Source organism: Erythranthe guttata, chromosome 2 (assembly GCF_056151865.1).
Source record: "Erythranthe guttata isolate IM_541 chromosome 2, IM_541, whole genome shotgun sequence".
Taxonomy (NCBI): domain Eukaryota; kingdom Viridiplantae; phylum Streptophyta; class Magnoliopsida; order Lamiales; family Phrymaceae; genus Erythranthe; species Erythranthe guttata.
Genome location: NC_142534.1, coordinates 4,544,743 through 4,613,668, shown reverse-complemented (window position 1 = coordinate 4,613,668; position 68,926 = coordinate 4,544,743). Strand labels below are relative to the sequence as shown.

At 33.3% G+C, this 68,926-nt stretch overlaps 6 protein-coding genes and 1 non-coding gene across 7 annotated transcripts; 4 read left to right on the top strand and 3 right to left on the bottom strand.

Annotated features, from left to right (window-relative positions):
- Positions 1 to 11,834: 11,834 nt before the first annotated feature.
- LOV1 (NAC domain containing protein 35) lies at positions 11,835 to 14,962 on the top strand. The gene is made up of 3 exons (XM_088825703.1): positions 11,835 to 12,192; positions 12,823 to 13,094; positions 14,311 to 14,962. The coding sequence occupies exons 1-3, from the start codon at positions 11,949 to 11,951 to the stop codon at positions 14,890 to 14,892; spliced, it is 1,098 nt and encodes a 365-aa protein (XP_088681829.1). The 5' UTR covers positions 11,835 to 11,948; the 3' UTR covers positions 14,893 to 14,962.
- Positions 14,963 to 17,917: 2,955 nt separating this feature from the next.
- LOC105962606 (GTP-binding protein) lies at positions 17,918 to 23,824 on the bottom strand. Its single transcript, XM_012986921.2, has 9 exons — positions 23,292 to 23,824; positions 22,583 to 22,934; positions 22,245 to 22,469; positions 21,538 to 21,797; positions 20,633 to 20,847; positions 19,835 to 19,960; positions 19,266 to 19,439; positions 18,875 to 19,012; positions 17,918 to 18,401 (listed from the first exon to the last, which is right to left on the bottom strand). The coding sequence occupies exons 1-9, from the start codon at positions 23,461 to 23,463 to the stop codon at positions 18,060 to 18,062; spliced, it is 2,004 nt and encodes a 667-aa protein (XP_012842375.2). The 5' UTR covers positions 23,464 to 23,824; the 3' UTR covers positions 17,918 to 18,059.
- A 6,226-nt stretch (positions 23,825 to 30,050) lies between these two features.
- Positions 30,051 to 30,157, top strand: LOC148772162 (small nucleolar RNA R71). The gene has a single exon (XR_016030150.1). It is a non-coding gene; the product is annotated as a small nucleolar RNA R71 (small nucleolar RNA).
- Positions 30,158 to 41,105: 10,948 nt separating this feature from the next.
- Positions 41,106 to 45,938, top strand: AL6 (alfin-like 6). Its single transcript, XM_012986920.2, has 5 exons — positions 41,106 to 41,537; positions 41,758 to 41,790; positions 43,722 to 43,950; positions 45,128 to 45,260; positions 45,346 to 45,938. Exons 1-5 carry the CDS (start codon positions 41,441 to 41,443, stop codon positions 45,613 to 45,615), a joined length of 762 nt encoding a protein of 253 aa, XP_012842374.1. The 5' UTR covers positions 41,106 to 41,440; the 3' UTR covers positions 45,616 to 45,938.
- A 411-nt stretch (positions 45,939 to 46,349) lies between these two features.
- ISPD (Nucleotide-diphospho-sugar transferases superfamily protein) lies at positions 46,350 to 50,090 on the bottom strand. Its single transcript, XM_012986919.2, has 11 exons — positions 49,718 to 50,090; positions 49,549 to 49,623; positions 49,395 to 49,450; positions 48,596 to 48,675; positions 48,361 to 48,443; positions 48,190 to 48,267; positions 47,972 to 48,040; positions 47,736 to 47,804; positions 47,523 to 47,569; positions 46,705 to 46,795; positions 46,350 to 46,597 (listed from the first exon to the last, which is right to left on the bottom strand). Exons 1-11 carry the CDS (start codon positions 49,949 to 49,951, stop codon positions 46,541 to 46,543), a joined length of 939 nt encoding a protein of 312 aa, XP_012842373.2. The 5' UTR covers positions 49,952 to 50,090; the 3' UTR covers positions 46,350 to 46,540.
- Positions 50,091 to 51,623: 1,533 nt separating this feature from the next.
- Positions 51,624 to 53,610, top strand: LOC105962603 (NADH dehydrogenase [ubiquinone] 1 beta subcomplex subunit 3-B). Its single transcript, XM_012986918.2, has 2 exons — positions 51,624 to 51,928; positions 53,395 to 53,610. The coding sequence occupies exon 1, from the start codon at positions 51,709 to 51,711 to the stop codon at positions 51,913 to 51,915; it is 207 nt and encodes a 68-aa protein (XP_012842372.1). The 5' UTR covers positions 51,624 to 51,708; the 3' UTR covers positions 51,916 to 51,928; positions 53,395 to 53,610.
- Positions 53,611 to 55,910: 2,300 nt separating this feature from the next.
- Positions 55,911 to 56,873, bottom strand: LOC105962589 (agamous-like MADS-box protein AGL61). Its single transcript, XM_012986901.2, has one exon. It carries the CDS (start codon positions 56,766 to 56,768, stop codon positions 55,995 to 55,997), a length of 774 nt encoding a protein of 257 aa, XP_012842355.2. The 5' UTR covers positions 56,769 to 56,873; the 3' UTR covers positions 55,911 to 55,994.
- Positions 56,874 to 68,926: the final 12,053 nt, after the last annotated feature.

Sequence of the window (68,926 nt, the reverse complement as noted above, 5' to 3'; positions counted from 1 at the left end):
ATACCTTCTATCTCAACGTAAGTGATGTTTGACTTTAAAAAAAATGAAAATAACAATAAAAATGGTATATTACGATCGGCCCTAAAGTAAGATCAAATTACGATCAGCCCTAAAGTAAGATCAAATTACGAAAAAATATGTATTGTTTTACGAAAAAATCTCTCATTCAATAAGTAAATTTGACACCGTAAGGATGGACGTGTAAGACAATATATAGTTGAGGGGTGTGCATGATTATAATTAATGAAAAAATATGGGTTATTTTTTAATTTAACTTTATCTTAGGGGGTGATTGCAATTTTCCCAAAAAAAAAACGTTTGTTTGATGCATTTGAAGTCAATAAACATTGTTAAATTTGAAGAAAAAATATATACTTAGACTAAAATACACTATCAATTTATTGGTCAAATTTAGAAATAATAAATCGGAAGAATGTAGTTTAGGCTTTCTAAAAGGATAGACAGTACAAAATATTTTTTTATAAAGCCAAAAATAAATTTAAATGAATGATGTTGTCTAAACATCTATAAATTGCTACAGTTGGGGCAATCGAAATATTTATCAATAAATTAATAACTATTAATTTATACATTAATTAAATACTTATTAATTTATGAAATTATTATTATTAATTTATTTATTTTTTGAGAAATTTATTATTATTTACAACAAATACATGTTTTTTATCTTTTGAGGTATATATTATTCATTGTACCATTAGTTCAATGTACTATAGAGCCCGTTTCTCTAACGGAAGCTCTTAAAGAAGCACTGGCATTGAACAATTTTATGATGAGTTATGAGAAAACCATACCAGAAGTTCTAACCATGTTACGAAAAGTGAGGGACAAAATTGACAATTAAAATATATTTTATTAAGCCTTCATAAATCTATAAAATATGTATTGTACTATATAATTTAAGAATTCTTTTTATGCATTATTAATTAATATATTATATGGGACTTCTTAAAAAATTCCGAATGTGTATTATCTTATAAATTTAGCGAATTATTATTTTTAATTGAAATTATCAATTTATCGGATATTAATTTATAGGGTAAATTACAAACACCCCCCTGAGGTATGGTCAAATTACAAAAACACCCCTCTTGTTTGGATAATTACAACCACCCCCTCAACTCCTCAAATTTAGTGGAATCTTCGAGATTATATGGAATATTATCACTTTTGTACCCGTTTTATCCCATTCAAACTCTATATTATGAAGCAAGATGATCATAATATGTGATTTTTAGCTTGTATATATCAGTTTGTGGTACATCGGAAACTGTATTTTTACACAAAACGAGTACAAACTAGAGCACATTTCACGGAATCTAGATGATTATGTTGAATTTGGCCCATAATGGTGGAGGTGTAAGAAAAAATCATAGTTGAGGGGGGTAGATGTAATTATCCAAACAAGAGGGGGTTTTTTGTAATTTGATCATACCTCAGGGGGGTGTTTGTAATTTACCCTAATTTATACAGATTCTACTTTATTTGTGATAGTAAGAAGAATAATCAGCTGGACAATAGTAATATTGACAAATTTAATAATATGGGCCCAAATAGAAGAAGAGTCAAATTAAATTCATGTGTTGAGTCAGAGAGTCAAAATGAAATTGAATAAGGTTGTAATAAATAGTGCAAGGACAATGTAATAAACCATAACGGCGACGTTTGGTATGATTTTGGCCCACCATTTCATTTTCAGGTTTATCATCTCACACGTACATCTTTCTCATACACTTGTTATTTTTTCCATTTCACAACCACATTTTTTTAATTTTATTTTCTTCCCCGTGGATCGGTCGACACCGTAAGATTATTAGTACAATGAACATAATAATTTACTACTCCCTCTGTTCCATAATAACTGTCTCTTTTAAAAAATATTTTTGTTCCATATTATCTGTCACTTTACATTTCCAATACTGCATTAAATGCATTTTTTCCTATTTTAACCTTATTAATTCAACTATAAATATTAACTCTCTCTTATCACATCATTAAATAATCAAGGTTATTTTAGTCTTTCTAATGTATTTTACCTAAAATCAAGACACATTTATTGAGTTTCTTAATACTTGTGCAAAACCAAAAACGACAGTTAATAGGGAACGGAGGGAGTATCTTACACAATAATATTGTTGTGTTCACAGTAATATTATTTTTTTCAAATATTCTTTTTTTCTTTCCTTTTTTTAACAACAAACGTGGTAATATTAACGTGTTAACAGTAATATTATTGTCTCGGGTAGTAATGTTCTGAGAGTAATATTGCAGGTCAAGACAGTAATATTAATATTAATATAATAATATTATTATTTTAACAACGATGTTACTTTTTGAGACAGTAATACTGCAATTCAACACAATAATATTATTTTATGACGATCAAATGTCCAAGGGGAAAAAGTCGACTGTGGTGACGGTCAAAATTGAGTTAGAGGTCAACATTGATAAATTAGTGAAATTAAGTTTAAATTAGGGTTTAAATTATGAAATTATGCGTGAATTAGGGTTTCAATAGATTATGGGTAATTTTAGTACATATATGAGAGAATTTTTCTTAATAGCAAATAAGGATTGAATTGATGGGTATATTTGCTAGACCAAATAGTAGAATGGTCATTTTTTAATCAAGTATTCTTTTCTTTTTTTTTTCTTTTGCAATTTGCCCATTATAATTACTTCATTTGGCTTAATACTTTATGTAAGTTGATCCAAAAAACAAATCGACATTCTGTATAATTTTGGTCAAGTTTATTGTATATAGTATCCTTATATTATACCGATCGAGTTACTAAAACAAATCCTCATGTTATTAAAATTAGCAAGACTAAAATTACAATAGGTTGAGTGTATTATTTAAAGAAAATCATAAGGTTTTTTTTACTAATTTATATATCACAGAGAGTTTTGCACTATTTCAAGATTGCATAAGAGTACATTTTGCAGTTTACTCGTATTTGTTCTAATAATTAAAGTGAATAGAGTGATGATGAATGAAAAATCCAATTTTAGTGTATTCCACTACTTTCTAAAATTAATATTGACTTCTTTTAATGAGAATAGACCATATTAATATGTACCAATAATAAGCATAGTATGCAATAAATAAGACGGTGGTATTGGTACTAAATTAATAAGTTTGGTCGAGGTCACATTCCTATGGCCTTGTTGCTTTGTTTTTATCTTTAGTCTTCCAATCATATATTATCCCTAAAAATATATATTATTATTTCGTTCGAATTGATTAAATAATTTGAATCAGTACCATGTTCGATTGACATGATTCAGTTCATTTCAAAAATTCAATTAAATAAATATAGGCCAGGGAATCCTCATCGAGTTTTTTTAACAACACCCTCAATATAACAGTTGTCCCGAATAAGCTATTTTGTTAATTACGATTATCCTTGTTTCGTTCCGATTGGCTAAATAATTTGAATCAGCAACACGTTTGATTGACAAAATTCAGTTTATTTTAAAAACGCAATTAAAAGATTATAGGCCGGGGAATCCTTGTTGATTTTTTTAACAATACCCTCAATATTACAGTCCCGAGTTAAGCTATTTTGTTAATTACAATTTTGGATAAATTAATTAGTCAAAGAAATTTAATTTGACAAAATGTGATTAATTAGCATCCAATTAATGAAATGAAAGAGATGTGGGTTCTAGACATGGAGAAAATTTGGAGGGAAAGATTTGAGGGTCCATTGACATTATATTCCCTAATTAAATTCCAGGCATTTAATCTTGAAGGTTTTGTATTATTACACTAAAATACGAAAATTCCTCGTCCTTAGGGTCCTCATTTTCTCGTCCGACAGATTTTTTATGAAGGAATATAAATTATGGTGCTTCAACGATTCGTTAGGACAGTGGATCTGATCTGGTGTCCATAAGGAACCAACTCTCACTGCAGTTGAAATTCTTAGACCGCAACTGATCAATACTCGATCCTAGAACAGTGCACCAACTTACCAATTGACAAATTTTGTATTATTCTAATCTAATTGTGTGGCTAACCAACTAATTACGCTGACGTATCGGCAGATTCTCTAGTTCATTCTTAGATGCAGTCACACTCAACTAATTACACATTTTTGTCAAATTTTCAGATTTGAATTTGTGTTTCTGATTAATTTTGTTACTATCATCGCTATAAGACAAATTATAGCATTTTCATAAATCCATGGTAAAAAAAAAATTGTCCTAAGTAAAAAAATGATTTTTTTGTTTTAATTACAGCTAAGGTACAACCGTTGGTGTAACAAAACCTAATATAAAAATATATTTATTAATTGTACCAATGAATGGTGACAAATTCAATGAGCCCTTATAGCAAGCAAAGATTGGTCGGACGGTTTATGACAAGTCTCTCTTTCTTGGTCGGTTCTCTAGAGTCGAACACATATTGCATTATCTCTATTTTGCATCATTTGATTTTATTTTAGTGTTTATTGCATTTAGTAAAAAAATCATTTTTTTTTCCCAGTTTTTAGCAATATAAAAATTCATAGGCGTTGTGTACTAAAAAAAATCGTTATATGAGTTAATGGTTTTTTTTTAAATATTAATAATATCAGGAGTTTTTTAACCTTTCGATAGAGCAGCAAGATACTGAATGCAATAAACTTATTTTAATTTGAGATTGTTTATCCCAACTTACGATCTTTACATCGAATTTATTATAATTTGAAATTAAATCAATCATGAAAAAGAAGTATATCGACTTTAACTTATTTTATTCAAACTTGGTATACATATATTATGTGTTGATTTAAACATATACCTTGTGTTATTGTACCTTTTGATTTATGATTTTAAGTTTATTCCAATTGTCATGTCAAAACTAAGTTAAATAACATCTACATGGACTGAGATTAAAACACTTATTTATTTATTTATCGAGCATAGAAGGGGTGTTTGGCTAAGCTTAATTGTAAGAAAAGCTTATAAGATGTATAAGCTCTTTTAAAGTATTTGATAATTTTAATAAAAAAAGATCTTAAAATTTTAAAAAATAAGCTTCTTAAAAGTAAACAAGATCTTTTTCAAGTATATATATATATGCCACCTTTTTATTTAAGATTATATTATAAAAAATATTGCTTATAAGATAATTATTCAAGCACTTTAAATATTAATTCAAAAAAAAGACGTAACAACTTATCAACTCTAGAAAAAACCTATCAGATATAAGAGTTTATCAGTTATTTAAAATAAATTTATGCAAACAGACAGTGGACAACAATTCCACCCTAGAGCGATATGGGGCATATTTGTCTCAAATCGCGGGTGAATGGAGCAAATTCGTCTCAAAATTATTATCAATGTTTCTTGATGAATCAATATGACGTCATCCTAAGAATTTATTTTTATGTTAATTTAAAGTTTTATCTGATAAAAATAATATAGTAGTGAGGCAGCTAAAAATTTCAAATAATAAGTGCACATAAAAGAAATCACGCGATTGATAGAAGAAGAAGATGAAGAAGAATGAGAAGTGTTGACAACCGCCAAAATGGTCCAGGCCACGGGTTTCTTGTGCAGTAGATTAGTGGGTGGGCCCCATCTATATTGCCCCAATATTTATTTAATATTTTACCTTCAATCCTATTGGACACAATCATACCTTCTCTTGTAATATTTTTTTCTTTATTATTATTATTTGAATAACATAAATCTTGGATTTTTTTAGCAGATGGAATAAGTCAACTCATGAATAAGTCAAAATTTTTTTTTTTTTTGCAGATGACCCCCTTTATGCTTTATTTTTGCTGATTATCTTCTTGAAATTTGACACACGTATTAAGTTTGATGAAAAATGACAACATTTAAAAAGAAAATCAAAGTTAGGTGATGTCGAGTCTTTTTATTTGAAATATTTTTTTTTATTTTACTGGGTGGAAACGCATTTCATTTTTTCATTATTAATAGAACGTCCCAAAACTGTTAAATGTTAATTGAAACGGTCATGCAACGTATCGGATAGCTGTCATAAAGTTTTGATTTCCGAATCATATCGACAACTTGGGAAGGTCTATGTACAAAAGATTTTGTGCATCCATAGAAAATCAAATTGAAGTTTTGCTTTTTTTTTTTCTTTTGTTTTTGGGTCATAATATCTTATTTTAATTTAATTTCTATATTTTGAAAAACCCCTTAAAAACCCCTTAGGTGAAAGTGTAAGAACCGGTCGGACACGAATCCTCTCATACCTGGCCCGTTGACTGTGGAGAGGTGAACCGGTCTATGAAGGACCGGTCGGTTGTGGGTTACTAGTCCCCTTGACCCATGACTTGGCGGGTCAACCAATAGTTTGACCTGGTTGAACATGCCAATTTACCATTTTTTTTAATCAAACCATCTAATTTTTCCAATTCTCTCTCCTAGTTTTTATTTCATTTTGATTTATCTTTCACATCTCAATTGTTTCGATTTTTGTAAAAATGTTCGAAAATATTTTTCTTCTAAGCATTTTGCTAATGCTTTTGATGTCGGGCTTGCCGCATATTACTGGTTTGCAAGTTATTACAAAAGAATAGAGATGTACATAATATACCTATATAGTTGGTTGTGAGTTTTTTCCTTGTAAAAAAATGAAGGAAAAACATATGGGAACGGCTAAAACAAATACTGTTTTTTTTTTTCACTTCAATACCACCAATAGAAAAATAAAAAAATAAATAGGTAATGACGTTAATACCCTTAATAAAATTAATGCCACACAAATTTTGTGTGTGATATTGATTTTCATTAAGGGTAATATTGTCATTACCTATTTATTATCTATTTATTTTTTATTTTTTATGTTGTTGGTATTGAAGTAAGAAAAAACTGGTATTTGTTTTAGCCGATCCCAAAATATATATTTGAGAATAACTGAATTTGATAAATAATTTCTATTTTACTTTTTACTTAAATAGTTGATTTCTTTTAGTCATGTTTATATTTTCAATTACAACTACTAGTTGTTTATATGTTATACCCGACAAACTTAATCGAGTTCTATTTTACTATACACATGTACATATCCTACGTACTATATGTAGTATTTGGCATAGATGACCTATGTATCTATCAATATAGGTGGAAATCGCTAACTTTTTTTTCCGGAAGTAAAAAACTAATTCCGATTATGTTTCAATTATCAATAATAATGTAATAATTCCAATATTTAAAATTAAATTTGGTATATAAAAGGCATAATTATATTAACAACTCTTGAGCATAATCTAGACTCCACTAGAATGCTCTCTATATTAAAGTCAAAATAAATATAGTAACTTTTTAAATATATAATTTCTATATAATATGAAGTTGGTAAAGTGTTGTGATCCAACCTTTCGTCATTTTTCTTACCTAATGAAATTCTAAATCCAACGAAATCTCCATTTTTATTGGCTTCTCGTTGGAAGAACTTACACAAATAATTGACTTTAGGGTTTCATAATGAATTTGTTTTGAAAAATAAATAAATTGTATGTCCTATCTAATTCTAAATATTTTTATTACATATAAAATGCGTCCTTGTTCGATCTACGAATATATATATATATATATATATATATATATATATATATATATATATATATATATATATATATATATATATATATATATATATATATATATTCCCGTTCGAACGTATTAATTAATCAGCTCGTGTAATATCTAATATATTAAAAAAATGTCTCTATGGATTTTTTTAATTGAAAATTATTTCTAATATATATATATATATATATATATATATATATATATATATATATATATATATTTCTTGATTTTTATTACAAGGACCCATGCATGTGAAATGTCTCGTGGATTTTCTTTTTTCTCCAATGAGACAATTTTTGGCTTTTCAAATACAGGTCAAAAATATGTTTATATATATATATATATATATATATATATATATATATATATATATATATATATATATATATATATATATATATATATATATCACGAAAGCACATGGATAGTGATTGGTTAATTTTAGAGATAAAGAAACGTGAACCTCTCTTCATGATGTCGCGCTTTGCCATTGAAAAATAAAAGTTCAACTTTATGATTTCATACTTTTTATTTATCTTTCTTTACATACATATTAGGGGTGGAAATCGGACATATCGGATCGAGATAAACACGTTTGGAAAAAAAATTGATTTATTTTATGCAATGAAAAATCCATTCCAATTTTGTTCCAAAAAATCGGAAATTGTAATTTCAAAAATCGGAACTTTTGGAATTATTTTCGGAAGTTGAAATCGGATCGGTAATCGGAATCTCATATATATGCCAACTCCAATTCAAAAAAAAAAAACAGAAAAAATCGGAACCGGATTTTCGGAATTTGGAATAAAATAATACTATTCAATAATCGGAAAAAAAAATTGGATCGGGATCGACAGAAATCGGAAATTCCGTTTCAATTTCCACCCCTAATAGGCTAATACAGACAAGTAATTATTTCAATTTCCCTTAAACGATTATCACTATGCAAAACAAAATTATTTGAACAATTCACATGCATATGTTTATGGAGGGGGAAAAAGTATAGAATAATTAAAAGAAAAGTGTTAATTAATTACTTGAAGAATATTCATAATTACTTGGTAGAGATCAATATATAGGTGTCTTATCCAGAATAATTACACTATAATTACATCCTACTGAAATACCTTTAATATAAATATATATATATATATATATATATATATATATATATATATATATATATATATATATATATATATATATATATATATTAATTAATTGGTAATAAATAATGTAGAGAGAAAGAGAGAGAGAGAGAGAGAGAGAGAGAGAGAGAGAGAGATTTGAAAATTTGGAAATGAAATAAAAACAAAAGGGAAGAAAGCTCTAGTTGTTGTCATCATGGAGAGAGTGGTCACGGACTTCTCTTGACTATGGAGATCAGTCCCACCCCCCCACCCCCTACCCCCCACCCCCCCACCCCCCAAAATGTATACATACAGAATTACAGATACATACACCAGTAAACTCTAACCCAACCCCAGCCTAGAACATATGCATGCATGCTTATATAAGTTCTACTCAATCCCTCATCAATCTATATTTGAATAATATATAATCTTATTATATGAATAATTACTTCAACTGAAATGATAAATACAGACGACTTTTACTAAAACACATGACTTTTTTTTTTTTAATTTCTCATTCTACTGTATTCATTTATTATCTCTTTAACTTTATCATTTGAATGTAAATCCTACTATTTATTACATTTAGTGTTGTGAAATTCAAATTTTAAAACTATGTACTTTAAATTTTAGAATTGAATCACGAAAATTACGAAATTCAAAATTCGTCCATAGATTGATCTTGAAATTAAAAACAAAAACAAATCGACCTATAAATATTTTTTGAAAGTACATATGAACAATTTTTTTTAATTAACTCTGTATTTGACCTACAGATATTTATTTAACTCTTTAAAAACATTTGACCTACAATTATTTTTTGGGTTAATTTTTGGTAATATTAACTCTTTATATATATTTTTTAATAATTACATATAACATAAGGGTACTAAGTCAATAAACTCTTTTTACAATGAAGAATTTATTTTTTTGGGTTGTATTACTATTAGCCTACTATTAGGTGGGGCTAGCTAGTAATTTTGAGTACTTAATAGCTTGACTTATTTATACTGGAATAATTAGGAGGTTCTTTAATTAAGAAAAAAAAATAGATGAGCTGTAATTATTTTATTTAAAATGATAATATTGTAGTAAAACAAATAGTAATTATTGTCTATAATTGAAGACATCAGATTTTAATATTTTATCATAAGTATTATTCTTTTTATATATAGAAAACTTTATAAAATTTATAAAAATAACACAAAATCAGAGTATTAAGAAAAGGCCAAAAGAACTTATGTAGTGTAATTTATATAGGTCGGGAATTTTCACCATCATTAATTAAATGTATGTTTAACAGTCATGCTGACTCACTAATTGCACTCTAATAAATCAAAGAATTTAGAGGTATGAATGACAACAAGAAAAACTTTAATGGCTTAATTAATTAATTAATTAATTAATTAATATAGTTAATGATGATACATGCATGTAGCAGCACGAATTATTGATGAAACAGTGGCTAGTTGTTCTACGGAGGGGCGAAATTAGGGGTTTTTTGGTGGAGGCCAAAATATGGGTGTGAATTAAAACAAAAAAAAACAATTATGGGCTAAAATATACAAAATTGAAATATTAAGAGGGCCAAAGTAAATGAATAGATAAATAACAAATAAAATAAAATAAATTCACAAAAAAGTGGTAAAAAAAAAAAAATATGCTGGGGGCTGGAGCCCCAAGCCAACACGTGGGTCCGCCCCTGGTTCTACTTTGTGTACTTACAAACATAAAAGGGTAAATTACGAACTAATCTCTGAGTTATGCTTAAATTACGAAGATTTTCTCTAATTTGCGAAATGATAATTATCGTTCCGAGGTGTACATATTAATTCTTTTTTCTGCCATATATTACATGTGAGTTTACAATTTCATTGATGCTTTAATGAATATTTTCTCAATTTTGCTCTTATTACTTTTAATTAATATAAAGAGAATTGATTTAAAAAATTAATACCATGTGTATTTTAGTCAAACTATATATTTTTTTTCCTCTAAAATCTACGCATGCATACTTATTAATTTTCTTAATATGTGTGCAACAAATCAAAAACAAAATATATTGGGACAATTTGATGAACACTCTTCAAGCCTAATTCCATTTCAAATCAGTTGGATAGTCATATTTTTCCATTTGCTAAAAGTCTCTCGAGCAGTTTAATTTAGTTAGAGAGTTTATACTGAAAATCGATATTTTAGTACTGAAAATATTTTATTCTCCTCCACCTGATGATATATCCACCATCAAAACCACATTCATAATTCTCAAAAAGTTGCGTTTCTTCCACTCATTCGCTTCTCTCTACCTGTCCACTGTTGTCGACCGTCTAATTTCTGTCAACCACGTCTTATCCACATCGGTCGCAGTCCTCGTATTCAGTCTATTTTTCATCCAAATTCTCCAACTAGACCATCTATTTTCAGTCTAAATTGTCCAAGTAAGTTACCCGATGGACTTTAAATCCATAATATTCGGACGGACCTATGGCTATACAAATATTTTTGAGTGAGTACATTTAGCCAATTTTCCCCTTGTTTTATGCATATATATGATTAAATTCCAAACTTTGTGAAAAAAACCGAAATAAAAACCAATACAGAAACCGAAATCGAAACCCAAAACTGAAACCGAAACTGAATTTACACGTACGTATAGAAAGTAGTTGTACTAGTATTTATGACACGAAAACAAATAGAAGATATGATTTTCGAAAATAACAAAAAATAAATGGTGGGAATAAAGAAGGCTCCAAACCCACCGCAAATATGTATGAGAATTGGCCACCCTGTCCTCTATTTTGTCATGTCCTTTTCTCATCTTAAACTCCTTAATTTTATTTATTTCCCAATCAACCCTTATATGTATATCTTTCTATTAATTATCCATTTCCTTCTTCCCTTACACAACACTATCTAGAGAGAGAAACATAAAAACAAGAAGAAGAGAGAGAAAGAGAGACTCTTCTAATTACTTCATTAATTAGTAATTAGTTGAATCTTAATTATCTTCTCTCTTATCCCACCCTAACCCTACATCAATTAACAACTTGCACTCCCAATTGTCATACTAGCTAGTACTACACTATACCCTACCCCCCCCCCCCCCCCCACCCCACCCCATGGTTGTATATATTCATAAAACAAGAAGAAAGGCTCATTTGTTTTTTTTTCATACATATATATACATTGAACTAAAGATATTCTTGATTTTGATGAGGGTTTTGGAATAGGTTTATGGCAATTAATGCATTAGCTATGAATAATAATAATCAAGAAGAAGGAGAAGAAGGGAGCATCTGCAAACAGGCGGCAGATGACGAACACGAACACGATGTAGTGATGCCGGGGTTTCGATTCCACCCTACCGAAGAAGAGCTCGTCGAATTCTACCTCCGCCGTAAAGTCGAGGGCAGGCGATTCAATGTCGAACTCATCACTTTTCTCGACCTCTACCGATATGACCCTTGGGAACTTCCTGGTAATATATATTATATTGCATACACATATATGTATGTATGTATACATATATAACCCTACTATATATAATTGTGGGTGTATATATACACTCACTGTGTTTTTTTTTTCTTCTTCTTAAAAGCCCTTTTGTTCATTTCTTCCATTACACTGAGAATTCAAGATTTCTGTCTTGATGCATATAACTAACTGATTTTGACTTCCTTCTTTCTCTGTGTTTAATTTGTTCTTGTGTGAGTTTGTTTTTTTGTATTGATTGTTTTTGTTCTAGAAGTGTGTATGTATATATACTCACTTTTTGTGTGTGTGTGTGTGTTTTTCTTGTTTGTATTTGATATTTTCTGTACTGTTAACTAACTTTTTTTTTAATCTTCTTCCCAATATCCCTTTTCAATATATATATATATATATATATATATATATATATATATATATATATATATATATATATATATATATATATATATATATATATATATTTGTCACCCCTTTGATTCATTTCTTTCATTACACAGGAGAAAATTCAAGATTCATGTGTTCTTTAATCTTTCTTTAATTAAGTATGTTTATAATTATATTTGTGTGTGTTGTGTTGATTGATTGATTTTTGTACTATGATGTATAATATTGGCAGCGTTAGCTGCAATAGGGGAGAAAGAGTGGTACTTTTATGTACCCCGAGATAGGAAGTATCGGAACGGAGATCGGCCGAACCGAGTCACAACTTCCGGTTATTGGAAAGCCACCGGAGCCGATAGAATGATCAGAAGTGAGAACCACCACCGGAATATTGGCCTGAAAAAAACCCTAGTTTTCTACTCCGGCAAGGCTCCGAAAGGTATTCGTACGAGTTGGATCATGAACGAGTACCGCTTGCCCCACCACGAAACCGAACGCCTCCAAAAGGTTCCGATCTCATTTCATCCAATTCTTTAATTTCAACTTGTTTAGTTCATTTAGACCTAGTTTAATTTCACATTTTTTTTAGCCAAGAATCTTGCTTAATTTTGCTAAATCGGTACTATAAGAAAAAATGGTATTAGCGATACCCTAATCGCAACATATCAAAAATTTCACTAAAAAGTGACAATATTTTGTATGTTGTCACTAACAGCTCATTTTGTTGTCACTTAATCATTTTTTATTGACACTATATAGAATTAGTGATACCCTATGTAGCACAGAAACTTCAATTTCCTAACGTTTTCATGTTTCGGACATGTTTTGTGTCCGACACTCGAGGACACCTGCCGCAACCTTATGGGTCATTTTGCAATTTTCTGAGTTAGAAACATGTTCGAATAGCAAATTTTCAAATATTTTTGTTGATTTCCTAATTATTTGTATGATTTTTAATAATCAACTACAAATTGATAGTTGATAGTAAAATCTATTTTGAATATATTTTTATATGAAAATATATAAAAAAGTACTTATATATAAATACTTATACGTGTTCATATAGCATTTATAAATATACATCTATACTTTTAATCTCTGCATATATATATCCCCATTTTTTGAAATAAGCCATTTCCCGTATCTGTTTTTATGTATCGTAATTTCGGTGTCCGTGCAACATAGGTTGTCACTTAATTATTATTTTTATTAACAATATATAGAATTAGTGATACCGATACCATATTAGTGACAAGTACAGTGACAATATGTTTCTCATATGCACGATAAAAATAAGTGCCGTCACTCAAAAAAATTATTTCTTGTATTTTATTTAAAGTTTTGATTGAAAAGAGTATGATCAAGAATTAAAATATTTAATTTGAAGAAAAAACAAAATCTGACACATGAGATTAATGTTCTTCTGACTATGTGTGAATCAAAGTTTCTTAAATAGGTTCACCCAAGAACACACGAGATGTGCATGAAAAGCTTTAAATATCAAATCAAAACCTCATTAAATACGGAAAATTATATACTACACCCGATTATTTACATCGGGTGTGTGTGTGATTTATGATTATGTGTTAAATATAGATTTACGGTACAAAATTCAGGCGGTGTAAATAACCAGATGCGACATCTAATTAATTTCCTAATTAAATAATACTTATATATGTATCATTAATTAATTAATAATTAGTTTTTGATATTGAATAAACAGGCGGAAATATCTCTATGCCGAGTGTACAAGAGAGCCGGAGTAGAAGACCACCCATCACTGCCACGCTGTACAATCCCGACAAAGGCCACGTCATCGTCTTCCTCGAGAGGATCGCAGTCAACGAGGAAGCAGCAGAACAACGACATTAGTAGCAGCAACAACAATGGAAAACTAAACGAAATAACCAGCCCAGTCAGCATCACTACTACTACTGCGGATATTGCCACGTCACTCGCCCTCTCACACCAAATTACTAATAATAATATTAATAATCCATTATTATTAATATCTCCGGACATCGTATTCTCCGGTTCCTCTTCCTCCGGCGCGGCGAACAATATTAATATTGACGAGCTGCACAAGCTCGTCAATATTAATAATATTAATAACCGTCAGTATAATAATAGTAATAGTAATAGTAATAATATTGGTGTGCTGCCGAATCTTCTATCGCAGTTTCAGGAGGGGGGGCCGCCGCCCCCCCTCAATCTGGCCGGAGCGGCTAGTTTCTCCGACAGGTTGTGGGATTGGAGTGCGATTAACAATGAGGCGAGCAAAGACTACACAAATCTTTTCAAGTAACTTTAGTTATTTATTGGTTTATGATTTTAATGTACTGTTGTTATATTGAATTATTGACGTAATTAATTACTATATATATACTATATATTATATTGAGATATATATGGGTAATGAGAATTTTATAATTATATATATGTTGGATTAACGTAATACTAGTGCATGTTGTCTCTTGATTTATTTGAGCACGTGAGAATTTATTAATTAATAATATAATTACTTGAATTAGGGTTTTCTTTGCTGCTAAAACACCATTTTTAATTTTCATGAAGATTATTATAACATGATTCTTTGAGATTTAATTAATGCATATATATATATATATATATATATGATTTATTAATTACCAGTGCTCATATATATAGTTCATGTACTGTACTGTATATAATTTATGTATCATTCTTTTTGTTTATTGTTATTTCTGAGTACTGACAAATCTACCTGTTATATGGAAAATTTATATGTGTGTGTGTTTGTTTGTGTGTGTATAGTTTTTTTCATTAGAGAAATGGAAATCTCTCTCTCTCTCTCTCTCTCTCTCTCTCTCTCTCTCTCTCTCTCTCTCTCTCTCTCTCACACACATTGTTTTGTTAGGCATGTGAAAATGATAATGTGATGATGATTGAATAGTTGCAGAAAAATGATGACTTGCAGAAGACTTGTCAGAGACAAAATTAATTAATTAGGTTTGGACCCCATTTGCTTTTTTCACAACCCAAATACAAACACTAAATAATTGTCTGAATTTGCCCATTTTGCATGTCACATTTTTAGCTAACTAATCCATTATAAATGTGTTTCTCGAGACAAACTCACAAATTGTGATACAACTACACATAATTGTTAACTTCGTTTGGTTGTCAAGATAAGTTTAGTTAAAATAAGATTAAATAATCTAGTGAAAATCCAATTATTTTATCGGATTTTGGGACGTCCAACAAAAAACATTCCTAAAAAGCAAGATCGATAAGCGCTGATAATATAATATTTGCAGGTCGACGCGACAAATTATTGAGAATACCAAACATCAAACAAAATCTAATTATTTAGTTAATAATGGCTATTATTCCCAACCAAACAAGGCCTAAGTATCACTAGTCATTGTCCTACCATATTTATTGTTTTGGATTGTTGAACATATATATAGATTAAAGAAAATTCAATAAGTGTGCATAAATTAAAGCGAAAAATATTGGAAATCACTAAAATATTTTTATCATTAATTGCCTAAGAGTGTTGAAGGGCAAAATTGTAAAAAGAAAAAAACCAATGAGTAAATTATTGGTATTCTAAAATGCAAGATAATTTAGGTTGAAAATATTATTTCGTATATCTTACATTTAGCTTCAAGTTGACTTCAGAAATTCCGAAATACTCCTCGGTGTAGTTGAAAATCGCGCATTTCTTAATTTATTTCTCCAAATACAGACTGAGGTGGTACAAACCGCAAAGTTGTTAGTTGCTACGCGTACCATATTTAAAATATATATTTGTTTTTCAATTTTATAAATATAGTTGCATAAAAATTACTCCATGTGTTTTATATTAGGTGTCGTTTAAAGTTGATGCACACTGATTAAAAAAGTTATTAAATAGCTTTGATTTTATAAGGTGGAAAACAGTTCTTATTTGACAATTTTACTCATTTATAATGTTATAAGACAAAGTGACATATTATTTAAAATTTAAAAAAAAAAATGGAACATTTAACAAAGTAGGAATTAATAAGAAAAGAATAATAGGAGCTACTAAACCTAAAAGTTGAGCTAGATTCTGCTTGGGATGTGATCTACGTGTAGCTGTTTAAACTTTAAAGCATGTTGAATAATAGTACCAGTTTTTTCTGAATTGTGGGCTAAATCTAATCGCGTGCACTTTCTTTTTTGGGATTCCCCTTCTCTAACTGCTAATTACGGCGCCGTTGTTACTGGTCGCAGTGCGATTTCAATCATTTTAAACTTTTAAACTTTAAAATTTTCTCAAAAACATCGTACTCTTTCAAACATTCGAAAATCACTCAACCTATCGGCATTCAATGCGTCACTTGACTCCCGATTTGTGATAATTTTTACTCACTTAGTTCGTTTCAATCAATTTATTTACGTTTTAGTTATAAAAAATGTATCGGAGTTCAGAAAAAATAAAACAATTGCAAACTTGGGGAGTTTTGTGATGAAACGTTCAAAATTTTGAATTTTTCGTGCTTTTGAGCATGTCTTCTAATTTTTTAATTGGTTTTGTGCTCTAATCACAAAACTATCACAATGTATTTTGATAGTTTCGCGCTCTAGAGCACGAAAATATTGGTGGGGGAAAACAGGGTTTAGTGTTCTACAACACAAAACTATCAAAGTAAAAATAAAAATCAGGGTTTAGTGCTCTACTACACGAAATTTGTGCATAGGTTTAGTGTTCTACAACACGAAACTATGATTTTCTTTTTTATCTTTTCGTGTTGTTGAACACGAAACTTTGAAACGAGTATGTTCAACGACACGAAATACATACAACTTATTTGAAATAAATACACGAAATAATTTTTTTGAAAAAAATCCGAACAACTTATTTTGACCTTAAAATCGTAATTTGAATCGGCAAATCTTGATGATTGTTATTCTTATCGTAATGAGTTTCAAAGTCTCAAATTTTCAGAAATTGAAAGTAGAGATAATTTTTTTTTTTTTTTTTTTGTGAAATTAGAAAGAATACCTAAAATTCCGTTGCGACCTAGTAAAAGTCCCGTTGCAAATAGCAAGCCCCTTCTTGTATATGTTTTTTTTTTTTGGTGAGCTTCTAAATAGTTCTGTAATAGTTCAATGAAAATTGCTACTAGGTACGAAAAATATTTGAAAGAATAAATTGCAAATAATACCCTTCAGTGAAGTATATCAAACTTACACTTTCCAGCCAGTCCAATACAATCATTAAATTCCAAGTTATCAAATACAATCAACCAAAGTTCAAGCTAGAGAAAAATAATTAAGAGAAATAAATTGCTGGAGGAATCAAATAAATAATATTCGAGAAGAATGGAACAATGACGTAAAATAAATCGAAAAATCAAACATATAACATCATCTGCCAAAATTTCTGATTGTCAAAAACACAAGTGCTACAAAATTTTACATGAAAAAAAAGAACTATATACAAACTTAGTTAAGGGTTTTTTTTCATGCAGAAACAGTTTTGTCTAAGTCAACGACTTTCGGGTTTCTTTTATCAGACAACATGCGTTCGTTTGTTCTTACAGCAAATCGTGAGTTCTTGCTTGTAGTATTATTGCTTTGACCTTCGGAACGCCTGGGAACATTCCTCTGCATTATACGAACAGGAATTCCACCCAAGTCAAAGTCTTCTTTCAGTGACTTTGTTAAGAACCTTAAATCGGTTTCTGATAGCTTCATTTTGCCACTCACAAAGGCAACAAAAGTCGGGGGGCGAGCCTTCACCTGGGTGAAATATTTTATCTTTGGTTGTGCCGAAGAATCTTTCCACGAATGTCTGCTCATAACCTAACACATACAACCACTTTTGTCATATACTCGGAAAAAAAAATATGAAATATTTATGTGCTGCTTCAAAGTATCGTTTGGTTCCCGTTATACAATTAAATAATCTCATGAAAGAAACCTCTCAATTAGCTAAGGTTCAATTATCAACCAAACGAGACTAGATGGATCCAATACACAATTACTCAACAAACGAAGATAAAAGGCCAATTTTTCCCAGAATTTTCAGGTCAGTTGATCCAAAAACTTATTGAACTAACCAAATATTAAATAATACTCAATTACTTGATTAATCATCGACTACTTAAACAACAAATTTATATGTTGCATCCTGCTTTGAGGATGCAGAAGTATATAGGCTCATTCTAAAAGTATATCTAAAATATTTGAATCAACCCTGAATTTTTGGACCCATTCTAACAGTTAGTTTAAATAATAAAACATCAAACAATGTCCAGATATTTCAACATATGTACCTTGCGTAACCAGCGGTTTAGAAGAGCGGTTGACAATCTGCGACACCATTTGTCATACGTATCAACAACTTGGTGCATAACAGACAAACGTCCTTTTCCCTCAAGTGCAGAAACAAACACTACAGGTATACCCGTCACCTAACAGACAAAAATCGAGTCACTTCTTTCGTCACAATATTTTCATCATTATCACACAGAAAACAAAAGTCTTTTCGTTGTAATATTTTTCGACATTCAATGTTTCAATTGTTGAGTCCGGGATAAAAAAAAAAATAGGAAAATGCTATAAAATTTGATATTGACAAACTTTGTAACGGTCGATGAGTTGAAAAAACAAAACACCAACTTAGGCGAACATTGAAATTGTTCTGCCAGGTGGCGACGTACGTACCTGCGGTATAACAGTCTGAACTTCTTCAGGTACGGCTTTAATCACTCTGTCGTACATTTTCGAATTTAAAAGATCCATCTTGTTCACAACAATGACCAAACCTCGCCCTTCTTCCACAGATCGCCTTGCTATCACCACTTCAGCATGGTTCATGCTCCGTCTAGCTTTTATGATCTATTTAGAAGAAAAATAATAATAAATAAAGTATATTGAGATAAAATTACCCAAAGCACATACCAAATAAAGAATGGTATATTGAAATTAAACATCATATTACAGCACATAACTTTAATATACTAAGGTATGAACATAGAATTGAAAATTTTGCATGAGATTGCTCAAACACCCAAGATACAAACATAGAATTGATAAATATGCCTGAGATTGTTCGATTAACTTCGTTTGTCTTTTGAGAACTGTAAGATATAGGCATGCATCTTATGACCATTAGTTTACCGAATATAAAACACAAAAGTGTGACTAATTATAACAACAAATAAACAGGCACGAAAATACACAAAAAGAGGATTGGAGCCAAAAAAACTGGTACGTTAACTACAATAACTAACCTCTGCTGCATCAAGAACTAATGCAACTACGTGGGCCCTCATGAGATTTTTCCTTGATTGCACAATACTCAAGGATGATGCTCCTTTATCCTGTTTTGTCCTCTCCAACCAACCAGCAGTGTCAACCTGAACCAAAAAATAAAATTATTAAAACCATGTAATTTTGAAAAAAAAATAGGTTTTTCGACCAAATTACAAGGTAGAATGCCTACAAACAGAGTGAACGAGTCATGTATCCATATTTGCAGGCAACAACTCTAATTATAAGGTAGAATAAACATACGATACTGTGGGATTAATATAGGTTATAAAAATTGAGATGCTTAAACGAAAGAATTGGAACGAACACATGTTTAACGCATTTGAAATTTCTTATTTTCACATATAAACGCAGCTGACAACAAGTACCAGTATTATCTCAGGCTTTGTTTATTTGTCACTGTTAAGTTTAATTGACTAAGTAGTGACTAAAAAGGAAAGAGATGATCTTACACCTGAAATACTACAAAATAGCATAATTATTGTTACATTACGGAAGTTACTGAAAAATCACATTTAGTACCATATTAACAATTTTAATACTAAATAAGGAGCCAAACATCTTACTAACTAATTACTTAATTAATCGTATGGAATTACTACAATCCAGTCTAACAAAATTTAATCCGAACCATGTAATTGAACAAGGGCGGCTCAATTTGTTGCAACAAAATGTCACATTTTGTTTATGTTAAATTAAAATGGCATATAAAATATCTAGCACAATGAGCAAGATCATAGAGAGTCTTGGAAACTCACAAGAAATACGCTTCTCCCGTCAAACTGAAATTGAACTCGGATAGAATCTCTGGTCAAACCAGCTTCAGGCCCAACCAAAACTCGATTTTCTTGAAGTAATGCATTCAACAATGTAGACTTCCCTACATTTGGTTTCCCTACAATTGCTAACTGCAATGGAAGCTTAGCGTCAATGTCCTCGTCCACAGAGGACCCATCATCTAGCAAATCTTCATCTAGAATTGGAAAAACAAATCATATTTCATCACGGACTATAGTCAGTTGATTAAAAGAGGCGAGTCATAATCAATTTATCTGTAAGACACAATAAAAAAAGTAAATGGGCAGTCCATTCAAACCGATTTAAAAGATTAATTAACATCAATAAATGTAAAACTCTTCTCAAACAAATGAAAAAAATTCTAAGAAGCTAGTGATATCCAAGCTTGGACAATATTCGAAAACTATTACACCAATATAAAGGGTTATTATTCCATAATAATTAAGGGAAGCACTATAAGCCTCGGCAGCACATGCCAAAATGGCATAACGATTTAAGGTATACTGTTCAAAGAAACATAGAAACTCATTTTGAATATTAAGGAGAAATATCTTTTGGCTGCGTGAGATAAGCATTGGTTTTCTGCACTAAAATACAATACGAAGTTTTGACCACCCTATTTAGCCTTCTTCCACCTAACCGGCTCACTGCTGTTTATAACCAAGTTAATAGCACCAAAACATTTTCACGCTTCAAAAACAGGGAAGATAGTTTGTTTTTGTTTCAAATAATCCAACACCTCTGTACCAATTATCTGTACTGCATTAACTAAACATATCGACGAACAACACTTACATTCATAACATCAAGCGGATAAATACGAAAACAACCTCTCACAAAAGAACATTAGCTGTGAGTGTTTTACCTTTTATGTGCTGGAGCACATATTCCTCAAGAGATGGCCTCAAAGCTTCATATAGCTCTGTCATTCCTAATCCAGTTTCAGCAGATAAAGCAATGGGATCACCGAATCCCAATGTATAAGCTTCACCAGCAGCAGAAGCAAGAGAACCAGAAGCATCGTCAAGCAGCTCGGCTTTATTCATTATGACAGTAGGCTTTATACCGGGCGCATGCTTTCTTAACCACTTCCCAACATCCAAATCCATGGGCAGTAGTCCATCTCTATACTCAATATAATACGTACACAAAAGTAATTAATTTATTACTCAATTGAGATGAAAAGGTTGACAAGCATTTTCTCAAATACAGATCAGCAATTTTTTCAGGCATATAATAAGAAGGAACCCAAAACTATAACTACTCAGAACACTTAGAATAATGAAAGCATCCGTGGTCAGTACTAAATCACGCGAAATTTTGATGCAATCAAACATGTTTCTTTAAAAGTTGATGATGCATTTTCAGTCCATCAATAATCATAACCAATTATCACGTGTTTCTCATGGTTCTTGAATAGTATTTACAATAGTATTTACACGGAAAGGGAATGTCTAATCATCATCGTAGATATCAAGATAAACAGGCAGGGTTCCAAGACAAATAAAAGCATAGTAAGTTTCAAGAGAATCACTAGAATCTATGGTTCAAAAAGGCATGAACAAGGCTAACCTTGCATCTATTAGAAAGAGTGCAAAATTGGATTTTGCCAGCACATCTCCAGTCATTGCAGCAGTTCTGCCGAGAACAGAACCTGAAGAAGCCTCGGCCTCCAGTCCAGCTGAATCAAGTATACGAAAACGTAAATCACCCAATTTAGCAACCCCGTCACGTATATCACGTGTAACATGGTCGTTAGGGGTGTTGTAAACAAGCGCTTCCCTCCTTCGAATCAAACTGCAAAAAGCCCAACAAACCAATATAAAAGGTCAAGGACTAAAAGATGTTTTCTTCATTTCCAAATATCAGAAAAGACACGAATTTCAAGATTTTAGATGACCAACACTAACCGGTTGAATAATGCCGACTTTCCAACATTTGGGCGTCCTATGATAAGGACAGTTGGAAGCTTCTCGATACGAATTTTGGTGAAATCAATTGATTTTCGAGACGTTGGTTTAGCTTTTTTTGGCTTATCACAATCATTGTAATCGGCAGTAACCTGAAACTCTTCCATTTCACTGCTTGACTTACCCAATGGCAATGAAACAACAGAATCCAGCAACGCAAAATCTCCTTTATGTTCTGGCAATGTGCAGAAATTCACTGCATTTTGACTAAAGGAATAATGCGATGCGCAAAGTGATCTTCGATTAATCAACGTGGAGAGTGTCGCTCCAATGCCGCATATTGTTGTACCCCCTAAGCAACACAATGGTATCAAATAAAAGTCAAATATCAAAAACAAAAACATTTGCAAGATCAAAGCACATATACAGAGTATCTTGGCATGAGTGTGGCAAATACATTATACACTAGCCATTGACCTTATAAACTATTTGAAACAAACGCAATAATAGATAGTCAAATATATAATAAATTCAGCAACAAATGCCAGAGTTAAAGAGACTTGTCACGAAAATCGAACAAATACAGAGATAAAATATTATTCCGAACATGATTAATTTAGGCATGTTTTAGACAGAAAATCAGTTCCTCTCTTCAATCAAATGCAATAAAACTACAAATCAATACTGTTACTACGAGATAATTACTTACCATGTTCTAATTTGACTTCACCGGTGGCATTTAACAAGATTCTTCCTCCACTCCCAATCAATTTGGAAAAAGGTTTGTGCACAAAGTACTGTACGGCGTCGTTTCTCGACAGCAGACCAAGGATGCGGCGGCTCTTTCCGCCGGAAAATGCCCGAAACCATGACTGGTACATTCCCAAGGCCTAACAAATTACAGATTGTAGCGACACAACGTACATTCGCGTGCAATAGGGTTCCACCGCTTCCAATTTTTCACCACCTAAGCGAATGAGAGAATACAACAATTACCATTGCCAAAGGATTGTACAGCTGATGCTTGAAAATGGGGGACGTATTTATGGAAAAATGATTCAACGTTTGTTTGCTGCTGAAAGTGTGCAGAGTGTAAGGGATTGAGGAGCTTTAATCTGACGCGCCGCCGTCACGAGCGGTGGCCACGGTGGTGGCTGGTGGTGGAGGTAGTGGGGATAGATCGAATTAGGGGTTTAGGGCTTTAGCTTCCAAAAGAATTGTAAAACTGGAATTTGGTAATTTGAGAGTGAGATTTGGTAGACTTAATCCCACCTTGCACCCTCAAAATAGAGTTTTTTGGCACTTTGCACCCTAAAAAAACAATAACATCATTTTGCATCCTCAAAATACAATAAATCATTCACAATGCACCTTTAATTGATGTTGGGATTTTTTTTGGGGGGTTCAAAATAAAAAAATTAAATAGTGTTTTTCAACCTCCAACCTAATTTCGAGCGCACAAAGTACGAAAAATTAAAAATCACAACGGATTATTTACAAAAAACTATATTTTCTTATAAAATATTTTTTTATCACTAAATTATTCGATTTATAGATCTTTTATTGTAATTGGTAGAAATACTATGTAAAAATATTTGTAAGAAAATATAATTTTAAGGTAACTTGATATCGAAAATAGCTGAGGGATTTTTTTTAGTAAAATACTTTTTCTGCTAAAAAAATATTTTTTTAAATGGTTATTTTATATACACCCCAGGATACAAAATAAACTATGGATAAATCCAAGCTAAAATCATCCTTTGAAGAGGAGAAAGTACTATACTACCCTTATATATAATTTTCGGCCAAACTGCATTCAGCATTTTCGCTCATTTATTTATTATTAATTTTCTTTCTTTTTTCTTTTTTTTTAACATGTTTGTTTATATATATATATATATATATATATATATATATATATATATATATATATATATATATATATATATATATATATATATATATATATATATATATATATTTTATATATATATTATATTTTTTATTTTTTAGATTTTTTTTAATTAATATGTTTACTGTACTGAAAATAACTACATGTAAACTATAGTAATTCGTAGTTATGTTCTTTTTTGTTACCCCATATCTTTAGTCGATCAATTATATACACACACGAATATTGGTTACTACAAAAGAAATTCATAAACCCCACCAACAAAAGTTTACAAATTTTAATATTTTTATTATAAACCATCTCAGAACCAATAAAATACAAATTGAAAATACACAAATATATGAATATGCAACTACATGTTACTATATGTAACTAGTAATGTATAGTAATGTATACAGTCTGTTGAACATTGTAACTTGAAGCAGATGTAACTTCAACCAAAATTTTTGACACCTTCAATGAGATGATCAATGGCTTTCATTAATCTGCAATTAAAATCAAAACAAAAAAATCATTTTAGTGCAAATCAACAAAAATTGAAGAAACGTCAAAACAATCAAAAATCAACAAACACTAAGAGATCGGGAGATATAGAGAGAGAAGGCCATAGCTGCAAAATTTAGACCAAACCGCCAATGACTCCTTACCCCGCCAATGACTCCTTACCCCAAGCAATTCCATTTATGAGTACGGAAAATTGCTTAGGGGTTTAGGGCTTTAGCTTCCAAAAGAATTGTAAAAGTGGAATTTGGTAATTGAGAGTGTTGGGTGCTAAATACCTAACACGCAAGTGCACGTATCGCAAACAAGTAGTAAAAGTGGAGTCGTGAGAGTCGGATGTCGATCCCACAGGAATACTCAAATTATCTAATCCTAAGTACCAAACTCTAACAATTATGATTTTTATCCAGCCTACGCAAAGTTGTCAAATCTAATTAAACTAATTATGAAAGCAATAAAACACGAGAAAATATCAAGTAAAAACGGACCTAGGATTTTATCTTCCCCCTATGCAAGAATTGCTCACCCAAAACCCCTCAATTATGAAATATATGATTCATGATTATTAACCCGAGACACTAATTTACTCATAACCCGCTGTGGCGTGTATTCTGAGTCTATTATTCATAAACGGTTCACTATATGTCTATGCAAACAAATTATGAATAAAGCATTAACTAACAAGTCTCGTAAATGGCTACCTAAGGTGATATCTGTATGTCTACGACACCACATGCAATTGACACACTCATCCGGTGAAAACTACTCGAAGGTTCTTATACTTACCGTCTAATTATCAAAATAGCTATGTCGAGTCAATCCCAATAATCACAGATAAAGCACATAAATTGATCAGGTTCATGCACTAACAATCATAACAAGTATAAGAAATAATCATAAAATCATAATTGCATAATCTCAAGAAAATGGGTTCACAATCCCCACATAGGGTTCCAACAAAATCCTAGATTAAAAACTTAGCTACTCATAACGAAAAACATAATAAAAGTAATAAAAGTAATAGATTAAGAAAAGATAGGTGAAAGAAGAATTATGATGAAGAGTTGTCAATTCTCCGTCTTCGATTCTTCGTTCTCTCGCTCCAAGGTTGTGTCCAAAAAGTCATTTGATTCGTGCTTGGTTTGGGCTTAAATAGATGTCCCAACTTGGTAGATGATTCTAGGTTTTCCTTGTGTGTTTAAAAGTCCAAAATTGTCTCCAGCGTGATTTGGCACGGCCGCGCGAAAATCAGTGCAATTCCCGCACGGCCGCGCGAGAATCGCCGAAACCTTCTGCCCAATTTCTGCATTTGGCACGGCCGTCCCATTTTTAGGTGTAAATTTGGGACGGCCGTCCCGTGCCAATTTCTCCAGATTTTTGATTATTTCACTTTTGGCCCATATTTTCTCCAAAATTGCAGTTTTGACCCCAAACTTTTCCAATTCTTCAATTTATACCTAAAATACAATAAATCAACTTTTTAAGCACCAATTATCGTTAAATCACACCAAAAGCTCAAATAAAAAGGTACGATAAATGATACAAATATATACTTAACACACCCCCAAACTTGATCTTTTGTTTGTCCTCAAGCAAAAACTAGCAACTTTCACAGCAACACTCTCAACAAATGCCTCTCATCACATAGATTAATGGTCAACTTTCATTTTGTCAGAACTTGCAATTATCACGACAATTCTCAAAAATTTACAAGCTCGTAATTCAAAGATACGTATTCACTCACCATTGCTAAAAACCACAAACCATGCTATCGCTTCAAGTATCCCATATTTGTACATTAAAATTGGAGAAAATTTATACTTACATAATAATATTCAACTCCAAAGACTCACCAAATTTCTTTACTCGGCTAGTATCAAATAATTGAGCTATTGGGATCATTGGGACTTTTTGGCTTTCAAATGTTGGGCTTTTTGGTTCGAGGTAGGAGATATGTGTATAGGTGGCTATGCTTCTTGAATTGAGGTGATTACGCCAAATTTTGAAAGATAGGCGTTTGAAACAATGAATTGACCTCTAAGGACTTTAATTAACTCGATTCTTAAGAGTTCAAAAGTCTCCACTTTTTCTCTTAAGACAATGGATCGAGCTTTCAAAACAACTCAACAACTAGTCCTTACTTCCCCTTCTAGTCTCTTCTTCTCCTTTTCTTTCTTCTTTCTTCTTTTTTTTATTATTATTTTTTATATATATATATATATATATTTTTTTTTTTGGAAAGAAGAAGAAGGACCTTATAAAATTTTCCAACCGAACTCCAAAGGGTAATTTTTCAAGAATCTCCATTTATTCTACCTTATGCACATTGGCTAAAAGAAAGAACACCGTTTCTCCAAGGCTCAATCAAGGTTCGAATGATAAAAATTTAAAGGTAGGCTTGAAAGGCTCAAACGGTTCAAAGATGGCCCAAATCACTTCCCAAATTGCTCAACAATTCAATATTTCACTTTGTAAATTCATAAGACAAGTTCTAAAACCGAATAGCATATGATATAACATAAATTAACTCAAATTTTAAAACACAAAACTTTCAACCAAAGCAACGCATAATTCGAGATTCCTAACAATGACTCCTTCTTACGACACTTTGAATCAAAAGCTCACCAAAATTCGATCAAAATCAAGATAAAACAAGCAATTTCACCATTAAACATCGACCATCTTTCATCATCATGATTCATCGAAGCATTTATCTCAAGCAATTTTTTTTTTCTAAATAAAAAACTAAAATAAAATAACTCAAATAAAAAAAAAAAAAAAAACTTAAGGCATGCAAACTAAAAAATTAAAGCACATAAAAACAAGTAATTTTCCACCCCCAAACTTAAAATTTACATTGCCCTCAATGTAATTAACACGAAGTTTAAGGATAGAATACACCTGAATAAGTCGTCTTGGCCGTCTCCGGTTTTCTCTCCACCCTCGCCTTTATTATGCTTCTGTTGAGTTTCGCACGGCCGTATGAGATTTTGAACTATTTTCCGCACGGCCGTGCGATTTGCCAAAATTGGGCAGTAGCTTCCAGATTTTTCACACGGCCGTGTGAAATTAAGCCTTGTTTTGGGACGGCCGTATGAGCTGCAAAATTGCGATTTTTTTTGTCCTAAAAATTAAAAACATGTTTAATTTATTAGCTTGCATGCTTATAAAATAAATAAACAAAATAAAACAAGAAAAATAAATAAAATAAAATAAAAAAACGAAAATCTCGGGTTGCCTCCCGAGAAGCGCTAAGTTTATAGTCTTCAGCCAGACTTTGTTCTTGCTCTTCAATTCATTAGCTTTTGAACCCATCTCCTTACTTCCTTTTGGAGAAAGTCTTGAATAAATGGGTTGATCCGATTCTTCTTTCGACTGGTTCGCTTAGGAATGCCCTTGAATTTATTCTTCTTGATGTCATGAGGCTTGCCAACATCGTCTTTTATCACGGTGTTTTGAGTAGGTGTTGTAACCAACTCAACCTTTTTCTTTTGTTCTCCTACATGCACATTAGTATCCACAAAATTCTTTAAATCATGTAATTTAACAGGAAAAAGTTTAGAATCACTCACCTCATCAAGAAGATAACATCCATTAGCCGTAATAGGCTTTTCATCCACCCGGTACACCTTGAAGATCACTGTTTCTTCCCCCACTCTCATTCTTAGCTCTCTCTTTCCTACATCAATAATTGATTTACCGGTTGCTAAGAAGGGGCGTCCTAAGATAAGGGGAATATTTTCATCTTCCTCTATGTCTAGTACTAGAAAATCGGCCGGGAGTATAAACTTATCTACCTTGACCAACACATCCTCCACTATACCTAAAGGGTGAGTAAAAGATCTATCGGCTAGCTGCAAGGTCACGGAAGTAGGCTTAATTTCTCCTAAATTCAATTTCTCATAAATTGATAAAGGCATTAAATTTACGCTCGCCCCTTGATCACACAACGCCCGCCCAAAATACCTAGTACCTATTGTGCATGGAATGGTACAACTGCCCGGATCTCTAAGCTTCGGTGGAATTTTATTTGCAAGGATAGCACTACTTTGCTCATTGAGGTCTATGATTGCTGCACACTCCGGAAGCCTCATCTTCTTCGATACAAGTTCCTTTATAAACTTAACCCAATTCGGCATATGCTTAAGTGCCTCAACAAAAGTAATATTAACATGCAACTTTTTAAGATAATCCAAAAATGACTGAAATTGCATATCAAGCTTAGAGTTTTGAAAACGTTGAGGGAAAGGTACCTTGGGAGTAGGTTCACTTATTGTGATCTTTGTGTTGCTTGGTCCGACATCAGTTTTTTCCTTGGGCTCCTCTACAATAAGCGGTGGTGCAACGGACTATTTAGGAACTTCCTCTAATTGCCTCCCATTTCGCAAAGTTACTGCATTGCACTGCTCGATGTTGCTTTTTCGAGGATCTTCCGTATTCGACGGCAGTGCTCCCGACGGCCTCGCGTTTAGTTGGGTTGCAAGTTCACCCATTTGTGTCTCAAGGTTCCGAATGGATGCTTGAGTCGACGTCATGAATTTTGCTAAGATGTCAGCGAGGTCAACTCCTTGGGGTGGAGCTTGAGGCGGATTTTGGAATCCGGGAGCTGGCCTTTGTCCTTGATGATTTCCTCCCCATCCAAAGTTGGGGTGATCTTTCCATCCCGGATTATAAGTGTTGGAGTACGGGTTCCTCTGTTGTCGATTAGTGTCATGTACATAATTTAGAGACTCTATTTCTTCTACGCACTGGTTGGGAATTTGGACTGCATGGACTTGCTGAGTTTGCAATGCTGCTACTTGCTTTGATAGCTTCTCTAATTGGGCAGTGATTGCGGTGACCCCGTCTAACTCCAAAATTCCTCCCGTCTTTATGGCTCCGCTATTTGACCGGTCCGATGCCCGCATGTATTTATTCCTAGCGATTCGCTCCAAAAGTTCGTATGCTTCGTCATAGGTCAAGCTCATGAACATACCGCCAGCTGCTGAATCGAGCACCGTTCTCGAATTATCTTGCAACCCGTCATAAAATATTTGAAGTTGCCGCCACTCTTGAAGACCATGATTGGGGCATCTCCGAATTAATTGTTTGAACCGCTCCCACGTCTCGAATAACGTTTCACCGGCATCTTGTATGAAATTTTGTATTTCTCTCCGGATTCTCTCAGTTTTTGTTGGGGAATTGTATGTGTTCATGAAGAGTTGTGCTAGTTGGGACCAAGATGAGATGGAGTGCGGTGCACGAGTTTGTAACCATTCTCGGGCTGCACCTTGTAAAGAGTGCTTGAACAGGCGGAGTTGCAGTGCTTCAGGAGATACTCCGTTCATCTTGTGCGAATCACACGTTTCGAGAAAATTGACCAAGTGGAGATGCGGATCTTCATGAGCTAATCCGCTGAACAACCCATTGTTTTGGAGCATAGTGAGGAGTCCCGCTCGAATTTCGAAATTGTTAGCTTCAATGGGGGGCTGCTGGATGCTCGATTGAAAACCATTGAGTGTTGGAACGGTATACTCATGCAATGCTCGTTGACGAGGTGGTGGATTAATTAGCTGAAGTTGCTCTTGCTCGTTGACGATATTTCCTGCCGCATTCGGTAGTCGCCCTTGGTCATCTCCCCTACGATTATTCTCTTCTTCCATTCGCATAAAAAGTACCTAAACAAAAATAATAAAAATAAAATAAGCAAAGAAAATAATTAAATAAAATAAATAAAACGGCTGAAGTAAAAAAAATTGCTCAAATTTAATATTAGGATAAATAGATAATTTAGCCGTATTCCCCGGCAACGGCGCCAAAAACTTGTTGGGTGCTAAATACCTAACACGCAAGTGCACGTATCGCAAACAAGTAGTAAAAGTGGACTCGTGAGAGTCGGATGTCGATCCCACAGGGAATACCCAAATTATCTAATCCTAAGTACCAAACTCTAACAATTATGATTTTTATCCAGCCTACGCAAAGTTGTCAAATCTAATTAAACTAATTATGAAAGCAATAAAACACGAGAAAATATCAACTAAAAACGGACCTAGGATTTTATCTTCCCCCTATGCAAGAATTGCTCACCCAAAACCCCTCAATTATGAAATATATGATTCATGATTATTAACCCGAGACACTAATTTACTCATAACCCGCTGTCGCGTGTATTATGAGTCTATTATTCATAAACGGTTCACTATATGTCTATGCAAACAAATTATGAATAAAGCATTAACTAACAAGTCTCGTAAATGGCTACCTAAGGTGATATTTGTATGTCTACGACACCACATGCAATTGACACACTCATCCGGTGAAAACTACTCGAAGGTTCTTATACTTACCGTCTAATTATCAAAATAGCTCTGTCGAGTCAATCCCAATAATCACAGATAAATCACATAAATTGATCAAGTTCATGCACTAACAATCATAACAAGTATAAGAAATAATCATAAAATTATAATTGCATAATCTCAAGAAAACGGGTTCACAATCCCCACATAGGGTTCCAACAAAATCCTAGATTAAAAACTTAGCTACTCATAACGAAAAACATAATAAAAGTAATAAAAGTCATAGATTAAGAAAAGATAGGTGAAAGAAGAATTATGATGAAGAGTTGTCAATTCTCCGTCTTCGATTCTTCGTTCTCTCGCTCCAAGGTTGTGTCCAAAAAGTCCTTTGATTCGTGCTTGGTTTGGGCTTAAATAGATGTCCCAACTTGGTAGATGATTCTAGGTTTTCTTGTGTGTTTAAAAGTCCAAAATTGTCTCCAGCGTGATTTGGCACGGCCGCGCGAAAATCAGTGCAATTCCCGCACGGCCGCGCGAGAATCGCCGAAACCTTCTGCCCAATTTCTGCATTTGGCACGGCCGTCCCATTTTTAGGTGTAAATTTGGGACGGCCGTCCCGTGCCAATTTCTCCAGATTTTTGATTATTTCACTTTTGGCCCATATTTTCTCCAAAATTGCAGTTTTGACACCAAACTTTTCCAATTCTTCAATTTATACCTAAAATACAATAAATCAACTTTTTAAGCACCAATTATCGTTAAATCACACCAAAAGCTCAAATAAAAAGGTACGATAAAGGATACAAATATATACTTAACATAACTTCAACCAAAATTTTTGACACCTTCAATGAGTTGATCAATGGCTTTCATTAATCTGCAATTAAAATCAAAACAAAAAAATCATTTTAGTGCAAATCAACAAAAATTGAAGAAACGTCAAAACAATCAAAAATCAACAAACACTAAGAGATCAGGAGATATAGAGAGAGAAGGCCATAGCTGCAAAATTTAGACCAAACCGCCAATGACTCCTTACCCCAAGCACCTCCTACCAAAACCCTAGCCGCCGCTAACCACCCAAGGTTTTCCGTACTCATAAATGAATATATATATATATATATATATATATATATATATATATATATATATATATATATATATATATATATATATATATATATATATATATATATATATATATATATATATATATATAAATAAATATGACGATAATAAAATGAACGAAATTACCATGGATCTCGACGAGAGGAATCCAACGGTGGGTAGCCCGTCAAATTCCGACTGCCGGAACACAAATTACACCTCCGGCAAGACACACCGTCGTCGAAATAGGCACCGACTGTAAAACAATTTCAGAAACAGATCGAATGCTCTAAACTGGATGAAATCACCACCAAAAGAAAGAGCTCGACGAGAGGAATCCAATGGTAGTCAAACCATTGGATTCCGACCACCGGAAAGAGAGTTATGACTCCAGGAAGGAACTTCGCCGATTGGAGATCTATAGAGGCGGGATTTAGATCTGGGGATTGAGAGAGGAAGATAGAGACCGATATGAATTGCCTAGGATTTAAAACTAATTTAAAAGTGTATTCTGGGTACTTTAAATCTACCGATAAGATATGTCAAATTATTATCCAAATTGAGGGGGTTTGCAATAGAGGGTGTAAACAACATGGTGGTTAGTTATATATATTGTTGGCACCAAATTTCCGTTAGTGAAGATTGAAGAAATCCGTCATACGTGGAAATTAAAGATTGGCAAAGATTTGTTTTCCATGTTTATTTTGGAATTAATTAGAGTCCTATTTTTGTAATATTGTTATTAGGACTTAGATTTATTTCCATGTATTGTATTCTAGTTAGGTATCTTTTGTATTTATCTAGAATAGAAGTAGAAATCGACTAGGATTCTATTACCTAGTTAAATCGATTTCTTAGGGCCCAAGTTAGGTTTAGGGTGGTGATTTCGTGCCTATATAAGGCCCTCAACCTCATATGAGTCCGATGGAGCTTTAATCGAAAAAATCCCAGCATAAAGGCTTTGAAGGGTGCAGCCCGTGCTGCAGCCCTGTCTGCACGACAGGTGTGGCAACAGAACAGGTTTCTTCTACCAGGCCATAAAGAAGATCGGCGTTTCGGGAGAAGTGCTTAAAAGATCTCGGGAGAGGTCGATCCGCCGTTTGAAGGAAGTTCAACATTGGAGGAAGTCCAAGAGTGCGGAGGAGGAATTGCTTTGATTATCAACAAGTTCGAGTCGTGTGCAAGAACGGCGTATCACATAAAGAGGGAGTCTTTAGTGTTATATTAAGTCCTATTAATGTACACTTAAATCTGAACTAGTTTTGCAAGTCCTCGTGGATGTAGGGTACGTTTGTATCCGAACCACATTAAATTGTTGTGTTCTTTATTCTGCTTTTCGTAGATTTATTACTGTGACAACACAACAATTCTGTTACGTCACCTAATGTCGTAATATGTAGTCTGTCTCAACAGATGAGTAGATATCCATAGGCATTCAAAATTCAACAATTGGTATCAGAGCGGGTCACTAGATATACTTAGTGTCTGATTTTGGGTTTTGATTTGTTTGCTTTGCTTATTGGATGACGTGTGTTCACAAGGAAGGTTGAGACGGAAGTCTGTCACGGCATTCACCCAATTCCGCTGCGTTGTAACGTGCCCTGTGATGGGACACTCTGATAGAAGACCAAGACGGGTGAAGAAAAGTGATATCTTTGTTGCAGGGGGAGTAAATCTCATCTGCAGGGGGAGTTCTTTTTAAACATGGATTCTAACCAATCTATGCCAAAGGGGGAGATTGTTGGCACCAAATTTCCGTTAGTGAAGATTGAAGAAATCCGTCATACGTGGAAATTAAAGATTGGCAAAGAAATCCGTCCTCGTGGATGTAGGGTACGTTTGTATCCGAACCACATTAAATTGTTGTGTTCTTTATTCTGCTTTTCGTAGATTTATTACTGTGACAACACAACAATTCTGTTACGTCACCTAATGTCGTAATATGTAGTCTGTCTCAACAGATGAGTAGATATCCATAGGCATTCAAAATTCAACATATATATTTTCAATATGAAGGGGCTCCAAACTAATCCATTTTTCTAAAATATGTTGATGAAATGTATTTTTATTTTTGCACTTCATAGTTTCAAATGATTGATGAATAAAAGAAAAATGATTTCACACTTGGCATCCTAAAAGAATACTACGAAAAATATTAAATTGCCTTTATTAGCTTTAAAATCATTTGAGGTGCAGTATACATGATATGTTTTGTTTCTAGAATGCAAAGTGCTATTAATTTATTTTGAGAGTGTAATGTGTCAAATGGTATATTTCAAGGGTGTAAAGTGGAATTAAACCGATTTGATATAAGTAAATTAATTTTAATTTTTAATTTGTTTATATAAACATTAAAACATAGATTGATGAAAAGTGGATTTAGATGAAACTTAAAAATCAAACCGGGCCTGATCCGGTCCGGTTCAGTGCAAAAAAAAGAAAGTTTATAAAAGCCGGGTAAAAGACTTGATGATGCTAATTACTTAGATCACCTGGGGTAGTGTAGAAAATGAACTGGGAGAGCAAAGCAGATCAGTAGCTTGACAACTTGATGATCCTGAGGTACCTGCGATCATAGAACACATGAACTAAGCCGGGGGTTGATCCGGCTGAAACCCCTCCGACGCTCAAGTCAGACGTGCTGATCATAGAAATAGTCCAGAGAATATACATTTTGTAGTATTACTCAATAATAGGACGTACCTTATGGAATGAGTTCAAATGTGTATTTATAGCTTAAATGAGATTGTTGGGCTCAAACCTTGCTTGAAGGTGATTGGGCCTCGGTGATAGTGGTCTTCGATATTGGGCTCGTGGCCCAGTAGGTAAATAATTTGTAGGCCCATTGGGTTGGGCCAATTAGGCATATCATTAAGCCCCCCACTCTCGAGTCGATGCGAGGGCCATGTTGAAATGGGTGACATATCGTGTCGAAAGTTAAAATTGTAGTAGTCGATGATGTGCGATAACGCGTTGGAGCGTGTGTCGGAGGGGCGTGAATGCGCATTGGTGCATAGCGCGACCAAGTTGTCGCGATGTAAGTTAATTGAGTCGTCGGTTTTGTCACGCGACGATGTAGTAGCGAATTATCTCCTCGTGGGAGTTGTCTCGTCGCGGGGTAATAGTGTTGATCGAGTTATCTCCTCGTGGGAGTTGTCTCTTGGGTAATAGAATTGATCGAGTTATCTCCTCGTGGGAGTTGTCTCGCGATAATGTAGTAGCACGGATCAATTAATCTCCTCGTGGGAGTTGTCTCTGGGGTAATAGAATTGATCGAGTTATCTCCTCGTGGGAGTTGTCTCGCGATAATGAAGTAGCACGGAGCTAGTATTCTCCTCGTGGGAGTTGTTATTTATCGACATTGTCAATGTTTTGACGCGTTGCTTGTATGTGTTTACATATAGCCTTGTGCGTGATGTACTTGAAGAGGGGATCAGACTCTCAAGATTTTTTTTTTATGGGGATCGTGCCCCTTGTTAGACCTCGTGGGTCGTAAGTATGTTTGGACCGTGGCCACGTTTTAATGAAGGACCCATCGAAAACAAGTAGATAAATTTGAGTAATCAAGCTGGCCAGGCTATATAGATTCTCATAATATCTCTAAGTGTATCTAGGGTTGTAATCGTGCTAACTTGAGCTTGCGATTATATAGTGAATTTCGGGCGAGTTGTCTCTTCATGGGAGTTGTCTCGCAGCGAAGTTGTAGGAGCATTGGACGCGCGACTGGGGAGCATGCGGATTCAGGTCACTCTGTGAGAGGTGTCTCCTTGTTGGAGTTGTCTCGCATCGAGTCTTATTACCGAGCGAGGTAGTTCCTCGTGGGAGTTACCTTGCACTAGGCTCGTAGTGCCGAGCGAGTTGTCTCCTCGTGGGAGTTGCCTCGCTGCGGGTTGTGGTATCGAGCGAGTTGGCTCATCGTGGGAGTTGTCTCGCTGCGGGTTGTGGTACCGAGCGAGTTGGCTCCTCGTGGGAGTTGCCTTGCACTAGGCTCGTAGTGCCGAGCGAGTTGTCTCCTCATGGGAGTTGCCTCGCTGCGGGTTGTGGTATCGAGCGAGTTGGCTCATCGTGGGAGTTGTCTCGCTGCGGGTTGTGGTACCGAGCGAGTTGGCTCCTCGTGGGAATTGCCTCGCAGCGGGTTGTAGGACAGAGCGAGTGGTCTCCTCGTGGGAGTTATCTCGCTGTGGTTTTGTAGACCCGAGGGAGTTGGCTTCTCGTGGGAGTTGCCTCGCTGCGGGTTGTAGTACCAAGCGAGTTGGCTCCTCGTGGGAGTTATCTCGCTGTGGTTTTGTAGACCCGGGGAGTTGGCTCCTCATGGGAGTTGGCTCGCTGCGGGTTGTGGGACGGAGCGAGTGGTCTCCTCGTGGGAGTTGTCTCGCTGTGGCGTTGAGACCCGAGGGAGTTGGCTCCTCGTGGGAGTTGCCTCGCAACGGGTTATAGGACGGAGCGAGTAGTCTCCTCGTAGGAGTTATCTCGCTATGGTTTCGTAGACCCGAGGGAGTTGGCTCCTCGTGGGAGTTGGCTCGCTGCGGGTTGTGGGACGGAGCGAGTGGTCTCCTCGTGGGAGTTGTCTCGATGTGGCGTTGAGACCCGAGGGAGTTGGCTCCTCATGGGAGTTGCCTCGCAACGGGTTATAGGACGGAGCGAGTAGTCTCCTCGTGAGAGTTATCTCGCTATGGTTTCGTAGACCCGAGGGAGTTGGCTCCTCGTGGGAGTTGTCTCGCTGCGGGTGGTAGTATTGAGCGAGTTGGCTCCTCGTGGAAGTTGTCTCGCAAGCCCCCCACTCTCGAGACGATGTGGGAGCCAAGTCGAAAGGGGTACCAGATCGCATTGAGAGTAGATCGGTGTTGTAGTCTTGCGTTAATCGTTGGCATGGCGTGGAGAAATAATTTTTTTTTTTCCATTAGATAGCGAACGCAATTTGGTAGGTGCGGTAAAGAGCTCGCGGAATTTGGTGGAGCGCGTTGAAATTCTCGTGCGATTTGGTGAAGCGAGTCAAAATCTACGCGTAATTTCGTGGAGGGCAGTGAAAGTTGAGTCCAATTAGATGGGAGCGCGCGCCCCAATGAGGCCTTGGGAGGCGCGCGCGCGTGTGACATATTTTTTTTTTTTTTTGTCTTTCTCTTCTGATGCGCGCGTCCTGTGCACGCGCGCGCGGCAGGCCCGTGTTCGCCACGCGCGCGTGCTGTGCACGCGCGCCTCTGTTTTTCTTTTTTTTTTTTTTTTTTTTTTTTTTGCTGACGCGAGCGTGCTGTGCACGCGCGCGCGTCAGGCGCGTGTTCTCCACGCGCGCGTGCGATGCACGCGCGCCTCCTGCCTTTTTTTTTTTTTTTTTTTTCCTGCTTTCTCTGACGCTGACGCTGACGCAGGCGCGCGTCAGCGCGCGCGTGCCGTGCACGCGCGCCCTCTCCTCCTCTTTTTTATTTTTATTTTTATTTTTATTGTTTTTGGTTTTTCTTCTTTTTTTCTTTCTTCTTCTAAGTCTTCTTCTTTTTCTCTCTTTTTTCTTCTTCTTGTTCTTGTATTTTTTCATCTTCTTTTTTCTTTTTCTTTCTTCTTCTCTTTTTTCATCTTCTTCATTTTTCATCTTCTTCTTTTTTCTTCTTCTTTGATTTTTTTTTTTTCTTCATCTTCTTCTTTTTTCTTCTTCTTTTTCGTGGGTCTCGCGTGCACGATTTTACCCCCTTTTTTTTATTTTGGTGGTTGATGTTCACCCCTTGGGATGTTCTATTTTTTGAGAAGGGAGATTATACTCGTCTCTTGAGATGTGATGTGAACCCACTTGGGGTTGAAAGGTAAGGGTGATGCCCAACCTTGGGATGGGTTAACTACCCACTGTAGGGTGAGGCGCTCGAGACCTATGGTCTGAGGTGGATGCACACGGTTGTGTCATTGCTTCAGTGACAACACGAGTTGAAGTTTTCGCTGTCCTATTCTGGAGGTCCTTATCGGTTATCAGAACCGTTAGAGGAGCAAATAGAATTTGATATTGTTGAAGTTTCAGCGATCATACGCTGAAGGTCCTCTTCGGTTATCTGAACCGTTCGAGGGGGGGCGGAAGTAGGCCCCCTGAGAGTCGATGACCCATGGCGAACAAAACATTTTGGGGGCACTATAAACCCCCAAGGAGTCGATAGCCCTTGGCGAACGAAATATTTTGGGGGCAGATGTAAGCCCCCAGGGAGTCGATAACCCTTGGCGAGCGAAATGTTTTGGGGGCACTGTATACCCCCAGGGAGTCGATAACCCTTGGCGAGCGAGATATTTTGGGGGCAGATGTAAGCCCCCAGGGAGTCGATAACCCTTGGCGAGTGAAATATTTTGGGGGCAGATGTAAGCCCCAGGGAGTCGATAACCCTTGGCGAGTGAAATATTTTGGGGGCAGATGTAAGCCCCCAGGGAGTTGATGGCGGTGGTGCCATAGGTGGCTCCACATGTGGAGCAGGTGTTGATATCGCGTTGGGAGCGTTTGCTCCCATCGTGGCGATAATATTGGGTCACGGCCTCTGTGGCAGCGCGGGTTGAAGCTTCTGCTATCATGCGTTGGAACGCATCCTCGGTTATTTGAATCATTCGATGAGCAGGGAGTGGTGGATCGGCGAGTGGTGGGTCCCGATGGGGGATCACCTGAACCTCGCGATGCGGATCCATGGGATGTGGAGGAGGTGGCAAGCCAGAGCCTCCACGAGATGGGAGGTCGTTAGCTGTGTCATTTTCTCTCCGAGCAGACGCTTCAGGAGGATCTTGTTGGCTACGTGATCTGGTTTGCATCGTTCCCACAGACGGCGCCAAAATGATGATGCTAATTACTTAGATCACCTGGGGTAGTGTAGAAAATGAACTCGGAGAGCAAAGCAAATCAGTAGCTTGACAACTTGATGATCCTGAGGTACCTGTGATCATAGAACACATGAACTAAGCCGGGGGTTGATCCGGCGGAAACGCCTCCGACGCTCAAGTCAGACGTGCTGATCATAGAAATAGTCCAGAGAATATACATTTTGTAGTATTACTCAATAATAGGACGTACCTTATGGAATGAGTTCAAATGTGTATTTATAGCTTAAATGAGATTGTTGGGCTCAAACCTTGCTTGAAGGTGATTGGGGCTCGGTGATAGTGGTCTTCGATATTGGGCTCGTGGCCCAGTAGGTAAATAATTTGTAGGCCCATTGGGTTGGGCCAATTAGGCATATCAAGACTGAAAACCGAATAACCGCCTGGTCGAACCGGGAAATCGGAAACCGCTCCAAAACCCGGTTTCCAGAGTATATGTTACTTGTTTACCAAAAAAAGAAAAAAGATTTATCGATTCAATTAAAACAACTTACAGATCCGGAATTTATGTCCAAACCTTGAAGAATGGAATCCAGATTTTATTGTTCTTGGGTGTGGCTCGGCTCGGCTTGGATTGTTTGTTGGCGGCGGAAATAAGATGAAAAAGACGAAGGGGATGGGAGCAAGGCTTTGAGTTTTGATGTTTCTTTTTATTTATTTTTCCTTTTTATCCTTTTCTTAAAATTAATATATGAGTGAACTAATTACTTGTAGTTTTATTAAAGTGCTGTATGATTATATATAAAAAATTGTAGTGATCTATCAATACTAGTGTTAGTGTAAATGTTTTTCTTGTTATTTAACATTTAATTTTATAACGTACCGTTAATAAATTGAATGTAAATATTTTTTAACATAGCTATTTTATAACTATTTATGAATAATTAAAAACAAAAAAAATATCAAAACTCCGTTCCGCGACCCAGTTGTCTGGCCTATTTGATGTTCGGTGCGGTTTTCAAAACATTCATATACACACCACAATGTCTCTCGAACATTAGTTAAGACACAATAAAAAACGAAAAAAAAAATTGATTTTTTGTTTTGTGGAAAAAAAAAGGAACTTTTTTTAAATATAAATAAATTGTTATATCCCGAAAAATGATAAAATAAATATGGCTTGATTCCACTTTGCACTCTTAAAATATAACATTTTCATATTTTGGCACCCCAAAAAAAATTAATATCGTTTTGCACCCCCAAAAGGCAATAAACTATTCATGTTGCACCCAATTGAAAATTTTAGGTTAATGAGTACAATTTCATAGTATTTCCAAATAGAAAAAATCTTTGGTATAATAAAATATAATTACAATAACAGAGTTCTCATAAAAAAAATTACATAACGTATCGGATAGTTGTCTTTAATTTTATTGGAATTGGTAAAAAAAATGTTGTTTTTTTTTTATATTAAAGTATAACTTTATACAATTTTGTGAAAAAATGTTGAAGGGTAGAATAATCAAAATTTTAATACTACGTAGCAAGAAGAGAAATACTTTCGTATGGTGTATTTATTGAGGCTATTTCATCTTTATAATAGTACGTAATTATTTTTGTTCTGAAAATGTCAAATTAAGTTGTTTATTTTCATCCAAACCGTTAAATTATTTTCTCGCTATATGACTCAAAAATTCTAGGAGATTAAAATTCACAACTTTTTTGTTTATCAAAGACCTACAAATGAAATAATTTATTGAAAGAATTTTAATAAAATATCAACCGGAGTGCAATGTGAATGATTAGTTATCTTTTGAGGGTGCAAAGTGCTATTAATTTTTTTAGGGGGTTCAAATTGCCAAAAGGCTACATTTAGAGGGTGCATATGAAATTAAGCCAAATAAATATTTATTTCCTTTTTCTTTTTGGGTAATAATAATAAAACCCTGTCACTCACTCATACCCCAATTTTCATTCCCGCTGATTCCCTTCTCTCTCTTCTCTTCTCTCTCTCTCTCTCCTCTTGTGCTTCAGATTCTCACTTCAATAGTCATAAACACACATACACAGAAACATTTTCTTATTAAATTAACCATTACGAATATCTGCTAATTCAAAAGTAGTAATTGGGGGGCCTTATGAAGAAGAAACCCTAACACCTGAACAAAAACCCTAATTTGCTCAAATCTCCGTTTTAATTTCGCCGCAGAAGCGTTGAATTATTAGGGTATAGTTTTGAAAAATAAACAAAAAGAGGAAGAATTGCTGCCGAAAAGTTTATCCATGGAAGGAATTCCGCATCCGATACCGAGAACTGTTGAGGAAGTATTCAACGATTTTAAAGGGCGTAGAGCTGGCCTCATCAAAGCTCTCACACAAGGTAAACAATTTTTTTATTTTTTTAAAATTAATTTATATGCGTGTGTGTGTGTTTGTGTGTGTGTTTTGGTTTCTGCATGGGTTGGGTGTATGTCTAAAATTGGGATGTGTGATAAGAGTTTGGGTATGCGTGTTTGCAAACGTTTTGTGTTAAATTTGGTTGCTTTGTGATTTTAGAGGTTATTTTTTTTCTGATTTGCGTTTGATTGATGGCTGTGCAGATGTCGAGAAATTTTATCAGCAGTGTGATCCTGGTGAGAATTTTTTTCCTTCCATTTTTTCCGTGTTTTTTTAGGTTTATATCCTTTTATATTGATTTTTGAATTCTTGATTGTGTAGTCTTTGCAATGGCGTGTCAATTTTATTTATTGGATTGTCGTTTTATATTTACGATTATTATGAGGGAAGAACATTAATATCAGAGATAAAATGATGAAATCTTGGATTTTAATAATGCTGCACATTTAATATTAGTTCGTATCAGTCTAGTATATATCCATGAACTTCTCTTTTTTTCAGGTTCCTTCTAGGTTTTCCTGTTTTAGTTTTCCATTTGTATGCTGACACTTTCTTCTGCAGAATATGTTTTACTCTTTTCTGTCTGCGCTTAGGAGTGAAAGAAAGCACCTAGATGGCTAGAATTGTTGGAATGCTATTTGTTTCTTTTTCTTGCCTTGGGCAATTTTGCATCCTAGATGTGGTTTCGGAGTGTTGCCTAATTGAAATAAATGTTTGAGTAGCTGTCATTATGGAGGAGCATTCATTGTTGAGGGGCCCAAGAATAGTTCTTTTGGACTCTTGCGGTTGTATGAACAACGTTTGTTGTCTTGTCGGGAAGGTTGAATGACGGATCGTGAACTTATTACTTTTTAATGCTTGACTTTTGTCGTCTTGTCAAAAAGCTAAAACTTACCATGCTTTTAGTGCAAGTGTTGACCTTGAATGCATAAGTTGAACGCGTGTCAATTCAGTAGGCAGTTAGGTAAATATATCTATGTCGGTTGCTTTATTGGACGGATTTCAGGAATTTTGTAAGAATAATAATAATTGATCCAGTTACCTGATTGGTTGGTATTGCCTGCCATGTGTGATGCTTTTGGTACCTTAAAGAAGCTTTCCCCCGACTTAGTTGGTCGCATTCTTTTCAAATCTTTCTTCCCTGAATCATGATTTTTTTTTTCCGAGCTTCATTCTGCTTCATCTTTGTTCCCTTGTTTCAATGTTATTAGGCTATAAGTCTATAACATTACTTAATATGTTGGTTCCCCGACAGGAAGATTTGAAATTTGTCAGTCCTATTCTTTTTCAGTTAACTCTGCTCGAACTTACTTGCAATTAGGATTGGGTGCTTTTTTGGTCCTTGTGGATGCAAAATGGCAGTGGGTAGAAGGAGAATTGGTTAACACAAGATTATATGTGAATTTTTCATGCATGGAAAATTAATTAACAATGCTATGTTCAACGCTTCACATTTCCATGGTTTCTTCAAACTATGATTGTGGTTTTTGGTAGAGATTTGATATTAAAACTAATGGTTTGTCAGTGATATTAAAACTTCAGAAGGGATGAGGTAGATTTGATGTTCATTGGTGTTTCTCCATTAATTAGCATTTAGCAGCTAGAGATATTTTCCCGCTTGATGTATGAGATGGGAAACAGGAGTTTTGATTTTGTCGTTCTGTGATAGAACTTAATCTTATTGGTGGTACGATTTTCTTTTTTCTTATTCACTTGCTTTCTGATTATTACTTGGTGGATCTGTAAAACTGGAACTGTTTTTGTGTCCCTCTATGATTTTCTCATTATCTGTGTCATGATCAAGTTGTTACTGTTGCTACTTAGGCTAGGATTGCAACATTCATTTTTCCATAGCCAGGTATATGTACATATTATAATCGACTTGCCATAATTTAATAAAAATGCTGTATTTTATTTGTGATTGCATTTCGGTTCAGCATATTGGATGAGAGATAGGTGTATTGCCTGATAAAATAATATGGATTCTGGGGAAATTTTCGCCATCTAGCTAATTAAGTAACTCGTTGCCTGCAAAGCTAAATTGTACTATGATAAAAACTTATCCTTTTCTGGTTTAATATATTGATATTATACCTGTTTTGAAAAGCATATTTTGATAAAGTCTATCAATCTGAGTATTGTTTCTGAATTTATCGATGTTTTGCAGAAAAAGAAAACCTCTGTCTTTATGGGCTTCCAAATGAGACATGGGAAGTGAACTTGCCTGTGGAGGAGGTGCCTCCTGAACTGCCGGAACCAGCACTTGGAATAAATTTCGCTAGAGATGGGATGCAAGAAAAGGATTGGTTATCTCTTGTTGCAGTTCACAGTGACTCGTGGCTGCTCTCGGTTGCATTCTACTTTGGTGCACGTTTTGGATTTGGTAAAAGTGAAAGGTAAGAATATGAAACATCTCTATCTTCTGGTAAAATTTTCCCATGTTGTGGTAACATATATTATCACAAACAATTCTGCTAAATAGTTTATTTAGACATTATGACCAGCTACTTGAGCAGTGTTTGGAAGTTGGTACAACCATGGTATGAAGAAAACATGAGGTGACTCGACCTCTGTGTTCCCAATATTTCTAATTATAAAGACAATTTAAGCCTAATGATTCTTGTATTCTTATACTAGCGGTGATATCAGCTGTTTTTCTGTAAATTGTACTCTTCCTTTGACGATCTCTCTCTTTATTCTATCAAAAGAGTTTGCAAACTTGTAGTCTATTACATTTTAATTTAATTTTGATGGTCAGTTTTGGAATTGTGAAAAATTTGTTCAGTCGGAAAGGCTGGTACAAGATACCTTCCTGAGTTCTGTAAATAAGGCTGGTACAAGATACCTCTAGTCTGGTAAAGAACATTGAACTAGAGGAGACTTGCCGTGTGTACTTCCTATGCTATATATTCCAATAACTTCATTTACTACTCTTCGTGATGATTCTTAAAGTACCTTGCTGAATTTGTGCATGAAATTGCTGTTTTTTTTCTTTAAATATAGCTGCTGCCCACTTCAAAAGATACTAGAGTGGAACAATTCTACATGAATTGAGTGCTCCTGTGATGCATTATTAGGATTGAGGTTCAATATTTACCGTGAAAGTCGGTGATTTATTGGAAGTTGGATGCTATAGGCTACAATGATTGGTGATTCTATTTTTCCTACAAATGCGTTGTTTCTTTGTTTGAAGTGAGGTCGTGTTTGGATTCTAGTTATGGGGGTGATTTCGAATCATAACAAAACATCTCACTTGCTCGGTTGAGTTATTTTCTTACTGATGTCAATTCCTTAATTAATCATATGATTTATTTTTTTCCAATCATTAACGAATTCATCTTTTCCTCAAATACAAATTCTCTAATCCACATGCAACCTTATAGAAACTGTTTTTTGCCCCAATTTTGATGCTTCCACTCTCCTTTTTCTGAGATATTGCTTTTGCTTCTCGTTTGGACGCCGTACTTCTGTAAAAACGGTTTGCTAAATTTAAGTTGGTTTAGGTATGTTTTGTGTCTAGACTATATCCGTCTTTCGTTTCTAACATTTCCCTTGGGAAATTGATTTGCACAGGAAGAGGCTTTTCCAGATGATTAATGATGTCCCAACCGTATTCGAAGTTGTGACAGGTGCTGTTAAGCAGGCGAAGGAGCAGTCCGCCACTCCACACAACAACAGCAGCAAGAACAAATCTAATGCGAGAATGGTCTGTACTTTCTGAATTACTTACAATTCTTCGTTTCTACTGTTTTTTTTTTAAATTTCTTTGTTTTTTTTTTTTTGAATTATAGACATGTCGGGATTCCATGCCAAAAGGTGTAAAAGTATCGGCACCAAAGGACGAGGATGAGAGTGGAGAGGAGGAAGAGGAAGAAGACGAACAGGGAGCAGCATTATGTGGGGCGTGTGGAGATAATTACGCCACCGACGAGTTTTGGATTTGCTGCGATATTTGTGAAAGATGGTTCCATGGCAAATGTGTGAAGATCACACCTGCAAAAGCCGAACATATCAAGCATTACAAATGCCCTAGTTGCAGTAACAAGAGGGCTAGAGTTTAATCCCCACCGTTATGGAGAAAAATCGAGGGATCAATAGCAATCATTATTTTAGTCTTTAACATGTGTCATCAACATTAGAATATCTGCTGATGGGATCTCAATTATCTTTTGAACTCTTTTTTTTATATTTGGTTTTCGTGTTTCTTGAACATCGTTTAGGGATCTTTTATGAGAATATTCTCTTTATTTTTCGTGTTTCTTGAACTTAGTTAAATGTGTTCTCTGCTGCAGCAGCTTTACTTGTAGTCTTGAAGAACTACAGCTATTTTAGATTACTAATGATATATGTAGCAAAGTGCATCAAGTCTGCACAACTTTCTTGAGAGTATGCTATCGAACTTTGTTGCTTCTTTATATATGGTGTGCTTATATTATGTTTTCGGTCAAGTAAAGCTGTTTTAGACCATGAACTCCGATTTTAATGTCGCTCGACTTTTTTGAGATTAGAATTGTATCGAAGTATCTAGAAGATTTCAAAAATATCAGGGTGTCAATAATAGCAGAATTTTTTAGGTTCCAGAAATATGTAGAAGATTTTTTTTAATTTTTTACCCCTATAATTATTATGGGTGTAATTGTTAGATTTTTTTCAAGTTTGTTGGTTGCTTAATTGTAATATCTTTAGGGCTTGTATGGTAGACTTATTGATATTAACTTATGTAATGATTTGCTTAATACGGATCAAGCCAAGAAGACGAGATCCAAAAAACTTGATGAGCTCGAACTAGTGAAAATATTCATGAAAACTTGTATAATTGACCAATTGCTTCCAGAATTTGGAACAATTATATGCAAATTTTATATAAAAATAGATTTTTTTTTTTGAAAAAGCTCAGATTTCGCCACTGGACCTCAACGTTATTGAGACGCAAAAAAAGAATTTTATATATGTCGCTCCTATTTAGGAATTACTGTTAGAAGAATCTCAAGTGTCAAGGTTCAATATTCTCTCGGCGAGTAGCAAATCATCCGGTGTTGTAACCTGCATTATCGTGCAATATATCGATTGTTCACGTCAATTTATGGCTCCATATTAAATGAATTGAATTATTTATAAAATAATTAATTGAAAACAATTATTTCGAGTACCTTGATGTTGGTGTAAGATCCTTGAGTAATGTACACAGGATGTTTAAGGTGCTCCACAATTGATACATCATCAGTGACTTCAAGTCCTTCCCTGCCCAACATACCGAAAATTGAAAATCCGATCTATAATTTCAGATTTGCAAACAATTTTTTTCTTTTCTTTCCGCACGCTATGATCAATGTTTTCAAAATTTCTAAGAAAAATATTGGAATTTTGGAATCGGAAATTTTTGGATCTGAATTGCCCGGACTCGAAGATTTCATTTAAATCTTCATTCATAATACAATAATATTAATATTATACATGTATTTTTTGAAAGAATTTTTTTTTCGAAGTTTCCAGAAATAAAAATCAGACAGGGAAACAAAATTTCATAAATAATTCTGATCCAGATCCAAAAAAAAAAATCAAAAATATCGGAAATAGAAAATTTTGAAAATCATAACAAAAATTTGTTCTAAAGTCAGAAATTTTCGGATACGAATGGACACAATCCGAAGAATACATTGTGATTCCTACCACTGTAGATTGAACTTTAAACTATTGCCAACTATTTTTTTTTTAATCTTCATTCATCAATTCTTTTTCAGCATCTCAAATTTGTCACCCGACTTGTATGAATATTCATTTACATAAAATAGCTAGAAACTATGAGAAAGTGAAATCCCCTTAAATAGGTTCTTGAATTTATATTAAAAATTGTCTTAAAAAAAATTATATTAAAATTTATTTATTTCCTCTATGCAAAAAGTACTTTTGCTAGCTTTATGTTTCCGAAAATGCTTAAAAGGGTGACAAAAAATGAAGACAGAATAACCTGTTAACATATTCGAAGCCTTTCTTAAGCAATTCAGGCTTGATAACCTGCACAAATAGTTGACCAGTTGCATGTTAAAAAAACTGGTCAAAAATAGTTATATATATATATATATATATATATATATATATATATATATATATATATATATATATATATATATAATAATAATATGCTCAATGAGATTTTGATTCTCAGCTTATATAAACAAACCTGTGGAGTTTGCATTTCCCAGAGCATTTTTCTGTCGAGAGTTTTCACCACGAAAGACTCGCTATTTGCCTAAATTACACACATAGTTAAAACCAAACTGTCAACACTCATATATAAGAATCGATATTTTCTACTATTTTGCTAATTTCCCCGAAAATTTTATATTGAAAAATGAATTTATTTTTTAAAGGGAAGCCTTGTAGTTTCTTATAGAATAGGGGATTAAAAACGGAGACCTCTTTGATTGTAGCTTTGGCAGGAACACCTAGCACAGCCGCACCAATTCGTATTCCGTCTTTTAGAACCTGGTACAACAAAAATCGAGAGTGAAAACTTCCTCAAAGATTTCTTTTTTGGGACCTATTGAAGTAGGAATCTAAATGATGATAAGAAACCAAAAATAAAAAATAAAAAAATAAAAAACCACGAAAGAAATTAAGAGACAAACACAGACCTTTTCTACATCTTCAGTTAATACGAGAGGTCTTGCAGAATCATGTATGCAGACTAGCTCAGAATTTGAATCAATCGCCTAGTATGAGTGAAACAATTCATTAATAAAGTATTATTAGCGACCAAACACGAAAGATATATATATATATATATATATATATATATACCTCACCTCTAATCCACTGTATACAGAATCTTGTCTCTCTTTTCCGGGTAATGCAAATTTCAGGTCCACGTGGATGTCATCTTTGGAGTCTAAAAACAACAGAGAAAGTAGTCTTAAGCAGAGACGCCAATAAACCGATTCACAGTGCACGCGTGTGTATTTTTCAAACACTTTGATCATTTTGATTCTTGTTGAGACTATAATCGGTTTAGGTAATAATATAGACAACATTTTTTCAGACCTTCAAAAATGTCTTTGTACGAAGGATCGCATACTACGATAATTTCCTTCACTTCACGCATCTTCGAGAAAGTGTAGAAACTGCAAAATAGTTCTACTGTCATTCGTCAAGCAAAATACGACAGAAACAAAATTTATATGCAAGTGCTTCATTTTTATTTCTATATACATTACCTTATTGATTGTTAACATACTACCAATGTTTTGAAAATCGGACCGGACATTGACTTGAACAAGGTACAGGGTCACGGTTGGACCAACCAGGGTTCAACCGTTTTTATTTATTATTTTTTATGTTATAATTATTTACACATAATTTTTATCATAAATAAAGCATATTTTCTTTCACATACATTAACTCATAACTCATTTCCAATTAAAAGGTAAATCAAACTTATTTTTCTTTTACACACAACATATCAACACACACATATCACACCAAATCATTTCAATTATTATAGAAATTATAATAAAAAAATATAGCATGTCTTCTAATTTCAAAAAAAGTTATTTTTATTTAATTTTTTTTTTTCAACTGGACAGTAAAAAGACTTCGTTTTGGCCATTTTTTTTTATAAAAACACAATTTTGGACAAAAAAAAACCTGATTTTCACTTGGGTTCCGATATTACTATTCAACCGGTCAAACCGGACGGGACAATGCAATGGTTCGCGGTTTAACCGGTTCAACCGGCCGTTCTGCCGGGGTTTCAAAACACAGCATATTACTCACATACAATAACTAAGTATAAAACCTTTAGTACAAGAATCTTAACCAGGTTGTAGAGTTGCTGTATCACCTGTATAAAGCAATGGGTTGGCCTAGAAGCGGAATATACTGTTTCGGCATGCTTGCCTATCAACCAAAACAAAACAATCTAATCATCAATCAGAAACTAAAATTCAGATACTAGTAATTTAATGAGAGATATAAATTCAGATAAATTGACTTACGCCCATTCGTTTGCCCTTTCCTCCTGCGAGCAGAATAACAGAAACACTTTTCTCCTTCACCGCTTCTTCCGAGCCCTAATATTTTTATACAATCAGCGGATTAACAAAAAAAAAAAAAAAAAAAAACAGTCGAACAAGAAATTGATTGAGGGAAACGAATCAATCGTACATTTGCTGCTGCCTCTGCAGAACAATTTATTCTGGAAAGAATTGGGTGCCTCAAAGATCGATCCTTTGCGGCGTGTTTGGCGGAGATGGAAATGTTGGTGAAATGGTGGAATTTGATGAAATTATTTCCTACTAATAATGAAGGATATGAATCAGAAAGGGGAGAAGAAGAAGAAGAAGAAGATGAAGGAGGAGGAGGAGGAGAGAATGAAGTGGCTAATTGAAGTGTTGACATGTTCGAATCTTTTGCTCTGCGACTGAGCGAACTCACACACACATCACACACACTGTGCGAGAGAGAGAAGAGAGAGAGAGAGAGATAGACTTGTGTAGTTGGTTAAATGTTTCCGTTAATTTTTAAATATTAATTCCTTTCATTTTTGTTTTTAGACCCAATAATTTTTCTAATTTAATTTACGATTTTGTAGATGCTACATCCGATGATTCTGCACTTTCGATCTACATATAATAATACACTCACATTCATATGTGTATGCGTGTAATGTGTCTAATCATAATTAGGCCCATAAACCTAATTAAGATTAGGCCCAAATTGCCCTAATTAATCTAATTGTGTGAAAACTCAATTAGATTACTTTTTACCTTTAAAATGACAACACATTGTCCCACATCGTATTTCTACAAAAGTCCTACCTATTCATCCACCTACAAATGTAAGTTTCATTTCACATAGGAATGTACACTCTAATTGGTCAATTAATTATTATTATTTGCTTATATTATTACATCTTCTGACTTGAGCGTCGGAGGATAATCGTCGGGCCAACCCCGGCGTGTCATCTAGTGTTTCAATTGTTTTGTAGGTTAACGAACGGAGCGGTCATTCTCTACCTTTGTGAGCTCAAGGACTCTTGGGTTGCCCAATTGGCATTTGAACAGCATCAACGTGTTTAGTGAATAGCTATTTGTATAGATATATAGTGTATAACCATCCAATGCTTTTCACCAGATGTAGCGATATCTCATAGACCTTTAATTTACTCACAATCACTAGTTTTTTTATATATACACATATATGTTATAGAATAATTCAGGCAAAATTGCTCATTTTCACTTCTATGTAATTATCGCCTAATTACCTACCCGATCCGACCACCCAAATTTGCTGAAAATTGAAAACTATTATCCGCCCAACCATAAAAGTCGACCGGTTGGCTGATAAAATCGATCCATGCTCAGCTCTACATGTGAGTATTAGCGGATTTTTTTTTTATTTTTAATTAGGGTAAATAACGACCACCTCCCTGAGGTATGGTCAAATTACGAAAACCTCCCTCATGTTTGGGTAATTACAACCACCACTCAACTATAAATCTTCTTACACGTCTACCCTTGCGGTTTCAAATTTAGTGGAATCTTCGAGATTATATGGAATATTGTCACTTTTGTACCCGTTATATCCCATTCGAACTCCACATTTGAAGCAAGATGATCATAATATGTGTTTTTTGGCTTGTATATATCAGATTGTGGTGCATCAGAAACTGTATTTTTACACAAAACAAGTACAAACTATAGCACATTCCACGAAATCTAGATGATTATGTTGAATTTGACACCATAAAGGTGGAGGTGTAAGAAAAAATCATAGTTACGGAGTAGATGTAATTATCCAAACTAGATGAGTTTTTTCGTAAATTGATCATACCTCAGGGTGGTTGTAATTTACCCTTTTAATTAATATAAATAATGCCCGGGATTTCTTTTTTCGTGGGCCAAGTTCCATATATATGGTGAGTATTTAAGTAGACACAGCCCACTAGAACTAATTCAAGCCTCATCCATTTATCAAAAAAAAAAAAAAAAAAAAAAAAAAAAAAAAAAAAAATTCAAGCCTCATAAAAATCCTAAACGACGTCGGATTAGTACTAAACGGGCCAAAATTAGTATACAAACCACATTTCCAATTCATTTTCGTCGTCTCAAAAAAAACGAGAAAGTAAGCACAGAAGAAAAAAGAACGAAGCGTCAATGGCGAAGCCACTGGGTCCCACCGGAGAATTTTTCAGGCGCCGCGACGAGTGGAGGAAGCACCCGATGCTCCACAATCAGTGGCGCAACGCCACCCCCGGCCTCGGCATCGCTCTGGTTGCCTTCGGAATCTACCTCGTCGGCGAAATGGCGTACGACAAGATCTACGCGCCCAAGCCCCATTCTCACTCTCACTCCACTCACTGAAACTCGTTATCGGGTTAGAATCTCGCGATCTTACATATGATCTGTCTATACGAAGAAAAAACAAATTCAATTTTCTGAAATTTGGAGTTTTTTTTTTTTTTAAATTGTGTTGGCTTTCATCTTTTTGTGTTCCGTGAGGTGATGGTGTGTCAATTTAGGTTTTCATTTCCTATTTATTTATTTATTTAATTTTGTGAATTTTAGGGTTATCTTATCTATAACCTGAAACCCCAAATTTAATTAGTCTCTCTCAATATTATAGGTTTTGTTAAATTTAATCTATAGTATAAATGCTTCGCTAGGAAATTTGAATTATTCGTTGTTGATTTGTGAATTTTGTGATGGTATCTCGATTTGTCTTCTAAGTTCAGAGCAGATATCTAAAAATCCGATTGCGCTTTGGACAAGTAATAGCTATGATTGATTTAAAATAATTTCTTAATATCCCTGTGGTTATATATATGGGTGAAATCGATATCAATTTGTCACTCTGAATCATTTTCACATTTTGGATAAGGAATTGCTGTTTCGTTCGAATAAGCACCAAATAGTTTTACTGACTTTTTAAGTCTACTCCACCCCGTTTCTGTATATAACTAATAACTTTTAATTGGTCAGCCTCGATTGTTGGGTTTATATGATCAGAAGGGATCCGAAAAGCTTATATTATTGCTATCTCGTTGATATGTTTGATCTGAACGCATCACAAAGTCAGCTTGATTTTTATTTTTATGTTTTTGTGAGAGAGAGAAAGGGACTATTAAATAGTGATTTTTAGTTCCCTTTTTTCATACGAGACTGAAAATAAAAGATGCTTTTTTCCTTTTATATTTTTCGCCTTATTGTTTTTTTCTGATTTGGATTATGTGGCTTTGCATTGTACATTTTTAGATCGAAGCAGACAATTCATTGAGCAAATACTGGAAACAGTTTAATTGTAATGCAGGAGTAACTGATAAGATATTATCTTGATCGCGAACTCTAGCAATAACCTAAGTTTCTGCATAAATTCCCCGTAAGGAATTTGAGAATCTGTATGCTATGGAATTATAATTTATGTGGGATTTAGTGTGATTTATTAGTTTCTACATAAATTCCAAAATGTGTATTTTCATTTTCACGAAGAAAATTTACAGTTTGTATTATTGATAAACAAGACAAACTAGAATTGGGATTAATAAATACAGATGGTCAATTTGTATGCTATATGAATATCAATAGTGATTCAATAGGTCGAAACTGTCGTTGATTAGTATATAATATTTTCTGGAATAGAAAGATCATTTCTATATACACTGTCATTGATTATTCTTCACTCGTTATGGTGACCGTTGAACATAAATCTATATGCTAAATTGTTTTCCACCCTGCAGTTCTTCCGTTGTTTACTTAAGGATGGATTTTACTATTTATTTAAACGAACTCGTTAAATCTCTCCACCGACTAATCGTGGTTTATACACGTTGATTGATCGTGCAGATGAACGAGTGATGTCAAAGCATGGAGCGGAATCGTGTTCTCGCTTTCCTTGATTTCTATGAGTGTGTTCGAATAAAGCGTTCTTCAGACTTGTTTGTTGTTGACTTTCAGTCTTGCTAAAACTTCAAACTTTTGTTACCAAATTATGAATAGCTAATTTTCCGTCGGTTGTTTCTCTTTGTGTTTGCGTATCGAATAATGAATTGATGATGCATACATATGCTGTTCTGCAGATAGAATTAATACACACACACCATGATTGTGTCTTTCATATAAGCTATATAAGACTTTGAATCTATGCTTGTTTAAAAATTTCAAAAGAAAAATCCCAAAACAATTCCAGGAAATTCTCTCTTGTTCAATTATGATTTAATTGATACTCTACTACTAGTACAGTACAAAAAATATCTTCATTATCAATAAATAGACATCACTGTACATTTTATATATGCTGCAATTTGCTCTGAAACCCCTTAGCTCTAACTGTCTTTCAAATTAGGAAATATGAACTTTTGTAATTTTTTAAAGTCATGTATTCTTCACACTCCCCCACCTTCACTCAGATCCCGTCCAATCCCATCTCTGATGTAACCTAATAAACAATGAAACCGAATCAAAAAAATATTAAGAATTGTTTGGTGATGGTGATGGTAATGTCGGTGGTGATATACGCACACTCCCCACCTTCACTCAGATCCCGTCCAATCTCATCTCCGTTGTAACCTAATAAACAATGAAACCTAATCGAAAAAATATTAAGAATTGTTTGGTGATGGTGATGGTAATGTTGGTGGTGATATACGCACCAGAGATTTAATTATTTTTCTTCACCTTATTTAACTAAGCTATGTGATGGAGGTCTAACCAACAGTTGGCAAAATGATCCTATCCAAGTCCCAACTGGACCAGTAACGAGGAGCCAAGTTAAGCAATTCAAGGAGAAGCTTGCCGCACTGATCCAAAATGTCTTAACTAAGAAAGCTTCATTCAATGGTGATAAACAAGGGTGGATTATGCATATTCAAGTGGCGGAGTCACCGGACAAGTGTGGGAACCATCCGGGCTAAAGATCAGTCCAAGTTGAGCAAATAAGAGCAAGCAGGATGAAGACCAAAGCCCACCCTACCTTAAATTCGTGGGTTCATCTCTAATCAGCTCATATTAGTGTGTTAATGAGCCTATTCTATTAAGGCTCTCTTTAATTTCGTGGCTCAATTGTTTAAAGCCTTTATTAAGTAGATTTATGGTTTTATTTTCCTTTCATTGTGAAAGACGGCTTTTGATCATTAATTAAATTGTGAGATTATTCTCTCTAGTTCTTTAAGAACTCTTCGAACATATCGGAGGATTCCGTACGTTCACCCGACTTATCAATCAATCTTCCAGAATTGATTGTGCGTCTTCACATACCAAGGTTCTTGTTTCTTTATAGACAACGGGTCGCGGTTCCACCCCCTTTTGATTCCTTCTTTTGGATGGTCCAGGAGTTGATAACCGAAGTATTGTTCTCGGGTCTCGTCAAATAGTTTGCGTGGTTCATATCACTATGCAAATAAGTTGTCTAAGTTGTGTAACTAAGATGTCTGTGTAAATTATGTATATATTGTGAGAAGCATCTATTCTTATTTTAGTTTTTTCTTAACTGTATGTTAACTAAGTTGTTGCGTATTAATATAACTAGGTTGTGTAAATCACCGCATCGTCTTTACTGTTAGTTTTCTTAAGCAAAATGGCAAAATAGACACATCCTTATATCTATACAAAATATTTTAAGGGACTTCCAACTAATTTTTCTATATTTTAAATTCTTATTTTAAAATCTTTACCTCCAACATTTTATACATATATTTTGACTGCTACTATGTTTTGTCTCATCCCAAATATAAATACGATATTTTTTGATAAAAACCCCTCACAAATATTTTGTACAACTAAGAGTCATATTTTGAATATGCTAAAAGTCAATAGGGCAATTTAGTTGTATAATTTATACTGAAAATTTAGAGCTTGGACTGAAAATAGATAACTTTGTTTGAGAGATAAGAATGAAAATGGACAGCTTTGTTGAAAAATTTGGAAAATTAGGCGGTCGACAGCATGTGACTGGTGGGGAGAGGCGAAAGAGTGGAAGAGAGGTTATTTTTTGAAGTGGATTTGCATTTGAAGAATGACGAGTTGGAGAATAATAAAGTATTTTTAGTCTAAAATAATCTGAAATGAAATGAAAATAAGTCTTTTTTTTTTTTAATGAAGGAACTCGCAACCTACCATATAGGTACGCTGGATAAATTTACAGTCTCGTATAATAGTTTGCAACTCATATGAGAGACTTATCTAGGCTAGTCATGTGTGAAAAAATCTACCTAGCAACCGTTGGTAAGGGATTTTGAGTCTGAGTCAATTGACAGATTTACTTGCTTCAACCGCTAGACATCCCTTGTGGGACAACATAGATGTTCTTGTTATCATGAAAACAGCGTAAAGGATCGCACTCCAATTTAAATTCTTAAACGATAAAACATGTATCTTGCTAATAAAAACCAAAAGGAACAAGAAACTGCAATAATGAAAACATAAAATAATTCAAAACAATAACATTTTCAGAAATTCCGACGTCCATAGCCATCATTGAACTCTTCAGCATCAGCACTTGTTGCCCCTTGATCATATGGAATCACAGTCGCATAAGGAACCACATTACCATGGGAAGAAGAAGAAGCACCAAAATCTTGACCGGTATATGTTCCACGAACAACATCGCACCCCCTTTTTGAATCCACACCCTTCTCCACTTGGATTCCGAGTTTCTTGCTAAATTCCATAATCGCCCCTCTCAAATGCTCGAGCTGTTGGTAGTTGAGTTTGTCAAGGGAAGCTTTTCTCATCCTGTCCATCTCTTCTCCACGAGCCTTCTCAGCTCGTATCTGGCTCTCGACCAGAGCCAGATACTGCTGATCCTTGATCAGAGTTGAACTCTGTTGGACATGGTTCGATTGACCAGCGGCATGATTGCCAGCTGGTCGAGAATTCAGGGTCAAGAATTGGCCATGCTGTGCCAGATATTCTTGACCCTCAATTGGAATCGAGCTCTGTTGGACATTATTATTGCCAGATTGAGAATTAGGGTTGAGGTACTGATCGGCAATAGTATTGACGTCAGGATGGCCGAATGAGTGGGCCTTGCCGCCAGGGGAGAAAACGACAACCGCTGCCTTGGAGCCGGTGAGAGTGCAGAGCTCACTGGCTTTCTTGAATAGGCCCACACGCCTTTTTGAGAAGGTGACCTGGAGGTTACTTTCGTTCTCCATTTTTTCCATGTTCACCTTTCGACGACCCTTGTGTTTTTTCGGTTGGGGGTTATTGGTCGGATTCATTGTCGAAAATCAAAGAATTGTTATTTGCTCGGAAATGGTGTGCTCACATGGATATAAACTCGGTATATATAGCAGTGGTTTTGCTCTTCATTGTTATTTTTTGGTGATTCTACCTTATATTTAATGGAAATGAAATGAATAGGTGTTAATTTTTATCCACTTTTGCCGATAAATTTTTAGTAGGTTGAATTTTACAAAAACCTTGACGAGGAATTTTAAATTTATGTCAACCTACTCAAAAAATTGGAAGGGCATCTCTATGATAGGAAATTGTTTGTGTAAGGTATGTTCATATTGATGCATATAGTGATGTTGGTCATTTTTATTTCATTTTTCTAAAAACATATGACGAAAAAGATCTTGGAATTGTTATGAGTGTTGCAGAATAGGCAAATGGTAGTAAATTTACATACCTCATTCATTGAAAAACAATCTAGGTCCTCGATGCTAAATATTTTTTTCGGTGCATAACGTTAAATGTTAGTAGCGGCAAAAAGTATCATTAAGTTATATGCAGTGCGGGAGGCAGGATTTCCAATTAGGGTAGGTTACACAGAGATTCGGAGTCAACGCCATCGATTTCTTTAAAAGGATTTTCCGCAAAAAATAAATACATATCTAAATTAGAACAATAGAAATTAAATCCTTTAAATTACATTCCAAAATATGATTAAGCAAATTACTTACATACTATTTACAATTAATTGCGTAAATTGTCCCACAAGGGATGGCCTAGCGGTTGGAGCAAGTGAACTTTTGTCAATTGACCTAGGTTCAAATTCTCTTGCCAACGACCGCTAGGTGGAGCTTGTCATACATGGTTAATCTCTCTCGTATGGTTTGCAAGCTATTATAATATAAATAAATAAATTGGGTGGACTTTAAAATGGTGGATTTTAGATAATATTGTAGATTTTCAACAGTTGGAATCGAATAGGTACTACACTTTTTATAATGATTAAACACGCATATTCGGGTTCCGCAAGGGATGATTTAACGGTTGGAGCAAGTGAGTTTGTGTTAGTTAACTTTAGATTGAATCCCCTTGCCAACGGTAGTTAGGTCGAACTTGTCACACATGGTTAGCTCAGTAGTTTACATCACTCGAATAATTTGCATGCTATTATACAACAATGTAGGTTTACCCAGTACACCTATATATAGTTGGTTGCGGGTTCCTTCATTACGAAAGAAAACACATATTCGACCTTATTTATTTAATTTAAGTTAACAGTACAATTTTCAAATGTATAGATGTTTCTTTATTTTTCAACATGACTTGCATCTATTAATTTTTATATTACAATATTTAAGAGGTTTTTTACTCATTCCTTTTAGAGGACAATTTCTAAACACTCATGGACTACAATACCCTTTTAAATCAGAATCGTCATATTTTTACCTTTTGGTAAAAGTCATTCAAGCAACTTAGATAGAGAGTTTGGGTAGAAAATAGTCAATCTTAGATTGAAAATATATTATTATCCTTCAATTCATTCGTTCTTGAAACTACACCCACTTCAAAAAGGAAATAGTGTGTCTTCCACTCTTCCGTCTCTCCATACCAGTCCTTGCCCGCCGACCATCTAAATTCCACCACAAGATCATTGAAAAAGGATTATTTTCATCAAAGATGTCTATTTTCAGTCCAAATTCTCCAACTAAACTGATAGTTTTCAGTCTAAACTGTCTATTTTCCAGTGTTCTAAAAATCGGCCGAGGCGGCCGATTAATCAGTCTCCGAGGCGGAGGCGGTCATAAACTTTTACGATTTTAGTGTTAAAGTTTGAAAAATTGGTTTTATGTCTGTGAGGCGGTTTTTAGGCGGTCTGAGGCGGTCAAACCTTTAAGCCGGGTCAAACTCGGTGGCAATAATCGGCCAAAAATCGGTTTTTTTTTATTGTTATAATTCAAAATAAAAGTTGGGATTTCAATATAAAAATATGAGTTTATGCTTTATTTTGTTTATGTTAACTATTATTGTTAAGAACTAATAATGTATGTCAGGAATGTTCAAGAATAAACATAAATTCAAAAAAACTAGTGCTTCACCCGTGCGTTGCACGGAGGTCAGTTTTAAAATGAGAAAAATAATAATATGTAAACGACTATTTCTTTATAACAACACCAATTCAAGTAAAAAAAATAGAAGGAAAAAAAAACATAAACTTTCTCTTAATTCAGAGTTTTAACATATGAAATTAAATTAAATATTACAAAAAAGAAAACACGGAGCGCGCAAAACACGATATAAAGATGAAGCGAAATTATTTAAAACATATGGTATAACTCTATTTCATGGAACACAATCTACCACGCCATACGAATCTTCTGCAAAATAACTAACCTAACAACACACACTGTAGCAGAGAAGTAACACAATAGATATTCAAATAACCTGCAAGCTTATCACTAACGACTTTCAATTAGTGATGTACAATACTCAAACAACAATACAACTTATAAATATTTCAAAAGAAATAAGATGTATACGCCCCAACCAATATTGATACCAATACTGATATTAATATTGATACGATTCTAATACTGATACTAATACTTATAATAATACTAATACTAAAACTAATACTAATAATATTAATACTAATCTATATAATATATAAAAGTTGAATTCCACACCTAATTGATTGACATTTGTCAATTTCAATTGGTGACATGTATTCAATTGCATCCCACGTGGCAAATTGATTGGTGAAAATAAATCATCAAAAAACATGTCACCATTTTCCAAATTAAAAAGATATTTAATTATTTTATTATATATTTATATCATACCATTTATAAAATGCTCTAAATATATCAACTTTCTTGGAAACTCTAAATAGTTTTATTTTTTAATTTAATTTTAATAGTAATTAATTTAATTTAAATTTATTTAAATTCAATTTAAAATCTTCACTAATTAGAATTGTATGATTGACGTTGTTACGAAAATTTTGTATTTTAACTCATAAACTTGGATTTATATAAAAAAAATATTGCAGAATAAATCATTTGATATTATACATTTTACATGAACATGACCAGAGAATATGTTTATCTTTTTTACGAATTTAATATTATATTCGTAATCACCAAAATTTCCCTGATGTTTGTTTTCGTCTTACATCGACCCCCTTACGGTATGATTTTTCACGGATTTTTTTTTATTACGTGGAATATTCCCCGAAAAATGCAGATTCTACCATGCACACGACATTTGTTTATGGTACTTTTTAAAGACAAAAATTACCCTGAGGGGGACTTTACACGAAATATTTATTCTTCTTAAATAACATTTTCCCAACTTTTTAGTATTACTATTACCTCCCCTAAGGGTAATTTTTGTATTTAAAAAGTAAGATAAAAGAAATGTCATGTCTGCAAGGGTAGAATCCACAATTTTTGGGATATTACGTGGAATAAAAAAGATTCCGTAAAAAATCACACCATAAGGGGGTCGTGTAAGACATAAACAAACATCTGGGGGATTTTCGTAATTACCGATAAGTGGGGGTGATTTCCGTAATTTAGCCTAAGTTCATGAGGATTTTTGTAATTTATCCTATTAATAACGATTATCGTTATTTTCACGTCTTAACGTTTGCTTATACCCTTATATTATTTTAAATAATTTTAATGTCAGTTTGATAATATAATCTATATAATATATAAAAGTTGAATTTCACACCTAATTGATTGACATTTGTCAATTTCAATTGGTGACATGTATTCAATTGCATCCCACATGGCAAATTGATTGGTGAAAATAAATCATCAAAAAACATGTCACCATTTTCCAAATTAAAAAGATATTTAATTATTTTATTATATATTTATATCATACCATTTATAAAATGCTCTAAATATATCAACTTTCTTGGAAACTCTAAATAGTTTTATTTTTTAATTTAATTTTAATAGTAATTAATTTAATTTAAATTCAATTTAAAATCTTCACTTATCAGTATCAGTATCAGTTTCAATATTCGTATCCGTATCAGTATCAGTATAGTATCAACATTTGTATCAATATCAGTATCAGTATCAGTATCAATTAAATATCAGTATCAATATCGATATTAGTATCACTATCAGTATCAGTATTAGTATTAATATCAATATCAATATTAGTATGAGTATCAGTATGACTGTGAGTATCAGTATGAGTATGAGTATCAATATTAGTATGAGTATCAATATGAGTATGAGTATCAATATGAGTATCAATATTAGTATTAATATTACTATGAGTATCAGTATGAGTATCGGTATTAGTATCAGTATCAGAATTATTATTGTTATTAGTATCAGTATTAGTCTTAATATTAGTATTAGTATTACTATTAGTATCAATATCACTATTCGTATCACTATAAGTATCAGTATTATTATTAGTATTAGTATCAGTAGTAGTTTTATTCTTAGTATTAGTAGTAGTATTAGTATTAGTATCAATATAACTATCATTATCAATGTAAGTATCAATATTATTATTAGTATTAGTATCAATATTATTCTTATTCTTAGTATTAGTATTATTATCAATATCAATATTAGTATTAGTATTAGTTTTATTATTAGTATTAGTATTAGTATTGGTACGAGTATGTGTATTAGTATTAGTATCAGTATTAGTATTAGTATTTGTATTAGTATCAGTATTAATATTAGTATTAGTATTAGTATTAATATTTGTATTAGTATTAATATTAGTATTAATACCAATATTAGTACCAATATTAGTATTAGAATCACTATTAGTATTAACATTAGTATTAGTATTAGTATTAGTATTAGTATTAGTAAGTATTAGTATGAGTACCAGTATTAATCGAATTAGTATCACTATTGGTAACAATATTGGTATTAGTATTGGTATCCGTATTGGTATCAACATTGTTATCAGTACTGGTAGTGGCGTATACATCATATCTCTTTTGCAATATTTATAAGTTTTATTGTTGTTTGAGTAATGTGCATCACTAATTGAACGCCATTGGTGATAAACTTGCAGCTTATTTGAATATATATTGTGTTACTTCTCTGCTACCGTGTTTTTTGTTACCTTAGTTATTTTGCAGAAGACTCACATGGTGTAGTAGATTGCAATCCAAGAAATAGAGTTATACCATATGTTTTAAATGATTTCACTTAATCTTGATATCGTGTTTTGCGCGCCTCATGTTTTCTTATTTGTAATATTTAACTTAATTTCATATGTTACAACTCTAAATTAAGAGATAAATTTTATGTTTTTTATTTCCCTCCATAAGTTTATTTTTCTCATTTTGAAACTCATCTCCGTGCAACGCACGGGTAAAATACTAGTACGTATAATAATACTAATACTAAAACTAATACTAATACTAATACTAATAGTAATACTAATACTAATATTAATACTAATACTAATACTAATACTAATACTAATATTAATACTTATACTACTAATACTAATACTAATATTAGTATTAATACTAATACTAATACTAATACTAATATTAATATTAATACTAATATTGTTACTAATATTGATATTAATACTGATACTGATACTAATATTAATACTAATACTAATACTAATACTAATACTAATATTAATACTAATACTAATACTAATACTAATATTAATATTAATACTAATTCTAATACTTACTGATATTGATATTGATATTGATATTGATATTGATACTAATATTGATACTGACACTGATATTGATACTGATATTGATATTGATAGTAATGTTGATAGTCATAGTGATACTCATATTAATATTATTATTAATACTAATACTGATACTCATACTCATACTCATATCGATACTCATATTAATACCGATACTAATATTGATACTGATATTAATATTGATGCTGATAATAATACTACTATAATACTATTACTAATACTAATATTAATATTGATACTGATACTGATATTAATACTGATATTTATACTGAAATTGATATTGATACTGATACTGAAACTGATACGATACTGATACATATACTGATACCAATATTGATACTTATATTGATATTGGTACTAGTATTGGTACTAATACCGATACTAATACTGATACGGATACTTGTACTGATATTAATGCTAATATTACTATTAACACTAATTATATTACTAATAGTAATACTGATACTAATAATATTACTAATACTAATATTAATATTAATGCAAAAACTAATTTTAATGTTAATGTACTAATGGTAATGATACATATACTGATACTGATACTGATACTGATACTGGTACTGATACTAATATTGATACTGATACTGATACCGATACTAATATTGATATTGATACTTATACTGGTACTGATACTGATATTGTTGCTGATACCGATACTAATATTGATAGGGATACTTATACTGATGTTAATACTAATATCAATACTAATACTATTAAGGGAAGATTATAAATTGAATTTAATTAAATTCAAATTAAATTAAAAAATAAATTTATTTAGAATTGATATATTTAGAGCATTTTATAAATAGTAGGATATAAATATAGTAATAAAATAATTAAATATATTTAATTACCTTTGATTTTAGAAAATAATGACATGTTTTTTGATGATTTATTTCCACCAATCAATTCGCCACTTGGGATGAAATTGAGGATATGTCACAAATTGAAATTGGCAAATGTCAATCAATTAGGTGTAGAATTCAACTTTGATATATTATATAGATTGCCTTTTTATTTATATTTTATAAGGATATTTATGTATTATGATCTTCTTATTATTAAACTTTTATTATGTTATTAGTATATACATGATGGAGATAAAACTATGTTTAAAGATCTTTTTATATATGATTGAGTATTGATAAATAATAACTAGAAATATATTATATTAAATTTAAAAATCGATTTATTTTCGATTTATCACTGATTAATCACCACCGCACCGCTAGGGTCTACCTTTAGGGGTTTTAGAAAAGAAAAAAAAAACATGTGGCAACAGAAGACCCACCCGGTGTTTTTCACCGGGCGTAGGGTCGAAGGAACCTCTCTGAGGTATGGTCAAACTACAAAAAATCCCCTCTTGTTTGGATAATTACAACCACCATCTATACTCCTCAAATTTAGTGGAATATTCGAGATTATATGGAATATTATTACTTTTGTACCCGTTTTATGCCATTCGAACTCTACATTTTGAAGCTAGATGATGATAATATGTGTTTTTTGGCTTGTATATATCAGATTGTGGTGCATCGGAAACTGTAATTTTTACACAAAACGAGTACAAACTAGAGCACATTCCACGAAATCTAGATGATTATGTTGAATTTGACACCATAAGGGTAGAGGTATAAGAAAAGATCATAGTTAAAGGAGGTAGATGTAATTATCCAAACAAGAAGAGTTTTTTCGTAAATTGACCATACCTCAGGGGATGTTTGTAATTTACCCCTCAAAGAGGGCATGCTATAAATTGTATGGTATGTTAATTGACCTTTTTTCTTGGGCCTCCAAATTTAAAAGAAAAAAAATATTATATCGATTTTATTTGATTAATTAAATGTACGTAAACTAAATTATTAAACCAAAAACTCAAGCCTTCGATATTTTTATGCGTGTTTATAATAGGTGAATCAAACACGCTCATTTTCGAATTTCGTCCTATAGGCCCTGAAAAACGCTGGACTGTCCCCGATCGTCCTATTACTCTTCCCACACTCCACCACACATTTTCTATATGTATCTCGTGTATCCCTACAAATCAACTGTTGGAGGAACATATTTGAAAAAAATATATCCAAGAACTCTAAATAATTTCAGGCAATTCTACTCTTTCTTTGACTTCTTTTAAAATAAGTTGTTTTAATATATAAACCAAAAACATACCTACAACAATTTATTTGTATTGGTTCTAAAATTGCATTGAAAATTTGTCATTTTGAAAAAAAAAGACAAAAACTCAATATTGAGGCCTCAAGATAATTGTTGGTATATATATATAACAATCTGCGTAAATATTGAATAAGAATTACACTTACTTGGAAGTAGAAATTAATCGGAAATATGAAGAACGAAAAATCGACTGAAGCTTGCAAAAGCAATGTCCTTAAGACAATATTTTCGGGTTGTCTACGGTGCAACAGTCACTCCCGGTAGTCTCCCAAGATACAACAGTCGGATACTTCGATATTTGCACAAATTCGAAGCTCACGGCGAACTAGAAACGTTGGAACGAAATTTTGACAGACGGGTTTTAGGAAGAAATTCTCGAACGTCTTAATATTTCTTGTGCAAAACTGATCAGGTTTTGTCTTATTTATAAATATTTAAGAGTCCTTTTGTGAATAGATATGTTGTTATGAAAAGAGTTATTTCATAAATAGACGAGTTGTTTGGAAAAAAACACATTCATTCCAAACATGCACCCATTTAAAATACCCTAATTATTTTATTCAATTAAAAATTCCCACCAATAATTTGCCAAAATAAATTGTTTTTTTTTTTCTTTCAAACAAGCAATACACTTATAAATTGAACGTTTAGAGTTAATTTGATGACATTTGAAAATATGTTCAACTTTTAGAAATAACAAATTTTAATCACAATCAATAACTTACACATTTTTCAAAGCTTTTGCTAACACCAACTAACACCACCTAAGAATAAATAACTATAAATCTTAAAGGAAATTGGAAATTATTGAAAAGTTGAAAATTTCATGCGCAGGAGAATATTCCTACGTATATATGTATTTTTTTAGAGAAAAAAAAAAAAAAGCGCGACCACTACTTTTTCATATTATATATTGTATCAACAATTAGGTATACAAATATAATAGGTCAAAAATAACAAAAGAAAAAAAATATCTTATTTCAAGTTGAATAGAATTATATGGACGACATGATACATAATAGTGTTTTGAAATCCGGACTGAATCGACCGGTTGAACTGGGTAAACCGCAAACCGTTGCTTTGCCTGGTTCAGTTTGACTAGTTGGACTGTGAAATCGAAATTTGGTTTTTTTTCTCCCCAAAATTGTGCTATTTTTTATTTAAAAAAGATAAACAAACAAAAAATAGTTAAAATGACGTCTATTTACTGCCCAGATGAAGAAAAAAAATTAATCAAAATAAAAAACTTTGGAAAAGGAAAATATATTATTTCATATTATAATTTCTATAATATTTGAAGTGATTGGGTTGTGATGTTTGTGTGTGTGTGTGTTGATGTGTTGTGTATAAAAGAAAACTAGGCTTAATTTATGATTCAATAAGTTAATGTGCCTAATAAAAGTATGATTCATTCACTATAACAAATAAATATAAATGATTATTGAAAAAAAATAAAAATAAAAAATCGATTGAACCTGTCCAACTATGACCCAATTGTTTGTCCGGATCAGTGTCCGGTCCGAGTTTTAAAACTTCGATACAAACGGATGTCTATACTTTACACTAATTAATCTTTCTCATAAAAAAAAGGGATTTTTATGCAAAAGTCCCCAACCAAGCATGTTTATTATTCTAGGTATAGGGGACATATCTCTTTCACCAATAAGCCCATCCCTTTAATATTTATTATAACTAAAGGAAACATTCATGTATATCCCAATATTACCCTCAATCATTTATACCAAATTCTTAATTGTAATCCAAATTAATCAATTTTGTCCATAAAAGTTCAATTTTGACCACAAAAATTCAATTTTGACTTTTTTTTGGAGTATAATTTAATATGCTCCAATTTCATCCTTAACTTAATTTAATCTCAATTTGACCCCAAATTTCACAAATTACTAAATTTTGACCCAAAATTTTTTTTTTTTCAAAAATTTTTTTTTTTTCAAAAACTTTTTTTTGCCGCCGGATTCCGGCGTTGACCGGCGGTCAACGCCGGTCTCCGGCGTTGACTTTTTAAACTTTTTTTTTTTTTTTTTTTTTTCCTTCCGGATTTTTTTTCCGGATTCCGGCGTTGACCGGCGGTCAACGCCGGTCTCCGGCGTTGACTTTTTTTTTTTTTTTTTGCTTTTTTGCTTTTTTCTTTTTTTTTTCTTTTCTTTTCTTCCGGATTTTTTCGCCGGTTTCCGGCGGTCTCTTTCTTTAGTGTTTTTTTAAGTTTTTTTTTTTTGTTTGGTTTGTTTTGTTTTTCCACGCCCGCCGCTACACGTTGACCGTAATTGTGCTGTCACTGACAGTAATTTAGCGTAATTATACTGTCAATGATAGTTAATTAACGTAATTGTACTGCCGTTGACATTACATTTATGTAATTGTGCTGTCGTTGACAGTAAATTAATGCAATATTATATTTTTTTATTTATTATTATTTTTTTTATTTTTTTTTATTTGTTGACAAGTCAACGTAATTATATTACTGTCGTTGACAGTAAAATAACTGTAAACACAATAATATTACTGTCAACAACATCAATATTATTATTTTTTTGGGGTGTTTGTTTTGTTTGAGTTATTCACGGAGTAACGTATTAATATTACTGTCTATTATTGTAATATTACTGTAAACACAATAATATTACTGTGGTTGACGGTAATATTACTGTTGTTATAGTAATATTCCTGTCAACCACATCAATATTATTATTTTGTTTGGATTTTTTGTTTGTTCGAGTTATTCACGGAGTAACGTAATAATATTACTGTCTACTATTGTAATATTACTGTTGCTATAGTAATATTACTGTCACTCACAGTAATATTAATTCTTTTGGTTTTTTTTATTTTGTTTACATTTGTTGAACGGACAACATAGTAATATTACTTTATTATACAATAATAATGAATTTTGTTGTGTTAATATTAATGTGCTAGAGATTAATATAGCAATATCAATGTGTTAAACTATAGTTTAGTTAATTTTACTGTGTTTAACAGTAATATAGTTAATATTACTGTCATTCACAGCAATATTGCTGTTTAAACGGAAAAAAAAAAAAAAAGAAAAAAAAAAAAAAAAAATTAAAAAGTCAACGCCGGAGACCGGCGTTGACCGCCGGTCACCGCCGGAATCCGGAAAAAAAATCCGGAAGGAAAAAAAAAAAAAAATTAAAAAGTCAACGCCGGAGACCGGCGTTGACCGCCGGTCAACGCCGGAATCCGGAAAAAAATCCGGAAGGGAAAAAAAAAAAAAAAAAAAAAAAAAAAAAAAAAAAAAAAAATTAAAAAGTCAACGCCGGAGACCGGCGTTGACCGCCGGTCAACGCCGGAATCCGGCGGGAAAAAAAAGTTTTTGAAAAAAAAAAAAAATTGTGAAAAAAAAAAAGTTTTGGGTCAAAATTGAATAATTTGTGAAAGCTGGGGTCAAATTGAAGTTAAAGTAAGTTAAGGATGAAATTGGAGCATATTAAAGTAAGAGGGGTTATTTTAGTCCTTTACATAAATCTGGACCATGTGTGGACTTATTGGTAAAGGAGAATATTGTCTGGATCTCTTTATGAATAAGTTCCCACTGATGGGCTTATTTGTAATATGCCCTAAAAAAAAAGGCAATTATGATGAATTATTTAAATAAAACTATAAAAGGATAAAGTAACGATCATTGGGATGCATGCTCTCTTTTAATTGAGCTAATGGTGATAATAATTGCTCCCGTTTAAAGCTCCCACCTCGTTAAATTAGTGATAGGGAAATGATTAAGAAAATGATTAAAATATTAACCATTATATCATGTGCTAATTAACTCTATATGCTAATTGCAACCATCTAAGATAGTTGGATCATATGTTACTCAATTCTATTTAGTAACACCAATGATTAATTGTGTTAGAATAACTTTTTAACATTGACAGAAATAATTAGTTACATCTTAAATTCAACTTATTAAACAGCAAATATGTTGTTATAAGAGTGTCTAGATAGTGAAGTAAGAAAAGCTATACGAGGATGTAGTTTATCGGTGCACATTCTAGTGATTGTTACATCTCTCGTATAGTTTGTCTGCTATTGTAATTGTATTTTACTTTGTCAACTTATTATTATTTTCAATTACAATTTGTTATATGAATTAAGCTATAATGTACTTGTAATATATAGTTGCATATTTGATATAATTATATTATTATTATTGATATTATTGTTATTATTATTAGGCGGCGGATATATGCAAGCCCATTTTTTTATTAGTTCAAGACCTTCAACATAAAATACTAAT

Bases quoted from the DNA above. Each gene is read 5' to 3' on its own strand.
- LOV1 (XM_088825703.1), top strand. From the start codon at position 11,949: ATGGCAATTAATGCATTAGCTATGAATAATAATAATCAAGAAGAAGGA. The intron at 12,193-12,822 runs GTAATATATATT...TAATATTGGCAG, and splicing joins TGACCCTTGGGAACTTCCTG to CGTTAGCTGCAATAGGGGAG. The intron at 13,095-14,310 runs GTTCCGATCTCA...TTGAATAAACAG, and splicing joins AAACCGAACGCCTCCAAAAG to GCGGAAATATCTCTATGCCG.
- LOC105962606 (XM_012986921.2), bottom strand. From the start codon at position 23,463: ATGTACCAGTCATGGTTTCGGGCATTTTCCGGCGGAAAGAGCCGCCGC. The intron at 22,470-22,582 runs GTTAGTGTTGGT...GGCTTTTTGCAG, and splicing joins AAGTCGGCATTATTCAACCG to TTTGATTCGAAGGAGGGAAG. The intron at 18,402-18,874 runs GTACATATGTTG...TGTATGTGTTAG, and splicing joins TAAACCGCTGGTTACGCAAG to GTTATGAGCAGACATTCGTG.
- AL6 (XM_012986920.2), top strand. From the start codon at position 41,441: ATGGAAGGAATTCCGCATCCGATACCGAGAACTGTTGAGGAAGTATTC. The intron at 41,538-41,757 runs GTAAACAATTTT...ATGGCTGTGCAG, and splicing joins CATCAAAGCTCTCACACAAG to ATGTCGAGAAATTTTATCAG. The intron at 43,951-45,127 runs GTAAGAATATGA...TGATTTGCACAG, and splicing joins GGATTTGGTAAAAGTGAAAG to GAAGAGGCTTTTCCAGATGA.
- ISPD (XM_012986919.2), bottom strand. From the start codon at position 49,951: ATGTCAACACTTCAATTAGCCACTTCATTCTCTCCTCCTCCTCCTCCT. The intron at 46,796-47,522 runs GTTATTCTGTCT...TATGTTGGGCAG, and splicing joins GGCTTCGAATATGTTAACAG to GGAAGGACTTGAAGTCACTG. The intron at 46,598-46,704 runs GTACTCGAAATA...ACGATAATGCAG, and splicing joins GATCTTACACCAACATCAAG to GTTACAACACCGGATGATTT.
- LOC105962603 (XM_012986918.2), top strand. From the start codon at position 51,709: ATGGCGAAGCCACTGGGTCCCACCGGAGAATTTTTCAGGCGCCGCGAC.
- LOC105962589 (XM_012986901.2), bottom strand. From the start codon at position 56,768: ATGAATCCGACCAATAACCCCCAACCGAAAAAACACAAGGGTCGTCGA.